Source organism: Hyperoodon ampullatus, assembly GCF_949752795.1.
Source record: "Hyperoodon ampullatus genome assembly, chromosome: 11".
Lineage (NCBI taxonomy): Eukaryota > Metazoa > Chordata > Mammalia > Artiodactyla > Ziphiidae > Hyperoodon > Hyperoodon ampullatus.
This window is the reverse complement of record NC_136924.1, coordinates 51,580,704-51,652,792: the sequence shown is the minus strand read 5'-3', so window position 1 is coordinate 51,652,792 and position 72,089 is coordinate 51,580,704. Positions and strand designations below refer to the sequence as shown.

At 39.8% G+C, this 72,089-nt stretch overlaps 1 protein-coding gene across 1 annotated transcript; it reads left to right on the top strand.

Moving 5' to 3' along the window:
- Positions 1-17,665: 17,665 nt before the first annotated feature.
- On the top strand, positions 17,666-64,732 carry DBX2 (developing brain homeobox 2; the record flags this gene model as incomplete). Its single annotated transcript, XM_079714347.1, has 4 exons — positions 17,666-18,065; positions 32,957-33,052; positions 58,110-58,297; positions 64,400-64,732. The coding sequence occupies 4 exons, from the start codon at positions 17,666-17,668 to the stop codon at positions 64,730-64,732; spliced, it is 1,017 nt and encodes a 338-aa protein (XP_079570473.1).
- Positions 64,733-72,089: the final 7,357 nt, after the last annotated feature.

Here is a 72,089-nt window from a genome sequence, read left to right as displayed (position 1 = left end):
TGTTGTGGAGCATGGGCTCTAGGCATGTGGGCTTCAGTAGTTGTGGCACGCAGGCTGAACTTCTCTGTGGCATGTGGGATCCCCCTGGACCAGGGCTCGAACCTGTGTCCCTTGCCTTGGCAAGCAGATTCTTAACCACTGTGCCACAAGGGAAGTCCTCGAGTCACTCCCTTTTATCTTGCAAAGTTGTTGCAGAAAAAAATCAGCTGGTAGCCTTAGGGGGGTTCCCTTGTATGTGACTTCTTTTTTTTGCCTTTAGAATTCTCTAACTCTTGGCATTTTAATTATGATATATCTTGGTGTGGGTCTCCTTGGGTTCATCTTGTTTGGGACTCTCTGTGTTTCCTATACCTGGATATCTGTTTCCTTCTTCAGGTTCGGGATATTTTCAGCCATAATTTCATTTGAATACATTCTTGATCCTTTTCTCTCTTTCTCTCTCTTCTCCTTCTGGGACCCCTAAAATGCAAATGTTGGTATGCTTGATGCTGTCCAAGAGGTCCCTTAAACTTTCCTCATTTTGTAAAAGTTGTTTTTCTTTTTGCTGTTCTGATTGAGTGATTTCCATTATTCTATCTTCCAGATCATTTATTCATTCTTCTGTATCACCTAGCCTGATGTTAATTCTTCTAGTTTATTTCTCATTACAGCTATTATACTCTTCAACTCTGGTTCTTTTTTTCACATTTTCTAGTTCTTTATTAAAATTCTCACTGTGTTCATATATTCTTTTCCGAAGTTCAGTTAGCATTCTTGTTATGATTTGAACTCTTTATCTGGTAAATTATTTATCTCTATTTCATTAGGGTTTTTTTCAGTTTTCTTTTTCTTTCATTTGCAACATACTCTCCTGTCTTCTCATTTTGTTTAAATTTCTGTCTCTATGAAATTACATGAAACAGTTACCTATCCTAATCTTGAAGGGGTGTCCCTGTGTGGGAGCTTTCTATGCAGTCTGTGTGTGCCCACTGGCTTTGGTGGGAAAGCTGGGTCTGAAGTGAGCATGGTCACATCTTCCCCCAGGGTGTGCTGTCAGCTATCACCTTGGTGGGAGACAGGGCTGAAGGTGGAGGGGTTAGAGCTATAGCCAGGTGCAATCCAGGGCTTCTCTGATGCTCGTGGCAGTCCCTACCCTATCAGGTATGAGTGCAGGGCTCAAGGTGCTGAAGCAGAACCCCTGAAGGAATTGGGTTTCTCTTGTGTGGGTGATGGCTGTCTCTACCTTGGTTGGTTTAGTGACAGGGGCCTATGGGTTTGGGGCTTCACTTTTGTGTTGGTTTTTACTTTTTCCCTGTGTGTGCCTTGGTTAGAGGCTGGGTCAAGGACAGAGGGGTGGTTTCACACTACTGAGATGGCTTTGCTCCTGCTGGCAATGTGGGTCTCTGTCCTGGAGCTAGTTTCACTCCTCCTAAATGTAGGTAGGCATGCGTGTCCTGGCAATGGCTACCTTCACTCTGATCAGAGATAGGGTCATGTCCAAGCTGGCTCCATTCCCTCTAAGTGTGTGCATTGTCATTGGCAATGGCAGCCCCTGCTCTAGTGGAGAGCAGCACTGGAGCAATACAGGCTGGAGTGGGTGCCTGGTGCAGGCTTGGGGGTATACTGGGGCAGTCCTGGCAAGCCAGCTAGAGCCCCAGGCAGTTTTCAGTTTGCTGCCTTTGTGCTGTGACTGGGAGTAAGCAAGCATGTGCATGCTTTTCAAGAGCAGAGTCTCTGTTTCTTTTAGCCTTCTGGTAAGCCCCACTAGTTTTCAATCCAGCCAAGGGGATTGGCATTCCTGGTGTTGGATCCCAGTGCTGGGGTGCCTGATATGTGGCTTGAACCTCTTGCTCCCCAGGGAATATCCCTTAGCCTGTGATATCCCCCTCCTCTCCTGGGTCCTCCATCCAGGGTGCAGATCCCAATCAGATTGCTTCTCCTCCTTTCCTACCAAACTCCATATGGATCTTTCTATTTTAAAAAAATTAATTAATCAATTAAGTTTTGGCTGCGTTGGGTCTTCGTTGCTCAGCGCAGTCTTTCTCTAGTTGCAGTGAGCAGGGGCTACTCTTCGTTGCAGTGCATGAGCCTTTCATTGAGGTGGCTTCTCTTGTTGCAGAGCATGGGCTCTAGGCGTGCAGGCTCAGTAGTTGTGGCTCATGGGGTCTAGAGCGCGGGCTCAGTAGTTGTGGTGCATGGGCCTAGTTATTCCGCAGCATGTGGGATCTTCCCGGACCAGGGCTCAAACCCGTGTCCGCTGAATTGGCAGGTGGATTCTTAACCACTGCACCACCAGGGAAGTCCCTTTGTGGATCTTTCTTTACAGTCTGGTTGTAGAAGAACCTTTCTGCCAGTCTCAGGTTGTTCCAGCAAGAGTTGCTCCACATGTAGTCATATTTTTGATGATGTGTTCATGGAGGGAGATGAGCTCAGTGTCCTCCTAACTCTGCCATCTGGATCTCTACCTGCTCTGACATTAAGCTTAAAGTATTTCATTATTAAGAAGAAAAAGAAACATCTTGGAGGGCCAAAAGTAAATAGGAGAAGGCTAGTTAGAATTGTTCTCATTCATTCATTCAACAAGGATTTATTGAGTACTTTTAAGTACACGGTACTTTTCTTGTCTCTGAGGATATAACAATGAACAAGAAACAAACACTCTGCTCTCAGTAAACATAAATTATAGTGGTTACTGTAGTAGAATGAGCAAAAATAACCAAGGCTTGGATTAGAGTATTGTCAGATGATGATAAGATGAAATCAACAGATCAGGGAAATAGTTAAAAGATGAAAATCAACAAAATTTAGTGAGTGAATGGATATGCGTATGAAGGAGTGGGAAAAATATCAAGTATGACTTGAAGATTGTACCCTGAATGTGGGCGGATGGTGGTGCCATTTCCTGAAATGTGAAACATTGTTTGCCAATATTAATGGGATTTATAAACTGTACTTAAGTTTAGTCTTGAATGCTTATATTAGAAAGAAAGAATAAACGTTAACTGGTTAAGCACTTTACCCTCAGATTAGGAAAAGTACATCATAATAAACCCAAAGAAAATAAAAATTAGAAAAGGATAAAAATACAACTAGCAGAAAATAGGAAACACATAAAATAGGATCAAAAATACCAATTTGACATTTTGTGAAAATTAATAAAATTGACTAAGCAAACTTTAGCAAGACTAATCAAGAGAAAAAAGAAAAAGAACAAATAATTTTATGAATAAAAAATAGATATAATTAGAAATTCCATAGAGCATAAACAGAAAAAGTATATTATCTTTTTTTGTCTATAAATTTGAAGTTAATACATTTCTAGGAAATACAACTTACCAAAGGTGACTCAAGAAAAATATAGAAAACCAGTGTAATCTTTTTTTTTAATGGAAAGGCATTTTATTTTAAATATAGCCATGTGTACATGTCAATCCCAAACTCCCAGTCTATTCCTCTCCCCTACCCTTCCCCCACCCCAGTAACCATAAATTTGTTCTCTAACTCTGTGAGTCTGTTTGTGTTTTGTAGATACGTTCATTTGTATCAGTTTTTTTGGATGCCTCACATAAGCGATATATGATATTTGTCTTGCTCTGACTTACTTCACTTAGTAAGATAATATCTAGGTCCATCCATGTTGCTGCAAATGGCTGAGTAATATTCCACTGTACATATGTACCACATCTTCTTTATCCATTCATCTGTCGATGGACATTTAGATTGCTTCCATTGTTCCAAGATTGCTTGGCTATTGTAAACAGTGCTGCAATGAACATTGGGGTACATGTATCCTTTTGAACCATGTTTTTCTCCAGATATATGCCCAAGAGTGGGACTGCTGGATCATATGGTAACTCTGTACCAATTTACATTCCCACCAACAGTGTAGGAGGGTTCCCTTTTCTCCACACCCTCTCCAGCATTTATTGTTTGCAGATTTTTTGATGATGGCCATTCTGACTGAAAATCAGTGTAATCTTTAATCTTTAAAGAAATTGAATCAGTGGCTAAAATCTCCCTCCCCCACAAAACACCTGATCTATTAAGTTATACAGAAAAGTCTTCACCAAACTTTCCTGAAACATAATTTCAATTTATATAATCTCCAGAAAATAGAAAAAAGAAAAGAGAACCTAAAAAGGACAGTATAGGAATGCAAAATCATAGGCCAATCTGACTCATGAATATAGATGCAAAAATTCTAAACAAAATATTTGCAAACTAAATCTAGCCATGTATATGACAGAGTTGAGTTTATCTCAGGAATTAAATGTAGTTTTGGTCTCATGGATCTCTTTATCAGTCTATCATAGATAAAGCCTATGGACCCCTTCTCAGAAAAATGTTTTAAAATCATAAAATAAAATATAGAGAGTAAAAAAGGAAAATAACTATATTGAAAAGCAGTATCAAAATACAGAAAAGGAAATCTGTGATTTAGTAATATTTGAATTTTCCTATTAATATGTTAAATAATAAGAGGATCCAGTGGTAGGTCTAATAACTACCAAAATTTTGAGGTGGCAATAAGTGTAAGTCATATTTCAAGATATCTGCAACAACTGCATTTTGATATAAAAGTATTTGTGGCTTCTATTGGTACAGGTACTAATTGTTCCATTGTGGTTTGTTGCCTACATTCATAATTGAAGGAAATGCTAAATTTCAGTTAAAGAATAATGAGAAGAAAGATACAATTTTTTCCCACCTAAGCTGTTCTGAATTCTGCACAGACCCCCAATGGGTCTGTGAACCCCAGGTTAAGAATTCTAGTTCAGACAGAAATCTTGGCTAGAGATGTTTGAGGATTCTCATCATGGAGGTAGTGGTCGAAGCCACAGAGATGGATATTTAGAGCAACCAATGAGAGTTTGTAAAATATTAGAAAAGAAGTTCCTATGGAACACTAAAATTTAAGAGACAGGCAGAGGAAGGGACACTGATATATAGAAAGAGATGTTCAAAAAGTAGGAGGAAAATTAGAACAGACTAGAGCCAATGTTAAAGAAGGAACTGTTTCAAGGAAGAGGAAATGGTTATAGGCATCATCAGCTTAAGAGAAATCAAGATTTCAAGAAGGACCAACTGTGACCACTGGGTTTGGCAAAAAAAAAAAAAAAAAAAAAAAAAAAAATCACGGATGACTCAGGCATGAGCAGGTCTCTGTAGGATGAGAGAAGAAGTCATGTTATAGTAGTTTGAGGAGTGAATGGGGAGGAGAGACAGAAAGCAGACAACCCTTTCTAGAAGGTAAACTTGAAGGTTAAAAAAAGAGAGAGAAATGCTAGAGAAGAATCTCTGGAGTTAAGAATGAGTTTTGCTTTGCCAGCTGGGAGAAACTTGAGCATGTTTAAATACAGATAGGGAAGACCCAAAGAGAGGGACGTATTAATTGGATATCCAAGATGTCTCATTCACATGTTTATTGCCTTTATGTGTCTTAGTGTCTGTCTGTCTATCTCTGATACTCCCCCTGTCAGCCCCTCTCTCTTTAAGTGGCACCTCATTTTCCAGAGCCTCTTCATGTGGTTTGGGCTTGTCTCAGCATGATGGTCTTTGGATAGATGCACTTCTATGGTGACTTGCCTCCAAGAAGCAGGAAGCAGAAGTTTCCAGCCGGTTAAAGGCTACACTCAGCCCCACTGTCCATCAGCAACATCTGAGGTGATTGTTAAGGTTCTGATGCTAATTCTGAATCAGAAAGTGTTGAGTGGTGCCTGCCATCTGATTTTCAGCAAGCTCTACACAGGTGATGCTTTTGCATATCCAGGCTTCGAAATTATAGGGTTAGGAAGCTACAGGAGAAACACTGATTGCTCCAGCTGGTTCATCAGCATCAACCCTTTCCTACTCTTCCTGGTCAAACCTCCCTTTCCTTTTAAAGATCACTCTCCTTCATTTTAGTGCCATATTTCTTAAAGGAGAAAACCCCCTTTCCATCTGAGTGATTTAAAATCACCAAATCAAACTAATTCAAAGTTGAATGTGGATTTCACCATCAAATATCCTCTTATTAAGGAGACTTTATTTATGACAAGCATTTTTAAGTGGTCAACTTCTCCTCTGAATCTCAATTTTCTGTAAAGAAGCATCCCCTCTATTCTATTATTTCACCACTCTCTCACTATCAGACTGGCCTGGTTTCACTTCTCTATGGACTCACCTTGATTCTATGGTTTATTTACTACTTTTAAATACAATCATTGCCTCTACTCCTCCTCCTCATTGTACATGTCAGCAAAACCTCAAACTATCCATTTTCTCCTATGCAAACTTGAGCAGCTGAAAGGTACTATAGAAAATCAAACCAGCAGGATGACTAATTGACATTAAAAACATGAACACAAAGCTCAATTATGCCAGGCAATCTAAAATGTGTTCCTAGTAAGTTTATTTCCCTATTTGCCAAAAAATAGTGTCCTATTTCATATCTACACCTCCATCCTCAAATCTCCTATACCTGTTTGCACCATCTCACACTTTTCTGAATATATGAAGGCCATCCAGGAACTCCTTTATCTTTCCATCACCAAATCAACAAACTGCTCGCATTGATATCTCTTCCCATGTTCTTCTATGCAGTTACAACAGAGGATGCACTCCTCCTCCCATCAGAGAACCATCCTTCCACGAGTAATCTGGATTCCATCACTTCTGTTCTTAAGGACAGTCCTTCAGTTTTTCTTCTCCCTTGCATCAAGAATTTCACTTTTTCTACTGAACTATTCCTATTGGTATACAAGCATGCTCAAGAATAGCCTGCCTTCTTTTCTTTTCTTAGCCCCTCCTTACTTCATGTACCTTTCTAGCAACTACTTCATTTTTAGACTCCTTCTAGCAAAAATTCTTGAAAGTGGCCTTTATAAAGTCTCCACTTAAGTCTCCTGCAATTCATTCTTCATATCATCTCCTTATACTTAATAAATACTTTTCCATTCTTATCTTTCTAACCCTTTAAGCAACATTGACTACAGTTGATCACTTCTGCATTCTGGAACCACTCTCCTTTCTCAGCCTCTGTGTGTAACACCACATTCTCCCAGCAGGGGGCAGCTTCTAAGATGACTCCCAATGATCCCCTCTCCTGGTAGTAATGCCCTTGTGTGATCCCCTCACCTTGAGCATGGGGTAAACCTAGCAACTTGCTTCTAAATGAATAGAATATGGCAAAAGTGATGGGTGATACTTCTGAGATTGGATTACAAAAGACTCTGGCTTCCATCTTGCCCACTCCCCCTTGCTTGCTCTTTTTTACTTCGATGGAAGCCAGCTACCATGTTGTGAACTTCCCTATGGAAAGGCCCACATGGTACAAAAACTAAAAGAGGTCTCTGGACAACAGGCAGGGGAAAACTGAATCCTGCCAGCTACCACCAGGTGAGCCTGGAAGCAGATCCTCCCCAGTGGAGCCTTGTGGTGACTTAGCCCCAGCCAACACCTCAATGGCAGCCTGTGAATGACCCTGGGCCAAGGATTCAGTTAAACTGAGCCCAGATTCCTGATCCACTGAACCTATAAGAAAATAAATATTTGTTGTTTTAAGCTGCTAAATTTTAGGGTAACTTGTTACACAGTCATAGATAACTAATACATGGGAGTTTCCCTCAGAGGTCAGCAAACTACAGCAATGGGCCAAATCTAGCCCACTGCTTGCTTTTGTCCTGCCTGTGAGCTAAGGATTGTTCCCACCTTTTTAAATGGTTGAAAATGAATAAAAAGGATAATAATATTTCATTAATGTAAAAGTTATATGAAATTCAAATGTGTCATAAATAAAGCTTTATTGGAACATAGCCACATACATTCCTTTCTGTATTGTCTATGGTGGCTTTTGTACTGCAACTGCAGAGTTAAGTAGTTGTGGCAGAGGCCTCATGACTTGCAAAGCCTAAACGATTTACTATCTGGCCCTTTACAGAAGAAATTTTGCATTCTTTTTCCATCTTCTTCGCTGGCTCTGCCTCCTCTGCTCTATCTCTAGATGATGTAGTCTGTCTCCGTCTCTCTTTCTATACACATATATATATAAAACGTTATGCACATTCTAACATATAATACCATTATGTACAATATTACACATATCAGATGTTATATAGGTTTCTTTCTATTTGATCTTTGTGCTTCTATATTTAATAAGCCTCTCAAACTTAACATGCCAAACACAGAAGTCCTCTGCTGCCAGCTACCTCCAAAACCTGATTTTCCTCTATTCTTCCCCATCTCAGTTGATGATACTATCATCTACCCAGGTGATCTACCCAGACATTGAGTGAGCCTGGATTTCTCCCTATTGCTCATCCTGTACAAACAATCCATCAATAAGATCTATATATTCTATTTCAAAAATATAATATTTTGGAATATATTCAGTCCATCTCAATTCGTTCCCTAAACACAGCATCCATTTCATTTTTTCTTATCATTTATCAACAGCATATAATTATTTTTTACTTGTTTAATAATGTATTTTCTATCTCTTCAACTAGAGTTTAAACTCCCTGAGGAGAGACCATCTCTGTCTTACTTACTTTGCCCACTATATCCCCAGTACCTTGCCCACTGTAAGTACTAGAGCAGTTGATAAGTATTTTTGAATAAATAAACTGGGAGATGCTTGGTAGCAGCTATAGCTCAAAAGGGCATTAATTCACCTTTAAAAAGCTGTATTTGGGCTTCCCTGGTGGCGCAGTGGTTGGGAGTCCGCCTGCCGATGCGGGGGACACGGGTTCGTGCCCTGGTCCGGGAGGATCTCACATGCCACGGAGCAGCTGGGCCCGTGGGCCATGGCCGCTGGGCCTGCGCATCCAGAGCCTGTGCTCCATGGTGGGAGGGGCTGCAGCGGCGAGAGGCCCGCGTACCGCAAAAAAAAAAAAAAAAAAAAAAAAGCTGTATTTATCTTTTGGTTAACTGTAACTATATTTAATAGAAGCAAGCAAATATCTTCAACTCAAAAAAAAAAAAGGGTGATGAGGGGAGAAGTTTGTTCCTCTATTTTTAACTGGAATAGTTTACTAAACAACATATTTTTAGAGAATAAATAGTTATGTTATTTTAATGACTGAAGAAGACTATAGTTTATATAGAAACATCTAAGCTACAGTTTAAAATGTCTGAAACTCTGACATCAGTGATCTGTACTATACAAAAATATCACTAGAAATTATTCAATGCTATCTCAATTTCATAGCTATATTAGGCAAAGTAAGAAAAATCCAGATAATTAATGGAAATAAATGAAGAAAAAAATTGCATAGGTATCTAACTAAATAATTTAACGGCATTACTATGAGGCTTTGTTAGTGCTCAGGCAAACCAAAGATAATTCCTTATATGATCAAGCGAGTTTATTGTTTTCTATCATCATATTTTCCTTTGATTTTATAACCCAGTAGTATTATATGTATGTTTTGATTTCTAATTAATGCAGAATATTAGATGATTAAGATACTGTAGCGCACTTTATAACTGTTCACACATGCACAGTGTCCCTCCTTATGGGAAGATTTTATTCCTCACCCTATTGAACTCAAGCATGGCCACGTGACTTGCTTTGGCCAGCGAAATGTGAGCAGAAGTGACATGTGCCCTCTTTGGGCAGAAATTTTAAGAGTTAGTATGTGCTTTGATATAGTTTCTTTTCCTTCTACCAAAAGGCCAGAAATACTTCAGATAGAGGTTACTCCATCAGCTTGAAGCCAGGAATAAATTCTATGTGGAGGAGAGTTATGGCCCACAGAGATGGACATAAACCTTTATTGCTTTAAGCCATTACAATTTTGGAGTCATGTGTTACCAGAGCATAACTAACCTATCCCTATCTTTGAACATTACATACAATTGGAACAAGTAGAATAAAACCTTACATTGAGAGAGTGTTGCCTAGGAGAAGGCCATTTGAATTAGTAAGAAGTCAGAGTTGTAGAATATTTTAAAGAAATGAACACTTATTATTTCCAAATCTAACAAGAACCTAATTAGAGGACTAATTAGTAGTTATGCTCTATGAAAAAGGTGAGACTTTGGCAGAATCTATCTAATTAAACAATGCAATCTGTAATGCAATATTTCTTTTTTTTTTTTTTTTTGCGATATGCGGGCCTCTCACTGTTGTGGCCTCTCCCGTTGCGGAGCACAGGCTCCGGACGCACAGGCTCAGCGGCCATGGCTCACGGACTCAGCCGCTCCGCGGCACGTGGGATCCTCCCAGACCGGGGCACGAACCCACGTCCCCTGCATCGGCAGGCGGACTCTCAACCACTGCGCCACCAGGGAAGCCCGTAATGCAATATTTCAATGGAAGAAGAAATGAAAGATGTTGGTGTGTCATTCAATTAAGTGGTGTGCCATTTCACAAGTTCATTGCTGAATGACTGGTCAAAGTGTGTAGGCTAAATGAAGAACGTGTAGCTAGAGCAGAAGTGTTGGATTGGGACTTGGGGTGATTACTAGATGGAATGATGGAGAGAGTGAAATATATGTAGTAACTTGAAAAACAGGGAGGGTATCGGAGTAACATAAGGAATGCCACTGCAGAATTACACCCCACAATTTAAATGGTTGACTTTCAAGCAATGCTTGAAAGTCAAAGCTGTGAAACTCAATAGAGGACTGGGGGACTAGAAAAAACTCTAGGGATTAATTTTTGTTTATTGGCCTAAAATACTTGTTGTATTTTACATGAAACAAAGTCTCACCAGAGAAAGGACACTCTGAAGCAAGGCGATGAACACAACTAAATTTGGTTCAGAGAGCCTGGATTCATAGCCTTAGAGTGGAGCTTCACAAGAGATTAACTTCTCTGTGTGTACTTCATAATTTTGGTAGTAAATGCAAACAACTTAATGTTCATCTGAAGGGACTACTTTGGTGTAAACATTGGGGAACATGACAAAATTCACGATGCAATGTGTATCCTTCCTTTTGTCCAAAGCAGTAATTCAGGGCCAACCAGAAAGCTTTGCAGGATTTCAATATGAATGAGAGGCACCTGTGACTCTGAGGACATTGAGCTAATGAGAAACGGTTGAAAAGGCTGCTGCTCAGCAGCACCCAGGGTAATTTCCTCAAAATCTTTCAGTGGTTCTCACATTTCACTTGGGGCCAAGCAGTACAAGGGGAGACGTGGTTAGAAATGACCAATGAGCAAGGAATGCCAGAGAAACTGAATGGCCTGGAAAGAAACTGGGAAGTCTCCCAGTTACAGAAGAAAGTCAGTAAAATAGAGCTTGAAGGTTGAATGCAGGGCACGGAGATGAACAATGCCTGAGGCATGGCAAAATAATACACCAATGCCAACAGAGCCAGCCAGGAAAGACATGTGCAGGAAAAGCAGGACAATCAGAGCATGAGTCCTGCCAGATCAACACTGAAAACATATTTCAGAGGTGAGCCAGATTTTTATAATTTATTTCAAAGACCCGAGAGTATATGGGATGAGATGGGGTAGACGGAGTGGGAGAATGTTTAGGAAAGAATAGAACTGTATAGAAATCAATTGAGTAATGATTATTGAAGTGGTTGAATATGCCTAACTCTTAACATATCCCTGTGTTTTTCTTTAAAATATATTTTTCCTCTAATTCAAGGATCAGGATGTAATCTGCCTAAGGCTCTGAGTCGTGAGTGTGTGTTGGGCTATGGAGAGAAACTACACAGTTAGCAGTTACTGGGAAATATTTGTTTCTCCCTGAGTAACCCTGCACCAGCCAGACTTAAAGGTTACTAAAAGGGATACAAAGGGTTCCTGAATCTTCTCCTTTAAGTTGAGAACAGAGCCTAGCTCCTCACAATTGCATCTCCTTTTAAAAGAGGTCTGATTGTTGGAGCAGGTGCTCAGAAGCTGCCAACGAGAGGTCAGCAATTCATCCTGGACTTCATCCAGTGTCTGTGTTACCAAGGCTATGAGAAGGCTTCTCTCTCCACCAAGCACAGAGACTCTCCTGCTCAAAAGGAAGAATTCTGCTGATCATGGAGGGATGAGAAGAGCTTCTTCAGGCTCCATCACAGAGGTCCAGGTCTTAATGGAACTATTGTTAAGCATGCGAGTTTAAAATAAAAAGAGAGATACCTTGTTTGTTGTATCTGTTTACCACTTAAAGGATTTGAGGAGATGCACTAAGTGGATACACATATAACAGAAACATTAAAATAAACATAAAAGACGTAAAGTGAGCTAAGGAGAGGATGGAGATGAGGGAAAGGCAGGCTAAGGGAGTTACTGCCATTGAACTCTAAAATTAGCTCAACTTCTTGGCATTCAAAACACATCAGGAAACACAATGGCTATATAGTTCTCACGGTCTGATAAAACTAAGCATACTGGTTCCTTACGGAGAGACAAGACTTCTTCAGACTCTAAATTCACAGATACCTTCTAGATAGCTCTCAAATTCTCCTGCTTCACTCCATTATCATTGCCACAAACCCAGCCCAAACTCCTGGGACCTCTTATCTGGATTACTTTAATGGTCTCCAATCCCAGTTTTCTCCAAATCTTAGCATAGCCTCCGTACCACAGAAGTGGTCTTTTAAAATGCACATAGGAGATCATATCTCAATGCAGAGACTGAGATACAACTGACAGGCATTATTGAGATACAACTGACATGCATTATATTAGTTTTAGGTATGCAACACAACCATTTGATATTGCAAAATGATTACCACAATAAGATTAGTTAACATCCATCAACACACATAGTTACAATTTTTTTTCTTATGCACATCTCATTGCTTTAATGACAAAGTCCAAAATCCTGAGTGCTGCATACAAGGCACAATCTGGCCCCAGCCTACTTCTCCAGCGTAATGACAATATAGGTCTCCACCTACACTTTTCCCTACAGGCTCTCTCCCCTCCTCTCCTCCTCTCCCCCTCCCACCCTTCTTTACTAGCTAACTTGCACTCATTATTTTATACCTGGCTATCCCATAGGTTTTACACATCTGACCCTGAAGTCATTTAAGTTTGTCATGATGTTTTTTTTTTTTTTGGACCAGATCTTAGCATAGGCCAAGGTGGTTCTTTACGGAATGAAAACTCTATATAGCAAAATGGGCTGAGCCTCTTTGTGCATTCTCAATTATTAGGTTCTTTTTCATAAATATCAGTAGCTTCTAACAACTAGTTAAGCGAATTAAGGGATATAGAGCCATTCCCATAACCCCACTACCATTAGGTGTGAAAGCAAGTGTTCAGACTGAATTCTATGACGTACTAAAACATTTATGCACAAGCGGGTACAGAGACAGTCATATAATAGGTTTTGGAAGCTCAGTAATGTCCAGCTCTTGGCTCTTTCAAGGTCACATCCTCTAAGAGAGATTTGCTTGAGGAAATGTGACAGTGTTCTAGTCCTGGGATGTTGCTAATACTAGCTGGGTTTAGGAAATCAGTTCTCTAAGTCAGTGGCTGAGCACAGGCCTGGTTCAGAAATAAGCCTTAGGCTCCATTCTGGAGGTTAAAGGCTTTCACATAAAGGTGGAATGCTTCCCTCCACATCTTAAACACCACTTATTGATCACCTGAAAAATAATTTGTAACTTTCATTGAACTAACTAAAGAAGTCTGGTGTTAATTGAAGATAAAGATAACTGCTGGGAAAGGCAGTCTTTATCATCCCCCACTTGGTTGCGTAAGAATGGGCCTGGGGCCTGGAACACTGCTTTACCAGGAAAGAAAGAGCCCAGCCAGCCTGTGTTGAGCTCATCGCCTCTCTTGGTTCCATCAAAGAGCCCCACCTCTTTTGAACCTTCAGCCTCCTGTCTGTAGCACCTCTTTTTTTTCTCATCATATAGATATATTCATCTCTTCTTTTAACCCATGACTCCCTTTAGCTTTTCCCTCATGTTTCTTCAATCTCTACTTTCCTATCTTCTATTGACCTTCAATCATCCACAAACTGATTTCTGCCTCTCTTGCTCCCTATGAAAAGCTTCTTGCCCTAGTCACTTAGAATCAAGTTATTTTTTTGGTCTGAAGCATTTACAGAGTTGCATATTAACTAAGGTAAGTGAGGATATGCTGTGGAAATCAACTTTTTCAATTTTAATGGCATTAGCTACTAAAGGTTTACTTTTTGCTTATGTCATAATTTACTCATGGAAATATTCATGGTCACTGGCCTTCCAGGGTGATGCAGGGACTTAGGCTCCTTTCACCTTGTGGCTCCACCATGCCCTGGGGACTTCCGGTCCTCAGCTGGACCTCTGATCTGGTGGCTGAAGAGCAAAGAGTGCAAAGGACTGTGTGGATTGTTAGCAGGGGACAGCCCTGGAGGAGAAATAGATCACTTCCCCTATTACTCCATCGGCCATACACAGCCTGCAGGGGAGGCTGGGAAATGCACTGTGGCTTTTGTCCAGCTGGAAGAAGAAACTGCTGAGCATACAGCAGTTCTTTACCAAAGCTTGCCATTCACAGTTTTCTGAAACTGTCTCTCCCTTGTCTTCCATTCTCTCCTGGTCTCTGTCTTCAAATCTTCACTGATTGTTTTTTCAGTCTCCTTCACAGCTCCTCTTTCTTTTTTCCATCCTTCCATGTTGGTATCCCCCAGCATCTATCTCCTGACTCACTTCCCTTTTCACTACATTATTCACCCTCGAAGATTTCATAAACAACCAGAACATCTATCTCCATCCTTTTGTTCATATCCCCATGTAAAACTGCTCCTCCTCTTACAAGTCCCCATCTTGATAAGTGGGCATCTGCTCAGTCACTGAACCAGAAAACCAGAGAAGTGATCCTATATTCTTCCCTTATCCTCTATAGCTGAGGTTTCTCAGCCACCACACTACTGACATTTCAGGCTGGGAGCTGTCCTGTGCATTACAAGATGTTTAACAGCATCCCTGGATTCCAGCTACTAGGTGTCAGTAGCTAAACCCCGACCCCCGCCAAGTTGTGACAACCAAAAGCTGTGACATTGCCAAATGTCCCCTGGGGAGGGAGGGGGTCACCCCCCACTGAGAACTGCATTATCCAGTCTTATTGATTCAATCATTACAATATTTTTCTCCTCCATTCCATTTTCTTACCATTAACTTTATTAAATTCCACATCATCTTGTGTCTGGATTTCTCCAGTTGCTTCTTATCTGTCTGTGGCAAGTTGGCTGACCCAATAGTTTCTTTGCTCAAATCTTCACTGTCACTTTCCACTAAAAAAAAGGAATACTTGCTTTTCAGCCCCTCTTCGAACGGCCAGGCAACACCATTTAGCATGGCAAATCAGGTTTGTGGAGAGGGTGACAGTTGAACTTAAAGGTTCCAAGGCTTTGGAATCATCCAGTTTAAATTGTGTCTCAGCCTTATCACTCTGGTAGTTGTGCAGCTTTAGGAAAGTTACTTAAATTTCTCTGGGCCCCATGGTAACACTGGGATAACAATAGCACCAACCTTATAAGATTATTGTGGAGATAAACAAGTTAAAATGTGTAAAGTGCTTAGTGCTAATACCTGTCTAAATGTAAACACTGGATAAATGGTGGCTATGATACAGGAATGGCAGCGATGACATAATCTCTCTATTCCTTGCTAATCTCAAAGGTTACTACTTCACATCCTATCCTCAACCACAGTCCACTTTTTAGGACTCAGTTTAGGGGAGATTTCTGGAAGTTTTCTCACACTTTTCTCTCCAAATTACAAGACGTTACTTGTTTTTCTCCCTCACTAGGCTGTGAACTACAAGGCAAAGACAAGATCTTTCTTTACTCTATATATTCCCAGGACCACCACAGGTGCTCAATATACATGAAATGCTCTGTACAGGTATGTTGATTAAATCAATAAGTGAATGAATATTAGTAACATGCACCAGCCTTGCCAGAAACTTCTCTCCCATTTGGCAGCAGTGGGGAAGGGTGGACCTTTAAAAATCTTTGGACATACCAAGTGTAAATGAAACACAAATCAGCCAGGTGAATTTTCAAGAGGAAATTTATCTCACAAACCTGGCAACTCCAGCCAGCTTTTAAGTAAATGGAAGCTAGGGACAAAATTATTCTTAGGGTAAAGAGTAAAACTATACATGTGACCCCAATTGCAGACATCCTTTAAAAACTGTACTCTAAATAAATGCATCAAAATTTGCACAGGAGAGTGGTAGTGGGAAGTGTGAACTGACAGAGAAGTCACAGTGTAAACACTCCATTGACATAGACAGTCATGAGCAAAATGAGGTTGCTGGGACTTCCCTGGTGGCGCAGTGGTTAAGAATCTGCCTGCCAATGCAGGGGACATGGGTTTGAGCCCTGGTCTGCGAAGATCCCACATGCCGCGGAGCAACTAAGCCCACGCACCACAACTACTGAGCCTGCGCTCTAGAACCTGCGAGCCACGACTACTGAGTCCGCGTCCCACAACTACTGAAGCCCACACGCCTAGAGCCTGTGCTCCACAACAAGAGAAGCCACCGCAATGAGAAGCCTGCGCACCACAATGAAGCACAGCCCCCGCTCACCACAACTAGAGAAAGCCCGCGCGCAGCAACGAAGACCCAGCGCAGCCATAAATAAATAAATTTAAAATAAATAAATTTTGAAAATGAGGTTGCCTTGTGGTTAACTAGAACTTTTAATGACACACATGCTTTTTTTCACCTGTCCAGTCTCTATTTGGCAGACTGTCAATAAATTGAAAATACCCACAATTCTAGGGGAAAAAAGAAAAAAGAGCAACTATAATTCTAAGGAGTTCAGTGTTCACACCCGGGTCTCTGAGGAGGCTCCAGCCACCTTTGGTTTGGTGGTGGCTTTCTTCCCGGGTTTTGGACTCAAGCATCTGTCGTTTGCCATTTAACCACCTCCAACCAAGATCCCCTTTTCTAGATCAAAATTTATTAGATCACCTCTTCTTGAGTGCTTCCTAAATCAAATCTTACTAAAAAGTCACTGGAAATGAATTGCTGGAACCTGAGAAATTTCTTAAAAGTCTTCAAGAAAAACATTTCTTTTCCTCTTAAAAACAAACAAACAGGAGCCACATTTAATACGCGAACAAACCCATTCTTGAAAAGGTACCTTTTCATCTGTACCACCATTCTCCTCCCCTGGATGCCCTGAAGTGACACCAACACGGGAGAACCAGGGGTCGCCCAACAGGTGGTCCGCCGATCGCTCTCCAGGTGAGAGCGCCGCCCGCGCTCAGGGCGCTCCGCGAGCGCGTCCACGCGCCCTGGCGCCCCCGGGGCAGCGCTGGCTCCCTAGAGAGGGCCGGGGCCTGGCTGCTGGGAGGGGGCGAGCGCCCGGTTCCCGTCGCCTCCACTCCCGTCTCCTCCGGCTACGCGTCCCCTCCCCTTGCCAAAGCTCGGACTCTCGGGGTTGCCCTTATTGTTGGCCGCGTCTGTCACTTTGTGGGCCGGGTGACATGAATGGATGGGCTGGACACACCTTCCAGCCTTCTAGAAAAAAAAAAGTCTGGATCTGCATAGAGGGCGGGAGGGACTCCCCCGGCGCCCCCAGAGCCAACGCCGCGGGCAGAGGAAACGCACAGCTCCCCCCTCCCACACTCACTCCTCCCCTCCTTTAAAAAACCGCCCAGCCCAGAAAATAATATCTTTCCCTACCCGCCGGCGTCCGCGGTGCTCTCGCCTCCTTTCCCGGCTGAGCGCGCTCCAGCGTTGCGGGAGGCGGCGCGCGGGGCGCGGGTCCGGAAGCGGGCGCGCAGCACTCCGGGGCGCCGCACCATGCTCCCCAGCGCCGTGGCGGCCCATGCCGGCGTCTACTGGGACGTGGTGGCTTCCTCCGCGCTGCTGAACTTCCCCGCCGCGCCGGGCTTCGGCAACCTGGGCAAGAGTTTCCTGATCGATAACTTGCTGCGGGCTGGGGGCGCCCCGCCGCACAGGCTACTACCGCCCCCGCCCCACGGCCCGGCAGCAGCTCTCGCCGCGGGCGCTCAGGTCCGGCCCCTGCCCGCCAGCCCGGTTCCGCTCAAGCTGTGCCCCGCGGCAGAACCAGTCAGCCCCAGCGGAGCGCTCTACGGCACGCGGTGGGCGTTTCAAGTGCTCAGCCCCTCGGCGGACGGCGCCAGGCTGCCGGGCCGGGCTCCGGGGGACCGAGACTGTGCCTTCCAGCCATCAACCCCAGGTGAGTCCGCTCTCCCCTCCCCAGCTGCGCGCGGCGCCTCTTGGCCTGCGGATCCCGAGACCTGGGCGCGTCGGCCCTAGTGCGCAGGAATCCGCCCGGGCCTAGACCTTCCGAGAGCATCTAGAGATTGGGTGGAGATGCCGCCTCGGGGGTGAGGAGGGTACCACCACTAACTGTGATTTTCCTCCCCTTCGCGTACCACCAGCTTCCTCTCCGTCCCCTCTTTCTACAAGTGGTAGGGCTGCCTTGAATTTAAGGCCTTTTTGAAGAAACCCTGGAGGCACCTCCTGGCTTTAGCCGAAAGGGCAGCCCCGGTCCTGAGATCTCTGGGTTCGCAGGACCAGTTTCACGGGGTTTCCCAAGTTCAGCGTCTCTACCCGCCCGCTCCTGTCCCGGAGGCCGCGCGACACCCGTTCCCTGGAAAGTTCTTGGCTTGGAGAGCCTCGCTCGGCCCGCTTTGGGGGCTTTTGCCTCTTCAAACCGTTGCGACGGTCGAGGCGGTTGCAGAACGCTCGCAGAGATCTTTGGAAAAAGAGTTGCGCAAAGTTTTGGCTTTCTTCATTCTTACATTTTGAATCACTAAGACGCAAGAAAATCGAGGCTGGCTTTTTCTTCGTGCTGAGCTGGAACAGCCTAATTGGCACCTGGAGTAGGAAGTTCGCCAATAAATGAGAATTTACCAAACGAAGGGCAGTTTTGGTTTGCTTGCTTTAATTCCCGAATAAAACCTAAGTGTCGTGATTGGGAAGAGGATGCGGACAGTTTAGTCAATATATTAGCTAAAGCTTACGGAGGGGTTGCCGAAATTGGCAGTGAGAAAGGGAAAGCCTCTTAGAGACTCAAAAACTGAGATCCAGTTGGATTAATTTTTTTTTTTTTTTTTTTTTTTGGCTTGCGTCCTTGGACGATCTTAACTCATTCTTTAAATCCCGGTGGGTTTGTCCAGAATGACTAATAGACGCTTTTTCAGCAGATTTCATTGTCCCACCAAACTGCCGAATCAAATTTATTGCTAATGGCTTTATAGAATTGAACATGTTTAGAACCTGTCCTGGTCTTTCAGTTTGAAATGGTTACTAACAGAATGGAACAAATATAATTATATTAGCACCGGTCTCATTCACATAGTGTAAAACCTAAATTCTAGGCAGCCTTTTTGCACCCTGGGAGAGGAACAAGTACAGTTAAGACAAAGTTGATGTGCCTTGGAAATCTGGGCCACTCTGTTCTTTTTGAAGTATTAGGAAAATTAGAAACGTGTAAAGCAGGTTCGTGTAGACAAGAGCTGGTAAATAACGACCATAAAAATAACATTTTCAAGAAAATTTGGTGATTTGTATAATTTTTGGTGGTTTGGCATTGTGTTCATAGAAACTGTTTTTCAAGAATTCTTAAGTTGCTCTTGATCATGACTGGCTCCTCAAAAATGTTAATTGTAACCTTTGTAGATTTTACAGGTTAAATTTAAGTAAACCAAATGCGAATCAAATGCAGACATTTCAATAACTGAAAAATAATTTTGTATACCTATTCATTTTCATTCAAAATGTTACGATTATTGGGTAAAGGGTTTCCTAACTACATTATTTTTATTTTCAAGAACATACTCATTCTTGTACACTTATTAAAGTATCAAAATGCAAAAATGCTTTTTGGAATAATTGAGAGTATAAGAACTTAAATTTCACTTTGAAGTATTTTCATATAGCTTAAGCCTATATTTTTCCTAATTTTTTTTCAGTCCTTATTGAAGATTTGATGTTTTCCTAGGTTAATTTTTATTTGAACAAATAACTTTATTTCAAAAAAATCATTCTTGTGAAGAGTGCATTTAATTTTTGAAACTCAAAAAATATCTTAAGATTAGAACCCCATACATTTGTGCCCACAAATATGCTGCTTAAAAACATTTAAAAAAATTTTTTGACAGAGAATATAGCTTTCTGAACCGTGCTCCAGTTTTATTTAAATGACAGATTCTTGCCCTACCAAATGTGGAAATTCTTTTGTACCGTGTAGAATTATGAAGTTATAATGAGTGCTGACAATTTTAGCTATCACCTGAAAATTAGATGAGGGTGAACTAGTGATTGACGTTCTGTAAAGAGTAGAAAGGAGATTTAGAAAAGCTACTGTTTTCAGAATGATAAAATACTTCTTTCTGAAACATCAGTGAACAACCAGCTCTAATCCTTTAGACACTAACTTAGGAGTGGATCACAAAATGTGATTTTTAATGATTTCGGTGTATTTGACTACTCATTTTTTTCTCAACTTAATTTGTTGAGTGCACCAGTCTAGATGTTGAATAAGAAAACCCCGGAGTTCTTTTTAAGGGCATTGGTGAAAGACAGCACCATTTAACTAGGGGATTTATGCCACTGCATGCATTTCGGCTTCATTATTTTTGTTACCCACTATTAATTATACCATATAGTTCATTCATTCAGCAAATGCTTACTGACTGTCTCCCATGTGTTCAGACTGTTCCAGGCCATTGGGATAATCAGTGAACAAAACAGATGACTGTCTCTGCCCCTGTGAAGCTTAGAGTCCATGTTCTGTCCTACTTTATGGTTTACCAAGCATTTTCATAATTGTTAGCTGCTTTAATTCTCATAATAGGCCAATTTTTTCCTACAAAGATTATTCCACTTCCTAATTTTGTTTTTGTCTGAAGTATCAGTTTAAACATCTGTGGTCTTGTGAAAGAGAAGAAAATTGCCCCAAATCTCCATATTCCTTGGATTAGTCTTTCATTGAATGTGAGAAAACTAATGAGGGCTTATGGGATAACCAATTGCATGGATCACAATAATAAATCAGACTGGGATGTTATATCTGAGCCCATAAGGAAAGAAATTGGCCTTCCCCTTCATCTTGTTACGTGTCTGAAAGGTGGTGACAGTTAGTAACACAGGTTTACAGATTATGGATGAAAGTTTAGCTGTCAGTACTTCATCCCTGAAAACGGGCAATCCTTTAAGTATTTAGAGCAAGCAAAGGAACATTCCATAGCTGTATGTTGTCAAGTTGTGTACATAGAGTAGTTTAAAACTTAAAAAATCAGAGGGCATTCTTCAAAGTTTGAAAGGAGCATGTTTAGTGTAATAACAGGTAGTTGAGTAGATTCACCTCCAGGAGTTGTATGTGAAAAAAAGAATTTTGGATATTAGTTTCTTAATGAAACCAGGTTTTTCAAGTAAATCCTAATCATCAGAGATCCTCCCCCAGAAATTCATTAATGTCATTATTTGGTGGCTATTGTGCTAGATTTAAATACCCATGTTTTTGTATATTAAAGAGGGTCCTGAAATGTAAAAAGCTGAAAATTTAAAATTTCTCTTAGTTATGCCACCAATTTTCTTCAAAGTAAGTGGAACAAATAGCCTTGCTTTTCAGTAACATTTGTTATGTTAAACATTTTAGAAAGTGTTTGAAATGAAGATAATTTCCTGCATATAATTTAGTGATTATTAAATCTACTCCTAGGGCTGCATATAAAAGGATTAGAAAGCAAATGTTTATTCTGAATAGTTGAATTGAACTGTTCTTTTTTTTTAAGTAATTTTGTCAAGTAGGTTGTACCATGTAGTACAGAAATGGAACCAGATCCATAGTATTTTTTCTGGTACCCCTGTAGGGCTGTTAATTAATGCGTCACGTGCACTCTGAGTTTCTTGTCCACCAGTTACTCTTGACCTATTAATCCTTGACTCTGTCTTAAACTACTTGCACTTATGTCTTTTTTTTTCCAACTGGTAGTTTTATCTGCTTTCACTGAGATACCCTGAAAGTGTGACATAAAATAGCTTCTCTTACATCTAAGAGAAGAGAGGGAGAAGAAGATGAATCTGTGCTCCAGGTGGGGATTCCAGTCCAGCTGAAGACTGCGATTTGATTTATGAAGCTGGAGTTTGTCATTTATTTTTGCTGACGCTATGCTCTAGGTTTGTTTTGGCAAATTAAAGTCACAGGATCTTGACTATTGATGATACTGACCCAGAACCAGGACAAAGAGAATGGGGGATCCAGAAAAGGATAATGTTGGGACCCATGCTGGTAGTTCCTTGCTCAGGGTATCACCCCAAACATCCTTTGGTGGAATTTGTAGATAATACCAAACAATATTCTTACTACACCTGTACTTTTAAAAATAATCTGCTCAACATATCTTTGGACTTATATGAACATATTAATAACTTTTACATAGTTCATGAGGAATCAGCTCTGAACAAATTGTTATCTGGTCCCCAAGTTTATCAACTTCAGGTTCAGGAAGTTCTTGCAGTGACGAGAACCAGTAGGATTAAGACACAGTCCTTTTACTTCTGGTTCAGATTGAGAAAACCACACTCCCTCCAAAATAATGTCTGAGTTGGAATTACAAAAGGGTAGCAATTTATGTGCATTTTATTTGCCTCTCACTTTAGCGCCTATCCCTCTCCCAGTCCCTAAAATATGCTTCTCTACTTTGCTTTAACAGCAAGAAATTTCAATCTGTTAACATGTATTGAAGCTTTATTACTGAGGTTTAATAATCAAATAGGAGTAAATACAGTAGGCAAGTAGAAACATCTTAGAATTTCTCCCTTAATTCTTACTCACTTTAGGGATTTGAGGATTATTTTAAGAGGCACAGTGGTTTGAATGCCCAGAAAATTGTGTACGGATTTATGCAGAAGTAAATGTAGGCTCCAGAGGGTTCAGGGTCGTGTCAGGAAGCCAAAGGATGTCATATATTGTGGGCAACTTAAAAGAATTGGCAACAGTGATTTTTAGCTACTTTTGTTTGCCATCAGTGTGCCTCAGATGTGGGACCCAATGCTGTGCATTAGACTCCGTTGTATTCCTTTTGGAGTGTGCCGCCTCCATCCTGTTCTTGTGCCCACCAGAAGTCTCTTTTTGCTGTAAGAAGACATCTTACGGTTAGTTTTGCTGCTGAACAATGATAGACATGGTATCAAGTTGAAAGTAAGGGAAGCAACATAGGTAATAGCTGTGTTCATAAAATACTTTTAGCTTCATTGCTATGAAAGTTTTTACAGAAGCAAAAATGTTATAGTCTTTCAAATATTTAAACAAATGTGTGTTTTGTTTTTTTTTTTGGAGTCATAAATTTCTTTATTCTCAAACTCTAAGAGTTAACAAATCAGCCATTGGATCATGTTGTGAGACTGGTTTATAATGTGTCTGAATTCCTGAGGCAGATTTTATTTGTTTGGTATCCTGCTTATTTCGATTTAGTTTTTAACTTCTATAATTTGAAGTCATAATGTAAGGTTTTTGTTGGATTCATAAAAAAAGTCACTGATAAGTTACCATTTATTTCATATTTCTATGTAACCTTGCTTTATAAGGTTTTTCTAAAGTCTTATAAGTCATTAATCAATAGGATTATCAAATATTTTGCATAAGAAATGTGTTTTTATGTTAGAGTTTGGGGGTAAATACCTTATTTTCTCCTCAACCTACTTTCCACCACACTATTTCTCTTGTTGATATCTCCCATAATTTTAGAATCCATTTTATATCTTTTGGGGAGGCTTGATTTGTAGCTCTTAAAACAGTGTTTGTCCACTTAATCTTGGGTTAACAGAGCCCCTAAATAAAGTTTTTTTACCTTAATTACTGTCATTTTTCTTTCCACAGTGAAGGTACACAATTTTTATGTCAAATTAAAAATTTTAAACAATTTTTAAAAATTAAAAAATTTTAAATTAAAATTAAAAACAATTTTTAATCACTTTGTTTTCATTCAAATGCACCTGGAATCTGTCAGGAATAAAAAGGCAAACTGTAGAAAGAAACAATATGATTTTTATCTAGGAATGCTTGTTAGAATCCTTCTTTAAAGACTTCATTAGATCATGCTTCCATTTTAAACTTTCTTAGTAAGAAATTGGATTTTTGCCTTAACGTATAATATGCTTACCAGACCCTTGTATATTTTATTCCAAAAATATTTTATTTTACTTTCAGTAATGTTTCCACTTTGAATGGAATCTGTCCCTTTCATTATTTTTAGCCTCCAGTCAATACTTGATTTGGCAATGCTGAGTGATTCATCACTTTATATAAAGTTACCATAACTGATTTTATCTTTAATAACGTTATTATTTTGTCAGCCAGCTCTTAGTTGGGAGTATTTCAGGGGCACACTCTTTTTGTAAGTTATATGAACAGTAAACTTAAGGCACTAAAATTCTCTGAAGTCAAAGATCAGAAAGCCTCTATAGGTTTTTAGACTTTTGTTTCAGAATCAAACAAAGCATGGGGAAAAGGAAAGAAAAAAAACATCAGGTCTTTTTCTGAATTGCTGAATATTTAATTGCCTTCTTGTTTATAGATATTCCAAAGATGAACTAGGTTTTTCCCTTTTCTTTCACATGTTCAGGCACCATGCATGCCATAACAGCCTTGATTTCATTAGTTCTAAGTGGCCATCAGAAATAGAATATACAATGTATACATTTATACCAGTCCTCTTGAGAGGTCTCAAAATTCCTTGTTCCTTAAAAATTTAAATCCCTAATACTTTCAAAATTAAAATATGTGGAGGAATTATTCTTTGAGAAGATTTATGTACATTAAAAGAGAATAAAGGGCTTCCCTGGTGGCTCAGTGGTTGAGAATCTGCCTGCCAGTGCAGGGGACACGGGTTCAAGCCCTGGTCTGGGAAGATCCCACATGCCACAGAGCAACTAGGCCCGTGAGCCACAACTACTGAGCCTGCGCGTCTGGAGCCTGTGCTCCGCAACAAGAGAGGCCACGATAGTGAGAGGCCCACGCACCGTGATGAAGGGTGGCCCCTGCTTGCCGCAACTAGAGAAAGCCCTCGCACAGACACGAAGACCCAACACAGCCATAAATAAATAAATATATATATATATAAAAATTTTTTTAAAAAAGAGAATAAAAACCATGACTGCTGGTGAATTTTTTTAATAGACTAACCAAGGACTGGATTGAGTTTAGGTGTGTTGAACCTACCCTAGAGTTAGATTGGGTCTGAAACCAAAAGACAGTCAGATTCTTCAAAGCAGGAACAGAGTCATTTCTGTTTGTCTATGTATTTTCTATAGGTGCTTTCGCACTACACATTGAACAGCTGCAACAGAGACCACATGGCCTGCAAAGCCTAATGTATTTACTATCTGGCCCTTTATAATAAAAGTTTGCCAAAACCTTTTCCAAAGCATAAATGGCAAATTGAGTCAATTTTAAAAGAATGTGTAGTTTTCTGAGCTGGTTTTAGCAGTATTTCTTTAATTTTAAAGTCTAGATTCAAATCTAAGGTCTTTAAATTACTGATTATATAATCCTAAGCAATTCATGTAACTGCATTGAGCCTCATTTCAAAATGAGCACAGATGTTAGGCTCACCATTTGACTTTCAGCCACATACCTCAAGAGTCCATTGACAACATACAGGGAAAGATGTGAAAGACAGCTTTCCACCCTTCCGCCATAAGTAAAATACATACTGGAAAAGGGGTATTGCTGTGAAGAAACCATCTCACAACTTAGAGGCTTAAAGGAGCAATTTATTATTTTCTCTCACGGTTCTGTGGACTGACGGGGCACAGCTGGGTGGTTCTCCCTTGGAATCTCATTGCAATTAGAGGTCAGCTGGGGCTGCCATCATCTGAGGGCTCAGCTGGGCTGGATGTCCAAGATGGATGTCCATTGACTCGCTTGGCTGACAGGGATGCTGGCTGCTGATGGGGTGCTCAACTAAAGCTGTTCCAGCATTTACACTTGGATTTTCCAAGGGCCTGGAGCTTCTTATACCATGGCACCTGGGTTCTGAAAGGCAGAGTTCTAAGAGCAACATTCCCAGAAACCCAGGCAATAGCTGTAAGTCTTCTTACAACCTAGCCTTGGAAGTTCCAGAATGTCACTTCTTCCATATCCCTTGGTCAAGCAACTCATTTTTTGGAAGCTGTCTAATGAAGATTCCTTGAAGGGAGAGGCAGCTGTCTAATGAAGACTCCTTGAAGGGAAAGGGACTACCTTTGATAATTGCAATGAACTAGAACCCCACAGCTGGAGGAAAAGCCAGACTCCACCCCCTTGTTGGTGTTGTGAGGACGGAAGAGAAAATGCTAATGGGAGTGTCCAAACAACTGGTCGTTACCTCTTGCCACGCAGCATATGACCACAGTAGAATCCTTCCATTTAGCCCCTGTATATTCCACTACAGCCCATCCACTACTGCCAGGTGATTTTTTTAAAATATAGCTTTCATCATATCATCAAGCTATTTAGGAAAACCTTAATTATCCCCATTTGACTATCGGATCAAATAAAAATGTTCAGTTTGTCCTTCAAGACCTTCATTCCATCAATTGCATTTAGCTCCTCCAGCCACATTCTTTTTTTTTCTCAGTTATACATGTATATATATTCTTTTTCAGATTCTTTTCCCTTATAGGTTATTGCAAAATACTGAGTATAGTTCCCTGTGCTATACAGTAGGTCTTTGTTGGTTATCTATTTTATATATAGTAGTGTGTATCTGTTAATCCTAGTCTTCTAATTTATCCTTCCCCACCGCTATCCCCTTTGGTAACCGTAAGTTTGTTTTCTGTGTCTGTGAGTCTGTTTCTGTTTTGTAAGTAAGTTTGTTTGTATCTTATTTTTTTTAGATTTTTTTAGATTTTTCTTTTTAGATTTTACATGTGGAAACATGTAAGTGGTATCATATGATACTTGTCTTTCTCTGTCTGGCTTATTTCACTTAGTATGATAATCTCTAGGTTCAGCCATGTTGCTGCAGATGGCATTATTTCATTCTTGGCTGAGTAATATTCCATTGTGTATGTGTGTGTGTGTGTATACACACACACACACACATATACGTATACACCACATCTTCTTTATCCATTCTTCTGTCGATGGACATTTACGTTGCTTCTGTGTCTTGGCTATTGTAAATAGTGCTGCTGTGAACATTGGGGTGTCCAACTACATTCTTAATGTTCACATCTTTGGCCTTGGGCCAGCAGTCAGGCTGGTCTCCTTAACCTGCCCTGGGTGTCGCCATCATCCTTGCCTTCTTTCCTTTTGTTCATGCCACCTTTCCTTCCTGGAATGCCTTTCTCTTCTTTTGCCATTCAAATACTTTCCAAATCAAGTTTCCAGATCAAGATGCTTTTCCTGCTTAAAGCCTTCTTTGACAAAGGCTTCCTAACAATAATACTCTTTTCTTTGTTCTTGATAGTATATTTTAGTGGAAATCTGGACCATGCTGCTCCTTTTTATATGCTGTCTTAGAATCGATCCCAAATTATATAATAGTGGTAGGAATAAAGGCTAACATTTATTGAGTGCCTGCTGCATGTCAGGCATTTTTTTGTGTTCTTTTCAGTGGCCTCATCCTGATTATACATTGTAATCACGAGTGCAGCTTTTGAAAAAAAATGGTATACTAGGGGGCCCACTCCTCGCCAGCATGAGTTAACCCAATTGGTGTGGGGCCTGGGCATCTGTATCTTTGAAAAGCACTCCAGATAATTCTGAAGTGTATTCAGGGTTGAGAAACATTGGCTAGGGGAACACGCAGTACTATGTATTTTAGATCTCATGGCCTTGGAAAATGCCTCAGATTTTATAGGACAAAACTGAATTTGGGGCTTCCCTGGTGGCGCAGTGGTTGAGAGTCTGCCTGCCGATGCAGGGGACACGGGTTCGTGCCCCGGTCCAGGAAGATCCCACCTGCCGTGGAGCGGCTGGGCCCGTGAGCCATGGCCGCTGAGCCTGCGCATCTGGAGCCTGTGCTCCGCAACGGGAGAGGCCAAGCAGTGAGAGGCCCGTGTACCAAAAAAAAAAAAAAAAACCAAAAAACTGAATTTGGAGTATGAAGATATTTGTATTTCATTTATTTGATCAGCAGATTCAGACCTGTAAGGTACGGAACATTTAAAGGTAGAAATTCTTCCAGGGAGGGAAGCTATCCTTTTTTAATCTGTGTCATCCCAGCACACGGTGCATTATGTGGCACTTGATAGATGTGCAATAAGTATTATTTGCGTGGAATTAAAAGGACAGAATCAAACAAGTAGACTCTGCATTTGGTTTATCTTCTCATGAACTGTACTAGAACATTAAGACCTTTGTTTTGCTGTCTCTGAAATACTCAAGGCAAAAATAAATGCAGACTTCTCTTGTTTTCTGATGAGCAGAAAGGTAAAGGATGACTTAACTTGTTTAGCCTTGTGATGGAAGGCAAGTTTGCACGTGAATCACATAAATGAATTCCATCCAGGTTGTGTGATAAAATAAATCACACCTTATTCATAAGTGTTATTTCTTAGGTCTTACTACTCAAGACAGGTGGTTGTCATTCTTTAGAGTCTTTTGTGGGGGGGGGGTTCCACTCTATTCCTTATAGTCAGTTCAATTATGTAGTATTTCAAGGTCAAGGGTTTAGATTTCTTTATTCCCGGTGCCATGTGCCCAGCACTTGAAGGAGGTCATTAAAACCATCCTTTTGAAATTATTTAATTCCCTTTTATTCTTTCCCAGAGGTATTTTTTGACCTTTTGGTTGCCTTTGTAAGACACCTTGGAACCTTTTCTCGTTTCTCCTTGTCCTTCTAAAATGTGCTGCCCAGTCGGCATAGCATCGCAGTAGCTCCTGAAATTTATTTGAAGGTTTTAACAGTGGTCTTTAGGATCTGTCCTTTGAAATGTCAGCACAAATCAGTTAATACCACAGTTTTCTATGACAATAAAAAGAATGTGGTTTCACCCCATGTAGATACACTCTCTCTGTTCTCCATTGGTAAAGAAAAATGAAAATAATAAAAAACAATTTAAAATATTTTGCTTGCTTTCTAGACAACAGAATTTTGAAAATAGTTTTTCTGTATCTAGGCTTGTAACCATCCTTGACTGTGAGATGCTTTTGTCACAGAACCATGTAGTTAAGTTAAAAAAAAACAAAACCAGGCCATTTCACCATTAAGTTGCCTCTAAGTTCCCATCTTAATTAAACATTCAAAATAATTAATAGATAGTTCGATTCTGTGTCTTCAAATAAGTCAGAACATCTGATTAAGAAATGAAAATTTCATGAAGTTTTCTGTGAATAAGTGATTTTAGTCATTTGGATTCAGAGTCTTGTTCCGGAAATTTTAACTCATTTGTTTGTAATTCGTAAGAGATTCCCACAGAACCCAGAAGGCAGATTTGTTGGCAGGATACAAAATGTGGAGTATCCTGAAGTGTTGTGCTGAGGGAACCTAACGTCACGCTATAGAACCTGACAGTGCATTTTTGCCACAGGGAAAGCCATTCGTTTTTCTCTTATGGAAAGCTGGGGAGATGTGGAGATGTCCATTTTCTGGGTTCCATCTCTTACTGGCTAACTGACAGTCTGTGTGCATGACATCCTTATCCCTCGTGGCGAGAAACTACATACTGTGCTAAAATATCTGTGTTTCCCTGGTCTTTTTTTTTTTTTTTTTTTTTGCGGTACGCGGGCCTCTCACTGTTGTGGCCTCTCCCGTTGCGGAGCACAGGCTCTGGACACGCAGGCTCAGCGGCCATGGCTCATGGGCCCAGCCGCTCCGCGGCATGTGGGATCTTCCCGGACTGGGGCACGAACCCGTGTCCCCTGCATCGGCAGGCGGACTCTCAACCACTGCGCCACCAGGGAAGCCCTTTCCCTGGTCTTTTAAAAAATGTGCTGAGACCAGTCATCATCACGTTCCAGATGCTTGCCCATTTGAGGTTGAATATTAATGAATGAAATAGCAAGTGTTAAATGCATAGCCAGTCCAGCGCCTGTGTATAGGAGGTATTCCTTAAATAGTATTATCATAAATATTGTTCAGTACACCTAAAATGAATTGTTCCTCTCATGATAAATGATAAACTGACTGCATCTAGATTATACTGATGGGCTTTGAAATGCATATCATCTGCTTGAAATTGCCTTGTTTTCTGCCCTTTTCAGAGCTGCTTCAAAGTAGTTCTTAAATGGTTTACAAAAGTTTGAATGCATCTGTTAACTCGTCACTTTGTTTTTATCACACTTGAGTATCTGTTTTTGCTCACCACTTTAAAAACCACGTGGTTTACAAACACTTAAAAGTGTTATACATGTTTTTAATGCACTACATTGTTTTAAATGGCTATTTCCTCACACCATTCAACATCCCTGCAGTCACATGCTCAGCTGGATTAGCATTTGACTTATGTCCAAGTAGGAGCACATAAAGAAATGGAGCACTTAATTGGAATTTCACAGTGATTTCTACATAAACCAGCTTCAACAAGGTGTATTATATATGGAAATTAGGAATTGACTAATCTGTAAATATATGTGTGTCAATGAGGTGATTTTAAAAGGTGAAGAAATGCTACACGGTGGAACTTTAAGCCTGGTCATGTCACATGTAGTTCTTTAGCCACTAGAGTTGCTACTGTAGACAGAATGTCATTTTGATTACAGCTTTACTATATTAAGATAGGATAATATAGAGCACTATAACAAACTGTTCGATTAAAACTTTTTCTGGTTAAATTTAACACTAAGATCCTATGTCTCAGAACCTCATTTATCATCACAAATGAATTTAATTGAACACTTGTCTCAAATGAACCATCCATTTTTTTAAAAATTCTTTATTTTTTCATTTTAGGGCCATAGGGTTAGACTGAGAAACATTTTGGCTAGAATAGTATAATTTGTAATTTGTCCATGTCCTGCATTGTTATTTTAATAGTATCACTAATATGCTTATTTTCTACACTAGATATTGAGCAAAAGCATTTCTTTTGTGTGTGTATTTCCAACTATCATGATAAATGCTTACACACATGTATGTAAATGCAACATGGCTCAGCATTTTTCTTTTACCTCAATTTAAAAAATGCCAAACAGCACAATAGCCATAACTTAATTATCTATGGAGTGTTTAGTTTGGAGGTGAAATAAGTTAGTTAACAGAAATACTTGAGAATAAACATAATGAGATAACTTTTATACAGGGAAATGTATTTCCACATTTCAAAGTGCTTCATATACTCAGAAACATTAGAAAGTGTAACTCTGCCTAAATAACTCTGTACTCTTATAATTTAAGATGTCAAATTCAAATAAAGTGATTTATCATTTCTATGATGGTTTTTCAGTCAGTATTATAACAACTTATGATAACACTGAAAAATTTTTTAAAGTTTCATAGAACTTATTGAGCACCAAAGTGGGTCTCCTTTTCATACTTTGCTTAGTTGCCATATTTCCAAGGTAGCATTAAGACATTTTATTATTTGAAAATCCAGACGTTTAAAAACTAAAAACACTGACATTGACAACTTTCCATCATATTATAGAAAAGACCCTGCATTATGATTAATTTGCAATTCAAAGACATTAAGGACCATGAGACCATAAAATTCTTATATATACTTATATACTTATTTTGATATATCCTTCAAAGATACTGGTAAAATAAACACATACTTATCAGTTGGTTAAAATATGAGTCTGAAATTATTGTGTTCTTGAAAAAGACATGTATTTGTAGCAAAATAATATTCACTGTATATGATTAAGAAAAGAAAAAAGTTTCCATTGAAAATGAAGGGAGAGTAGTAAAAATATTTATTTTCAAGTCATGTTCTAGATTTCAAGGTCATCTGTTATGGAAGATACTATGTTTCAGGGTGTGTCAGGGGAGCAGGGAAGAGGTTAATTCCTGATTTCCTATTTCTTAGTTTTAAGATTATTCATTCATTTATTGAACATTTTTTGACTATTTAGAATGTGCCGTGCACTCTGCTGGGTATGTGATGGTAAAAGCAAGTTGCCCACCTAAAGAAGTATCACCCATATTTATACTGTATTAAACCCCACTGTACTAAAGGACATCTTGTATCTAAGGTACTAAACCAAAGCCTGGCATATAGTAAGTGCTCAATAAAGAAGAGCCATTAATATTCTGTGACATCCTTTATAGCTATTTTTCATCTACTGAACAGAGTATAAAATTTCTTTATTTGTAAGAGTAATGATAACTATTCCGTGTATATGAATTGAAAATGTTCTGAATAGAATAGTTTAAGAAAATGAGAAGAGCAGAATTATATGACAACTCCCTATACTATAAACACAAATGCTTTCAGGTTAATAGATATCTCTTGAGAGTAAATGTTGTTACTATTCTCAAATACTTTGAGTCATGTAAAAGTGATCAGAAAGGCCACTTTTTGTTATGGAATTGCTCAGTAAATTAACTATTATCAACTTTGGAATCTAGCTATCTATATATTTCAAAGAACCTTCTGAAAATAAACAGTAGAGTAATGCCATCTCTTAAAAGAGTAAACTGAAGTGTGTAACATCCAGATTGTTTCTTGGTAAGTATTATATCCAGAGGCATGCTGTTCAATATGAAAGCCTCTAGACACATGAGTCTAGTTAAATTTAAAAAGAACTTAAAGTGAGAATTCAGTTACACAGACATACTAGCCACATTTCAAGTGCTTAGTGGCATATGTGACAAGTGGATACATATTGGACAGTGCAAGTAGAGGACATGTCCATCATCACAGAGAGTTCTCCTGGGCAGTGTTGCTCGAGGTTATATTAGATAAAGGACTATTTGATATTTACTACTTACAACCACACAGAAAACGAATGACTAAGTTTGGTTTTGATAATTTGATTGTTTACACCACAGCTTCCAAATCTTGACGAAATTATTTAGCAAGCTCTTTGACAGGTAAAGCCTGCTTTAAAATGACTTTAATTCCAGTAAAAGTTTAACTAAAGTCTCAGAAGATGTAGTGCTTTACTCCATGACTTCGGGGAAATTGGAATTTTGAATACTGTCTAAGAGATATGGCTAATCAGTGTGATCAACGCTTTCTCTGCAGCGCCTTCCAAGCCTTTTTTTCTGAGCGCCCCGCCATTCTACTCGTCGTGCTGCGGTGGGTCCTGTCGGCGCCCTGCCTCCCCCACTGCTTTTCCAAGTAAGTTTTTATACTTCATCAGCAATGCCTCAGTTACTCTGTAAACCAAAGCAGCAGGATTTAATGTGCTCTGGAAAACTAATTGGTAATGCAATGGCAAGGAGATAATTCCTCACTAAAAATCACAGCTATCCTATTCAGGAGGTCTCCAGAGATTTATCAAACCTCAGCACACTGAGCGATTGTGAGTGGCTTCTAATGGCATTGAAACCCAGGGCTGACACACCAAGGAAAGCAACTTATTTTCCATTTGATGTAAAAGATCTCAGAGGGACCCATTTTGCTCTTTCTGAAACGTGTAGCAATGCTCATTTAAAGAAGAAGAAAGGAAGGAAAGAAAGCTAAGGAATTGTGTAAAATTTCCATTCAACTGAAAATGTGACACAGAAAATCCCTAGGTATCCATGGAAAATAATCAAAAATTGTCAGGATTGTAAAAGGAGATAAATACCTTCTCTTACGATCTTTAAGAAAACCAACCAGGGTTGTAGGAAACATTTTCAAGAGAACTTTTCAAACATTACACAGTTGTAATAGTGTGCAGGGTAGAGGGAGAATGACAACTTTCAAAAACTTGAGTACACACACGCTCACACACACAAAGAAAAAAATGTCTAACTGAAAATAAAAAGAAATAAAGTTCACCTTGATCTTGAGATTTCTAGGTCAGCTAAGAATCTGTAGACAGAGGATTCGAGTTTATGATAAACAAGTCCAGAGGAGGGGTGCATTTATTTCAGCTGCCCAAGAGAAAACATTGATTCAGGTTAACAGCTCTGTCAGGTGAAAAGTGAAATAGGGGTAGAGTCAGGTGGAAGTCCAGAGCTGTATCACGGTTGAATTCAGATTCCCTGTTGCCTCTCTGCATGTGTTTTATGAATGTTTCAGGAGAGCAGTTGCTCAACAGAATGATTCCTGACAAGTGAGGCAGCAAATGCTGGCCGTTTAATTAGCTGCAAGCTTCTGAGCATCTCTTTAGGGGGCTGATACTTTCCCACAGAGCACTTTAGATGGCCGGGACCCGGCCACAATGGGTGACAGACCCGTGACCAATCGTCACTTTCACTTGACTCATCCACACGCGACCTCACCATGATTTTTCACTGTGCAGATGAACTTTCGGAACCATTTCACAGGGAAAAGACTCGGACAAGGGTCAGTTGCCCTTTTGTATGGTCATAAAGCAAGGCTCTGTGTGTCAGTCTTTTCTCCTGTCTCACATTCCAAGTGAATTTCTGGACACCATTTAAAGCACTTGGCTGAAAAATAAAGCAGTGAATGAAACTGACTTTTATAGACTCATTCTAGCTCATCTTCCCATATAACCCTGTCCACCTGAAAAAGGATTTAGTGGATGAGCTGAGTGTATACAGGACTTGCTGAATACATAGGGCCCATTATCCACTGTGGGGATTGTTTATTAACCAGGACTGATACACTATTTTGGAAGTGACCTATTAATTGTCCATTTAACTAGAATGTATTGATTCAAATAGAAAAATAGAAACCATGACTAAACCTTTTTCTCGCTCCTTCAAGGTGGTCTCCTATGAGGATAATTGAAAACTGTTGTACAGATTAAGGAGACATTTATCACCATATATTAGAGTATCAGGAAAGGATGCCTGGAGTAGAGACTTAAACCCCAAATATCTGATACCACAGCATGGTGGCATCTCTGTGGAATTAAATCTTCAGTGTGGTATTCCAAGGGTGGAGATTGAAAGAGGTCCAACCCCTAGTTTCAGTGTTTTCACCCTGGTATAATACTGGTCTTCTACTTTAGGAACTCTCTGGAAATGTAGACAGGTAAGGGGCAATGTACCAAAATATTCCATGTAACAGGTGGACATTCATGTATGCGTGAATGTGTGTGTGTATTCATTTTATAGTACTGTTTTAATGAGTTTCTAAGCCATAAAAGTATACTAATGCCCAGGCCAGTTTACTAAATAGAGCACATAAAAGTAAGTCCAAAGTCGTTTCCTAGATAACCTCATCTTCTTGACTGCTTGAAAAAAATCACCCTAAGCATGTCTCATTTTTCTCCATCTGCTTCTCAGCCCTTCCCACTTTATGCCTTTGTGTAGCTGTTGTAAATTGTGGTGTCTATCCCTGGAGGCTTATAAAGTCCTGTGTTTATCTTTTTTATTTAATAAAACATACAAGGGGAAAATCAGCACAGTTCAGACTGAGGATGAGAATGCACTTGGTTTGTCTCCATTTCTAAGTTGGCATTTTAAAACAGCGTAGAAGGGTGGAGTCAACATGGTGTACTAGGAGGATGTGGAATTCGTGTCTCGGCACAACTAGGGCACCTACCAGGCCCCAGTGGGGAACCACGGACACCTAAGGGGATGGGAGGAGGCCCCAGCGACCAAGTAGGACATGGGGAGTGGAGGGAAGGAAGGGGGAGGAGAAGTGGAGGTGGGATGGGACTGGTGCCCCGAGGGGTGGCTGGCTGAGGGGAAGGGATCCCACACCCGAAGGGGGAAATTGGGGAACCATTGGGAGGGCAGAGGATCAAAAGGGAGTATGGCCAGGTTTCCCCTGACCACTTGGGCCCCCAGGACCCTGCTGAGGTCCCGGGCCTGATCCTCTGCCCACCGAGGCCCCCTCCAGCCGTGCAGGTCCTGAGGGAGTGGGAGGGAGGGAATGGGGAGCAAAAGTTAAGTCCGGACCTCCAGGACCAGCACCCCGACGGGTGGCTGGAAGAGGGTAGGAGTGCCTAAACCCAGTGGGACTGACCCACGGTTACTGGTCCAGCAGTGGTGACAGGGGAGACCCTGGGGGAGATGGGGGGTGCGTGGAGGAATGCAGCCAGTGCTTTCCCTGTCCACTTAGGCACTGGGAAGCCTGTTGGGCTGCCAGGCCTAATCCTCTGCCCTTGGAGCCTCGCTCCTGCCATGCAGAACCCAAGGCCCACCCACACACCCTCACTCAGGGTGCTACTTCCAAACTCTGGAACTCCACACTCCAGAGTTCCTCCTTTTGACGTGCTGCCTCTCCTATTCCACGCAGGTCCTAAGCAGAGGCCCCGCCCCACACTTGAATGCCCCACCCCATGCTCAAACGTAACCCCCCCACCCACCTAGGTCCTGCCCCAACCTAAACCCCACCCCTGCCTAAGTTCCACCCCTGCCTAAACTCTGCCCCCATAGTTAAGGCTATTTTTTTTTTTTTCTTTTTTCCTCTTTTAGATTGGGATTGTTTTACCTTGTTGATTCATTGTGGTTGATTCTTTTATATTTTTATCTTTCCAATTCTTTTATTTTTCTAATTTTATTTTATTCTTTATACTTTGTTATTGTTCTCTCCTTTTGGCTTGTTCTCCCCTCCCCCCCTTTTTTTTTCTTTTTCTTTTTTCTGCTGTGGTTTTATTTTACTTTGTTGCAGTTGTTCCAATTATAGTTTTATTTTTCCTAATATATTTTTATCATTCTAATTTTATTTTGTTTTTATTCTTTGATATTGTACTGCTCTTTTCTTTCTTTCTTTCTTTCTTTCTTTCTTTTTTTTTTTTACTGCACTACGAAGCTTGCGGGATCTTGGTTCCCAGACCAGAGGTTGGGCCCGAGCTCCTGTGCAGGGAGCTCTGAGTCCAAACCTCTGGACTAAAAGAGAACCTCAGACCCCAGGGAATATTAATTGCAGTGAGGCCTCCTGGAGGTCCTCATCTAAGCTCCAAAACCCAGCTCTATCCAACTGCCTGCAAACTCCATTGCTGGATGTCTCAGTCCAAACAACCAGTAAGACAGGAATACAGTACCATCCATAAAAAAAAAAAGAAACAACAAAAAATTATGTTACAGACAAAGCCGCAAGGTAAAAACCTACAAGACCAAATAAATGAAGATGAAATAGGCAACCTACCTGAGAAAGAATTCAGAGTAATGATAGTAAAGATGATCCAAAATCTTGGAAACAGAATGGAGGAAATACAAAACACATTTAACAAAGATCTAGAAGACCTAAAGAGCAAACAAACAGTTATGAACAGCACAATTACTGAAAGTAAAAATACTCTAGAAGGAATCAATAGCAGAATAACTGAGGCAGAAGAACAGATAAATAAGCTGTAAGATAAAATGGTGGAAATAACTGCCAGGGAGCAGAATAAAGAAAAAATAATGAAAATAATTGAGGGTCATCTCAGAGACCTCTGGGACAACATTAAACACATGAACATTCAAATTATAGGGGTCCCAGAAGAAGAAGAGAAAAAGAAAGGGTCTGAGAAAATATTTGAAGAGGTTATAGTCGAAAACTTCCCTAACATGGGAAAGGAAAGAGTCAATCAAGTCCAGGAAGCACAGAGAGTACCATACAGGATAAACCCAAAGAGAAGCACGCCAAGACACATATTAATCAAACTATCAAAAATTAAATACAGAGAAAAAATATTAAAAGAAGCAAGGGAAAAGCAACAAATAACATACAAGGGAATCCCCATAAGGTTAACAGCTGATCTTTCAGCAGAAACTCTGCAAGCCAGAAGGGAGTGGCAGGACCTATTTAAAGTGATAAAAGGGAAAAACCTACAAACAAGATTACTCTACCCAGCAAGGATCTCATTCAGATTTGATGGAGAAATTAAAACCTCTACAAACAAGCAAAAATTAAGAGAATTCAGCACCACCAAACCAGCTTTACAACAAATGCTAAAGGAACTTCTCTAGGCAGGAAATACAAGAGAAGGAAAAGACCTACAATAACAAACCCAAAGCAATTAAGAAAATGGTAATAGGAGCATACATACCATAATTACCTTAAATGTAAATGGATTAAATGCTCCAACTAAAAGACATAGACTGGCTGAATGGATACAAAAACAAGATTCATATATATGCTGTCTACAAGAGACGCACTTCTGACCTAGGGACATATACAGACGGAAAGTGAGGGGATGGAAAAAGATATTCCATGCAAATGGAAATCAAAAGAAAGCTGGAGTAGCAATACTCATATCAGACAAAATAGACTTTAAAATAGACAAAGAAGGACACTACATAATGATCAAGGGATCAATCCAAGAAGAAGATATAACAATTATAAATATTTATGCACCCAATATAGGAGCACCTCAATACATAAGACAAATGCTAACAGCCATAAAAGGGGAAATCGACAGTAACACAGTCATAGTAGAGAACATTAACACCCCACTTTCACCAATGGACAGATCATCCAAAATGAAAATAAATAAGGAAACACAAGCTTTAAATGACACATTAAACAAGATGGACTTAGTTGATATTTATAGGACATTCCATCCAAAAACAACAGAATACACTTTCTTCGCAAGTGCTCATGGAACACTCTCCAGGATAGACCATATCTTGGGTCACAAATCAAGCCTTGGGAAATTTAAGAAAATTGAAATCATATCAAGTATCTTTTCCAACCACAACACTATGAGACTGAATATCAATTACAGGAAAAAAACTAAAAAATACGAACACATGGAGGCTAAAGAATATGCTACTAAATAAGAGATCACTGAAGAAATCAAACAGGAAATCAAAAAATACCTAGAAACAAATGACAATGAAAACACGATGACCCAAAACCTATGGGATGCAGCAAAAGCAGTTCTAAGAGGGAAGTTTATAGCAATACAATCCTATTTCAGGAAAGAAAAAAAATCTCAAATAAACTAACCTGACACAAAAGCAATTAAAGAAAGAAGAACAAAAAATACACAGATTTAGCAGAAGGAAGGAAATCCTAAAGATCAGATCAGAAATGAATGAAAAAGAAATGTAGAAAACAATACCAAAGATCAATAAAACTAAAAGCTGGTTCTTTGAGAAGATAAACAAAATTGATAAACCATTAGCCTGACTCATCAAGAATAAAAAAAGGAGAAGACTCAAATCAGCAGAATTAGAAATGAAAAAGAAGTAACAGCTGACACTGCAGAAATACAAAGGATCATGAGGGGTTACTAGAAGCAACTATAGGCCAGTAAAATGCACAACCTGGAAGAAATGGACAAATTCGTAGAAAAGCACAACCTTCCAAAACTGAACCAGGAAGAAATAGAAAATATAAACAGACCAATCACAAACATTAAAATTGAGACTGAATGGGCCTCCCTGGTGGCGCAGTGGTTGAGAGTCCGCCTGCTGATGCAGGGGATACTGGTTCGTGCCCCGGTCCGGGAGGATCCCATATGCCGCGGAGCGGTTGGGCCCGTGAGCCATGGCCGCTGAACCTGCGCATCCGGAGCCTGTGCTCCGCAACGGGAAAGGCCACAACAGTGAGAGGCCTGCATACAGCAAAAAAAAAAAAAAAAAAAAAAAAAAAGTTGAGACTGATTAAAAATCTTGCAAAAAACAAAAGCCAAGGACCAGATGGATTCACAGGTGAATTCTACCAAACATTTAGAGAAGAGTTAACACCTATCTTTCTCAAACTCTTCCAAAATATAGCAGAGGGAGGAACACTCCCAAACTCATTCTACGAGGCCACCATCACCCTGATACCAAAACAAGACAAAGATGTCACAAACAAAACTACAGGCCAATATCTCTGATGAACATAGATGCAAAAATCCTCAATAAAATGCTAACAAACAGAATACAGCAGCACATTAAAAGGATCATATACCATGATCAAGTGGGGTTTATCCCAGAGATGCAAGGATTCTTCAATATCTGCAAATCAGTCAGTGTGATACACCATATTAACAAATTGAATGATAAAAATCATATGATAATCTCAATAGATGCAGAAGAGGCTTTTGACAAAATTTAACACCCATTTATGATAACCTTCCAGAAGGTAGGCATAGAGGGACCCTACCTCCACATAATAAAGGCCATATATGACAAACACACAGCCAACATTGTTCTCAATGGTGAAAAACTGAAAGCATTTCCTCTAAGATTGGGAACAAGACAAGGTTGCCCACTCTCATCAGTATTATTCAACATAGTTTTGGAAGTTTTAGCCATTGCAATCAGAGAAGAAGGAAGAAATAAAAGGAATACAAATGGGAAAAGAAGAAGTAAAACTGTCACTGTTTGTAGATGACATGATGCTATACATAGAGAATCCTAAAGATGCTACCAGAAAACTATGAGAGCTAACCAATGAATGTGGGAGAGTAGCAGGATACAAGATCAAAGCACAGAAATCTCTTGCATTCCTATGCACTAATGATGAAAAATCTGAAAGAGAAATTAAGGAAACACTCCTATTTACCATTGCAACAAAATGAATAAAATACCTAGGAATAAACCTACATAGCGAGAGAAAAGACCTGTATGCAGAAAACTATAAGACACTGATGAAAGGAATTAAAGATGATACAAACAGATGGAGAGATATACCATGTTCTTGTATTGGAAGAATCAACATTGTGAAAATGACTATACTACCCAAAGCAATCTACAGATTCAGTGCAATCCTTGTCAAACTACCAAGGCATTTTTCACAGAACTAGAACAAAAAATTATACACTTTGTATGGAGACACAAAAGACCCCGAATAGCCAAAGCAATCTTGAGAAAGAAAAATGGAGCTGGAGGAATCAGGCTCGTGGACTTCAGACTATACTACAAAGCTACAGTAATCAAGACAGTATGGTACTAGCACAAAAACAGAAATATAGATCAATGGAACAGGATAGAAAGCCCAGAGATAAACCCATGCACATATGGTCACCTTATCTTTGATAAAGGAGGCAAGAGTATACAATGGAGAAAAGACCGCCTCTTCAATAAGTGGTGCTGGGGAAATTGGACAGCTACATGGAAAAGAGTGAAATTAGAACACTTCCTAATACCATACACAAAAGTAAACTCAAAATGGATTAAAGACCTAAATGTAAGGCCAGACACAATAAAACTCTTAGAGGAAAACATAGGCAGAACACTCTCTGATATAAATCACAGCAAGATCCTTTTTGACCCACCTGCTAGAGAAATGGCAATAAAAACAAAAATAAACAAATGGGATCTAATGAAACGTAAAAGCTTTTGCATAGCAAAGGAAACCATAAACAACATGAAAAAACAACCCTCAGAATGGGAGAAAATATTTGCAAATGAAGCAACTGACAAAGGATTAATCTCCAGAATATACAAGCAGCTCAACATCAAAAAAACAACCCCATCCAAAAATGGGCAGACGACCTAAATAGACACTTGTCCAAAGAAGATATACAGATTGCCAACAAACACATGAAAAGCTGCTCAACAGCACAGGTCATTAGAGAAATGCAAATCAAAACTACAATGAGTTATCACCTCACACTAGTCAGAATGGCCATTATCAAAAAATCTACAAACAATGCTGGAGAGGGTGTGGAGAAAAGGGAACCCTCTTGTACTGTTGGTGGGAATGTAAATTGATACAGCCACTGTGGAGAACAGTATGGAGGTTCCTTAAAAAACTAAAAATAGAACTACCATACAACACAGCAGTCCCACTACTGAGCACATACCCTGAGAAAACCGTAATCCAAAAAGAGTCATGTACCACAATGTTCATTGCATCACTATTTAGAATAGCCAGGACATGGAAGCAACCTAAGTATCCATCAACAGATGAATGGGTAAAGAAGATGTGGCACATATATACAGTGGGATATTATTCAGCCATAAAAAGAAACGAAATTGAGTTATTTGTAGTGAGGTGGATGGACCTAGAGTCTGTCATACAGAGTGAAGTAAGTCAGAAAGAGAAAAACAAATACTGTATATTAACACATGTATATGGAATCTGAAGCAAATAAAAAGGTTCTGATGATCCTAGGGGCAGGACAGGAGTAAAGACACAGACATAGAGAATGGACTTGAGGACATGCAGAGGGGGAAGAGTAAGCTGGGATGAAGTGAGAGAGTAGCATGGACATATATACACTACCAAATGTAAAACAGATAGCTAGTGGGAAGCAGCTGCCTAGCACAGGGAGATCAGCTCGGTGCTTTGTGACCACCTAGAGGGGTGGGATAGGCAGGGTGGGAGGGAGACACAAGGGGGAGGGGATATGGGGATATACAGATGCATATAGCTGATTCACTTTGTTATACAGAAGAAACCATCGCAACATTGTAAAGCAATTATACTCCAATAAAGATGTTTAAAAAAAAAGAAAGAACACTAGAAAAATAAATAAATAAATAAATAAAATAAAACAGTGTAGAGATGCCACAAGTGTTCTTAATAAACGTTGGTGTCTCATCAGTAATAAATCTGAAATGAATTTCTTATTTTATTTATGATGTTCACTGTATTGGCAGCAAATAATAATGAAATGGTGGATTTAGGCTTTCAATTAAGAATATTACATAAATAATCATTATACCAAGGAACAGTTAATAAGACTTACAACTGCCTGGTAAGCTTTTTAATTTAAGGCATTTACTACATTTTCTTTTCTTCTTCTTTTTTTAATAAGAAGAATGATTTTATGCCCAAGCATTTAAGTTTTTTTCCATTTGTACGAAAGAAGGAAAATGAACTGTTGAAGTAATTTTGTATTTCAGTTCGGAGCCAAAATTATGGTTTACACTAAAAATTTTAATAAGCGATGAAATCAGTGGGCCCTCATCATTGTTTCACAATATTGACTTCACTCTTTCTAAAAAGTGTAGGGTTAGAGCAACACATCCTTAGCTAGCAAGTGAAACATCATTTTGACTGTTTACATGATTCACTTGTTTAAAATTGATTTAGTTTTTCTTGTTAACCTTTTAGATTTATGATTGACTTGTGGCAGTGTGGAAACAATCATTCATCTAGTGCCCTTCTCACATATAATAAATAGTTTAATAGGCTATTTAAGCACAATCCTTACAGTTGGAAAAATTTAAAGGCAGTGGTAAAAGTTCTCCTCTCCCCCAAAGCAGTGTAAGGAAAATCTTTGATAGTATATCCATAAGGTTCTTTTCAAAATAACATACTTCATAAAATGAGATGGAAAGTTGTAGAAGTTATGCAGAGAATGACCTTAAGGAAAAGACTACATGAAAATGTATAGGAGTCTTAATTTTGTAGGATAGCTAATTGAATTAATGAGATAATTATTTCATTTTGTCTTTGAGTACCCAACTTGAATTTGACCTTTCAAGAATTTTATGCATTAAAAGACAAAGTTTAAATTTGGAGCAGCATTATAAAAATATGAGTGAGGAAATATTCTTCTGGGATAAATTGCTCTCCCTTTTTCTTGGGAGGTGAACTTAGATTCTGCATTTTGAGATCATTTTACTATCTTCCCTTTCTCATTAAAACTTAAAAGAACATAGAATACTCTCCAAATTTGAATTTAGGATTTTGTTGAAGGCAAGGCAGCAGGGAAAGGACCTTATTTTTATTACTGTAGGTTCGTCCTATGAGTGACACTGTCAAAGGTGGCAGTGCTCTGATGGGTCTTCTTACCACCTGACCTGGATGTTTCCTGCTCTCAGCTGGAGCAGTGAGTGGGCTTAGGGAACTGATTAAGACCTATGGAAATCCATAAAAGGCTGCCTGAGAGCTTCTTTTATAAGGATTTATCTTTAGAACTCTTAAGATTTTCAGAGGGATGCAGCATTTTGTGCTAACGGAGAAAGAAGCCTAATTATTGTGGTGAAAATATAATTGTGTTTGTGTGATAAGTTGAACATAGGTTTTGACTTCTCAATAGTGAAGGGAGATAAATGACACTTGGTCAAGCAGGAAGAAAGTTTAAAGGAGTCAGAGACTCGAAGACAATAGATTTTCCAAGTTGATGGCTCTATTCAGCAGTTCCACAGAGGCAGTGAAAATATTCGAGGGTCATTCCTGGAATGGGGTTCCCTTTCTCCCCAAATGTTCGTAAGTAGTAGTAGTAGCCTACCCTGGGGTAAACAGAGGCCTATCTACTGCTGTGTTTCTCTATTGCTCTTCGCTGCCCCCCACCCCGTACTGTATCATTCACACACAGCACACCTCTGTTCAAAATGCCCTTCACAAGGCTCACTGCACACAGGGATTCCCAGGGGGGTGTGGTACATGGGGGCTGTCTCAGGATGCAGAGAGTTAGGCCTTTGTAAACTTTTCTATACTAGGTCATTCTGCCATTTTAATGACTCTCCCCACCTCCTGACCTCTTTCCCGGCACATTGGTAATTTTGACAGTCTTTGGTATAATTTTAAAGAGCATTGATTAGCCTCACTCTGCTTGGGTGTATGACCTCAGTTGCACAACTTATCTTTCCAGAGCCTCAGTTTCTTCCTGTGGAAAATGGGGATGATAATATGTACCTCTGGTAAAGATTTCATGCCATGCTGCCTGTCGTTGGCACATACATCAGCACACGTTGAGCCCCAAATATATATGGAAGTCACATTATAAAATAATAATAATGATATTCACAAATTAGCAGAGCCTATAGCACCTTGAATTGGCGGCCCTGGATTTTAAAATAAATTTATTTATTTATTTTTGGCTGCGTTGGGTCTTCCCTGCTGCACGCAGGCTCTCTCTAGTTGCTGCGAGCAGAGGATACTCTTCGCTGCTGGGTGCGGGCTTCTCATTACGGTGGCTTCTCCCGTTGTTGGGCACGGGCTGTAAGTGCGAGGGCCTCAGTAGTTGTGGCCTGCGGGCTCAGTTATGGCTCGCGGGCTTAGTTGCTCCAGGGCACGTGGGATCCTCCCAGACCAGGGCTCGAACCCATTTCCTCTGCATTGGCAGGTGGATTCTTTAACCACCGCGCCACCAGGGAAGTCCCAACGGCAGCCCTGGATTTTAAAGTGTCTTTTCTACTGCATGCCTTAAACTCTGTCCCTGTTAACTGTTATTTTTATATTATTTATTTATTTATTTATTTTTGTCACCTGTAAGTTTCCATATAAATCAGACTTTTGTCATGAATTTAGGAATAATCAGAGGCGTTTGTTGCTTATAACTTTTCAGTAGCTTCTGAGATTTTTGAATTACCAACAAGTTCTTGAAGTCACTATGTTTGTTTTGCAGGTGTAATTGAGCCCATATTCCTAGATTTAGAAGGTAGGAAGATGGTATAGGTTCATCAGTAGTTTATGGTTAGATCCAGAGATAGCCCACAAAAGACTCATGGGGGAGACAAGGAGAGGAGCATCAGTGGTAGAAGTAGCATCTTGTCACATGCTTCTTGTAGGAAACTGAGCCACATCCGTTTATGAAAACAAGCGCAATTTGTGTATTGAGAGCAATGCTAAGAGAAACCAGGCAACTAGCAAAGAAAGGAAAAATGGAATATTCTTTATCTTTGCCATGGTTTTTGCTTGTTCAGTGGTTGTATTTGTGTTTGTTATAGGGCACCGAATCCCAAAGACCAGACCCAGGAGTTAACCCTCTGACCCTCACAACCACTCCAGCTCTGTCTTTCAGAGATTGAGGTCTGCTTTGTGTGCATGGCCCTTCAATGTTAGCTTTTACCATGTTTGTGAGAATAATTTATCTGTAGATCCCCTTGATGGGACTCTTTTTCTCTTCACTTAAACATAACTCAATAGGAAAACCTGTAGGTTTCCATTAAAAGTCATAGGGGCATTTAAATGTGTTACCCCACTGTTTTATGTAAACATGCAGATCTTGGTGAAGAAGGGGTGAAAATGAGTAAAATCATGATCCCTATTTATAAAACCTCGGCTTAGAAAAAAATGTAGGCAGATTTTTTTTTAACTAGCTTTATTGGTCTAAAAATTTGTTTGTATTTCTATACAGATTTAAAAAGTTGTATTATAAAATAGATAACCCACAAGGACCTACTGTATGGCACAGGGAACTATATATACTCAGTAGTTTGTAATAACCTATAAGGGAAAAGAATCTGAAAAAGACTATATATATAACTGAATCACTGTGCTGTACACCTGAAACTAACACAGCATTGTAAATCAACTATACTTCAATAAGAACAAAATAAAATTATTTTAAAAAGTAAAAAGTTGTATTAGCTCAAAAAGTATTGGCCTTTCTAAAATACTAAGTTGGTCAAGTCCTTGAAAGGCTTTCCTCTGTGGGAAATTATCCCTTAGATTTGTTTCAGTCACCCCCGGCCCTAATCTACCTCCCAGCTAATGTCCTGTGTTCTTCCCGCTCATCCCCTGCAGTCTGGAAGTTCCAAGCTGTGTGAGATTCCTAGATTTACCACGTTTTGCACTTGTCCTCACCCCACTCAGACATCTGCAAATGTCAGTCCCTCTCTCTGCCCGCCTTTGTCAAGATGGCCAGCAAGAGGAATTGCTAGTCTTCTGGCAGCTCTTCTCTCTCAGTACTCACTCTGTTGGCCTCCAAGACTAAGTGACTTCTTATCTGGTGCTTGAAAGCTTCCTATGTGGTGGTCTGCGGGTGTTTATCTCACTTGTACCTTGGCTGTCTCTACTTGGACCTATCCTTATCAACTGTGAGCATCTGTGAAGGATGGAGTGGATTCATTTTCAGTTGTCACTCAGCGATGACTCAATCACTTGGCCAGATTACTCCCCAAAAGGTTACTACAACGTTTGCTTGTTTTCCTTAGAAAACTGAGCCAGACTTAAAATGTAGAGTGGAGGTGAATTATTCGTCCATAACTCTACAACAGTAGCCTATCTTAGTAGAGTTTTTTTTGCCTTTCAGTCTTTTTTCTCTGCATTTTTACTTAGTTGTGAGCATAGTATGTATCTTAAATATCATACGTATTATAATGTTTTTTGTTTGTTTGTTTGTTTTGCTGCTGGCTGATCTTCCTAGTCATCATCTTTAGTGGTTCTTTAAAATTTCACCTAGTAGATATAGCATCATGTGCTTATGCATTTCTTTACCTTTGGATATTTAAGTTTCTTTCCTAATTTTTAATACATATGGCCATAATAATGGTGGATTGTATACAGTTACAAATTAAGAATTCCAGATCAAAATATGAAGTGAGAAGGGTATGCTGGAATCTGAGGACACTGTTACCAGGTTGTATAGGAGATGCTATATGGTCCAGGCTCACAGACTGACCCAGGACAGGGAGCAGAAGCCCATAGACACAGACAGGAGCTCTGGCTATGTTTATAAATGTTTCTTTCTTCCCATTCTTGACCCATCAAGAAACAGTGTGGGGAAGCATAGAAAGGAGCCAAGAATTTGGAGTTAGAAGGTCTTGCTACCACTGAGATCTGTGTCCTTTGTGCTGCTTTGGATCTTAACTGCTCTGAATACTTCTTCATCTGTACAGAGGATGTCTGTGGCCTATGATTCTTATAAGAATAAAATGAAATTCAACAGGGGAAAGTGAAATAGATTTGAGGGATCCTTATTGTGGGCTAGGCACTGGAAATTTTTGGTGCTGTTTCATCAAATCCTTAAAGAAACTCTAAAATAAACTGAAAGAGTAATTCATTCCAAGTGCTGAGATCCAAACCCAGTTCTTCCATCCTCCAGAGACTTGTCCTGAGGCTTCCTAGAGAGACACCATCTCAACAGATGAATCTGTGATCTGAAATAGTGCAGAAGGGCCAATTCCATGGTCTCTATACAAAGGATAGTTCAGAGAAGAAAAGCATTTAGAAAGATATGAACATATTGTGATGTTTATACTATTTTTATTATTGACAAATATTGCATAAAACTATTCAAATCTCTAAGAAATAGTGAATCCAGGTGCCAAAGCCTGACTTCAAGATATGACCTCGGTGTGAGAGAGGCAAAAATAATTGGTTCTGTAGATGGAGAATTAACCAAGACCCCATAAGAGGATGAATGGGAAGGGCATCAGTAAAAGTAGACTTTTGTAAAGAACTGGGCTTGATTACATGCCAGGGGCTCTGGCATTTCTACGGAGATGCAGGTGTTACAGACCTGGAAGAAAGAGGGAGAGGCCGGTAGTTCTGGGAATGTCAGGATGAATCAGAATGAGGCACAACCCAGAGCTGAGAGACTAGCTGGGAGATGTTTACAATCTTTTAAACAAATAGGAAGGGAAACTATTATATTACAGAGGTAAAATTGATGAGCTTTATCCACTTATTGACATATTTCTTCTAAAATACAAGTCAGATTGTGTCAGTCCACTGTAGAGTTAAGAGCATTTGTTTTGGAATCAGTATTCCTGGGTTTGAAGCCCTAGCCATGTGACCTTGGACAAAGTTCCATTAGCTACCTAAGCTTCTTTTTATTCATCTGTGAAATGGGAAGAATAATAGTAGCATTCATGGCATAGGTAGGTTGGGAGGATTAAATGAAATAATGCATGTCAGCGGCTTAACATAGTATGAGGACAGAGGAAGTGCTCAGTGTAGGTTTATTATTATCATGTCACACCCTGCTTAAACATATTCTATTGGTCTTCACTAAGTATTGGGAAATGTTCCAAACCCTTGTAGTCCTCTATGGTCTGGCTCGATTCCACTCCATAATCTCTGTGCCAGAGGTCTAGATGTCTTCAAGAGCCTGTCAGATAAGAAGCAAGTTAGGTGAGGCTATGGCAAACTGGGGACCACATGCTCCATCTAAAGAGGGCACCTGCCACTCACTATGGTAGATCTTTGCTTTATGGGAAGGTGAGCCTAGTGTGGTTACCTTTGAAGAGATGTTAGAAACCTGGACTTCATATGAAACCTCCCAGTTATTAAATGTGAACAACTAAATCAGAATTTTTAACCAACACTCTAAACAAAGCCCGTCTGCAGGCTGGATACGGTTGCCAGCGTGCACCCTCTGTTTCATGCCCTTCCAAGGCCTTGCAGACTGCTTACTTTTCCTTGGAGAGACTTTATTCCTTTGTGCTTTAGTGCTTTGAGACATGCTAGTCACTCTGCCTGGATTGGCCTTGGTTCTTTCTCTCTGGAACTGAATTGTCCTTTTAGACTTGACTCAACCTATTTTCTCGAACTCATCACTTCCTTTTTTTTGTGATGCCGGAGCATTGTAGGGATCATTCTATTTCAGTACTTAAGACATGCGTTTGCTTTTTTATTTAGAAATAATTATTAAGCACCAAAATGCATACCAGATACAGTCATAAACTGGAGTCCCTGCTCCCCTGGTGCCTGTATTCTGGATTGATTTTCATGTATTGGTCCTCCCATGAGAAGGTGAACTCCTTGAGGGCAGGGACCATGTGCTGTTTGTCTGGTTTCCTCAGCAGATACCCAGTGTATTAGTGTCCTCTTGCTGCTGTAACAAATGTCCACAAACCTCATGTCTTAAAACAATACAAACTTATTATTGTACAGTTATAGAGGTCAGAAGCCTGAAATGGGTCTCACTGAACGAAAATCAATGTGTCAGCAGGACTTCATTTCTTCTGGAGGCTCTAGGGGAGAATCTGTTTCCTTCCCTTTCCAGTTTCTAGTGCATTTCTTGGCTCATGGCCCCTTCCTCCATCTTTAAAGGAAGAAGTGTAGCACCTTCAAAACTATCACTATGACTTCCTTTTTTGGTCTCCCTCTTCCACTGATAAGGACCCTTGTGATTACACTGGGCCTACCTGGATACTCCAGGATACTCTCCTGACCTCAAGTTTAGCTGATTAGCAACTGTAATTCCATTTGCAACCTTAATTACCCCTTGCCATATAATGTAATATGTTCTCAGGCTCTGGGGATTAGGACATGGGCATCTTTGGAAAGGACACATTATTCTTCCTACCACAGCTTGGAAGCTGAATAAATGAATAGTGAATGATGAATGAAACTCACAGAGGGTGGGAACCAGTGTTGTGCTAGCCGCAGAAAGGCAGAAAAAGTGGTAAATGTCTCTGCCCTGAAGGAGTTGATGATCAACTGAATCAGGGAGGGGGTGATTGGAGGTCTTCCAAACCTTCCTTCTCAGTTTAAACATCTCTGACTCTTACAAGCTTTCCCTGACATCCCAGATGAAGATTAAGCCCATCGTTTTGTGCTCCCAGTGCACCCTCTTCTTAGGAATACTTCATCACACTTGTGATGCTGGTTCAATAAATGCCTCCCACTTGATTTTATAGGTAATGAGTACGATAAAACATATGTCTTATTTCTCAGTGTGTAGTATTGAGAGGAGTGCCTGGCATATGGTAAGTGTTCAACAGTTTGAGACAATAAAAGAATGAATAAATAAATGAAGAATTAGAGAAAAATTAAGTATTTAAACCACCGACTAGTTCTGCATTGGAGCTTTGTAACCTGGGACCATGGACTTCCTGGCAAAATTGGGAAGGCAAGCATATGTACTTTTTTTTTTTTTTTTTTTTTCCTTTTTTTTTTTTTTTATTAGTTTCTGCTTTATAACAAAGTGAATCAGTCATACATATACATCTGTTCCCACATCCCCTCCCTCATGCATCTCCCTCCCTCCCACCCTCCCCATCCCACCCCTCCAGGTGGTCACAAAGCACCGAGCTGATCTCCCTGTGCTCTGCGGCTGCTTCCCACTATCTATCTACCTTACGTTTGGTAGTGTATATATGTCCATGCCTCTCTTTCCCTTTGTCACAGCTTCCCCTTCCCCTTCCCCATATCCTCAAGTCCATTCTCAAGTAGGTCTGTGTCTTTATTCCCGTTTTACCCCTAGGTTCTTCATGACATTTTTTTTTTTTTTAAATTCCATATATATGTGTTAGCATACGGTATTTGTCTTTCTCTTTCTGACTTACTTCACTCTGTATGACAGACTCTAGGTCTATCCACCTCATTACAAATAGCTCAGTTTCGTTTCTTTTTATGGCTGAGTAATATTCCATTGTATATATGTGCCACATCTTCTTTATCCATTCATCCGATGATGGACACTTAGGTTGTTTCCAGCTCCGGGCTATTGTGAATAGAGCTGCAATGAACATTTTGGTACATGTGTCTTTTTGAATTATGGTTTTCTCAGGGTATATGCCTAGTAGTGGGATTGCTGGGTCATATGGTAGTTCTATTTTTAGTTTTTTAAGGAACCTCCATACTGTTCTCCATAGTGGCTGTACCAATTCACATTCCCACCAGCAGTGCAAGAGTGTTCCCTTTTCTCCACACCCTCTCCAGCATTATTGTTTCTAGATTTCTTGATGATGGCCATTCTGACTGGTGTGAGATGATATCTCATTGTAGTTTTGATTTGCATTTCTCTAATGATTAATGATGTTGAGCATTCTTTCATGTGTTTGTTGGCAGTCTGTATATCTTCTTTGGAGAAATGCCTATTTAAGTCTTCTGCCCATTTTTGGATTGGGTTGTTTGTTTTTTTGCTATTGAGCTGCATGAGCTGTTTATAAATTTTGGAGATTAATCCTTTGTCAGTTGCTTCATTTGCAAATATTTTCTCCCATTCTGAGGGTTGTCTTTTGGTCTTGTTTATGGTTTCCTTTGCTGTGCAAAAGCTTTGAAGTTTCATTAGGTCCCATTTGTTTATCTTTGTTTTTAGTTCCATTTCTCTAGGAGGTGGGTCCAAAAGGATCTTGCTGTGATTTATGTCATAGAGTGTTCTACCTATGTTTTCCTCTAAGAGTTTGATAGTTTCTGGCCTTACATTTAGGTCTTTAATCCATTTTGAGCTTATTTTTGTGTATGGTGTTAGGGAATGATCTAATCTCATACTTTTACATGTCCCTGTCCAGTTTTCCCAGCACCACTTATTGAAGAGGCTGTCCTTTCTCCACTGTACATTCCTGCCTCCTTTATCAAAGATAAGTTGGCCATATGTGCGTGGGTTTATCTCTGGGCTTTCTATCCTGATCCACTGATCTTTCTGTTTTTATGCCAGTACCACACTGTCTTAATTACTGTAGCTTTGTAGTATAGTCTGAAGTCAGGCAGCCTGATTCCTCCAGCTCCGTTTTTCGTTCTCAAGATTGCTTTGGCTATTCGGGGTCTTTTGTTTTTCCAAACAAATTTTGAAATTTTTTGTTCTACTTCTGTGAAAAATGCCAGTGGTAGTTTGATAGGGATTGCATTGAATCTGTAGATTGCTTTGGGTAGTAGAGTCATTTTCACAATATTGATTCTTCCAATCCAGGAGCATGGTATATCTCTCCATCTATTTGTATCCTCTTTAATTTCTTTCATCAGTGTCTTATAATTTTCTGCATACAGGTCTTTTGTCTCCTTAGGTAGGTTTATTCCTAGATATTTTATTCTTTTTGTTGCAATGGTAAATGGGAGTGTTTTCTTGATTTCATTTTCAGATTTTTCATCATTAGTGTACAGGAATGCCAGAGATTTCTGTGCATTAATTTTGTATCCTGCTACTTTACCAAATTCATTGATTAGCTCTAGTAGTTTTTCGGTAGCATCTTTAGGATTCTCTATGTATAGTATCATGTCATCTGCAAACAGTGACAGCTTTACTTCTTCTTTTCCAATTTGGATTCCTTTTATTTCCTTTTCTTCTCTGATTGCTGTGGCTAAAACTTCCAAAACTATGTTGAATAAGAGTGGTGAGAGTGGGCAGCCTTGTCTTGTTCCTGATCTTAGTGGAAATGGTTTCAGTTTTTCACCGTTGAGGACAATGTTGGCTGTGGGTTTGTCATATATGGCCTTTATTATGTTGAGGAAAGTTCCCTCTATGCCTACTTTCTGCAGGGTTTTTATCATAAATGGGTGTTGAATTTTGTCGAAAGCTTTCTCTGCATCTATTGAGATGATCATATGGTTTTTCTCCTTCAACTTGTTAATATGGTGTATCACATTGATTGATTTGCGTATACTGAAGAATCCTTGCATTCCTGGAATAAACCCCACTTGATCATGGTGTATGATCCTTTTAATGTGCTGTTGGATTCTGTTTGCTAGTATTTTGTTGAGGATTTTTGCATCTATGTTCATCAGTGATATTGGCCTGTAGTTTTCTTTCTTTGTGACATCCTTGCCTGGTTTTGGTATCAAGGTGATGGTGGCCTCGTAGAATGAGTTTGGGAGTGTTCCTTCCTCTGATATTGTTTGGAAGAGTTTGAGAAGGATGGGTGTTAGCTCTTCTCTAAATGTTTGATAGAATTCGCCTGTGAAGCCATCTGGTCCTGGGCTTTTGTTTGATGGAAGATTTTTAATCACAGTTTCAATTTCAGTGCTTGTGATTGGTCTATTCATATTTTCTATTTCTTCCGGAGTCAGTCTTGGTAGGTTGTGCATTTCTAAGAATTTGTCCATTTCTTCCAGGTTGTCCATTTTATTGGCATAGAGTTGCTTATAGTAATCTCTCATGATCTTTTGTATTTCTGCAGTGTCAGTTGTTACTTCTCCTTTTTCATTTCTAATTCTACTGATTTGAGTCTTCTCCCTTCTTTTCTTGATGAGTCTGGCTAATGGTTTATCAATTTTGTTTATCTTCTCAAAGAACCAGCTTTTAGTTTGGTTGATCTTTGCTATCGTTTCCTTCATTTCTTTTTCATTTATTTCTGATCTGATCTTTATGATTTGTTTCCTTCTGCTAACTTTGGGGGTTTTTTGTTCTTCTTTCTCTAATTGCTTTAGGTGCAGGGTCAGGTTGTTTACTCGAAATGTTTCCTGTTTCTTAAGGTGGGATTGTATTGCTATAAACTTCCCCCTTAGAACTGCTTTTGCTGCGTCCCATAGGTTTTGGGTCGTCGTGTCTCCATTGTCATTTGTTTCTAAGTATTTCTTAATTTCCTCTTTGATTTCTTCAGTGATCACTTCATTATTGAGTAGTGTATTGTTTAGCCTCCATGTGTTTGTATTTTTTACAGATCTTTTCCTGTAATTGATGTCTAGTCTCATAGCATTGTGGTCGGAAAAGATACTTGATACAATTTCAATTTTCTTAAATTTACCAAGGCTTGATTTGTGACCCAAGATATGATCTATCCTGGAGAATGTTCCATGAGCACTTGAGAAAAATGTGTATTCTGTTGTTTTTGGGTGGAATGTCCTATAAATATCAATTAAGTCCATCTTGTTTAATGTATCATTTAAAGCTTGTGTTTCCTTATTTATTTTCATTTTGGATGATCTGTCCATTGGTGAAAGTGGGGTGTTAAAGTCCCCTACTATGATTGTGTTACTGTCGATTTCCCCTTTTATGGCTGTTAGTATTTGCCTTATGTATTGAGGTGCTCCTATGTTGGGTGCATAAATATTTACAATTGTTATATCTTCTTCTTGGATCGATCCCTTTATCGTTATGTAGTGTCCTTCTTTGTCTCTTCTAATAGTCTTTATTTTAAAGTCTATTTTGTCTGATATAAGAATTGCTACTCCAGCTTTCTTTTGATTTCCATTTGCATGGAATATCTTTTTCCATCCCCTTACTTTCAATCTGTATGTGTCTCTAGGTCTGAAGTGGGTCTCTTGTAGACAGCATATATATGGGTCTTGTTTTTGTATCCATTCAGCCACTCTGTGTCTTTTGGTGGGAGCATTTAGTCCATTTACATTTAAGGTAATTATTGATATGTATGTTCCTATTCCCATTTCCTTAATGGCTTTGGGTTCGTTATTGTAGGTATAGTCCTTCTGTTGTGTTTCTTGCCTAGAGAAGTTCCTTTAGCATTTGTTGTAAAGCTGGTTTGGTGGTGCTGAACTCTCTCAGCTTTTGCTTGTCTGTAAAGGTTTTAATTTCTCCATCAAATCTGAATGAGATCCTTGCTGGGTAGAGTAATCTTGGTTGCAGGTTTCTCTCCTTCATCACTTTAATTATGTCCTGCCATTCCCTTCTGGCTTGTAGAGTTTCTGCTGAGAGATCAGCTGTTAACCTGATGGGGATTCCCTTGTGTGTTATTTGTTGTTTTTCCCTTGCTGCTTTTAATATGATTTCTTTGTGTTTAATTTTTGACAGTTTGATTAATATGTGTCTTGGCGTATTTCTTCTTGGATTTATTCTGTATGGGACTCTCTGTGCCTCCTGGACTTGATTAACTATTTCCTTTCCCATATTAGGGAAGTTTTCAACTATAATCTCTTCAAATATTTTCTCAGTCCCTTTCTTTTTCTCTTCTTCTTCTGGAACCCCTATAATTCGAATGTTGGTGCGTTTAATGTTGTCCCAGAGGTCTCTGAGACTGTCCTCTGTTCTTTTCATTCTTTTTTCTTTATTTTTCTCTGCATCAGTTATTTCCACTCTTTTATCTTCCACCTCACTTATCCGTTCTTCTGCCTCAGTTATTCTGCTATTGATCCCATCTAGAGTATTTTTCATTTCATTTATTGTGTTTTTAATCGATGCTTGATTCATCTTTAGTTCTTCTAGGTCCTTGTTAACTGTTTCTTGCATATTGTCTATTCTATTTCCAAGATTTTGGATCTGGGAAATAGAATCTTGGATCAGCTTTACTATCATTATTCTGAATTCTTTTTCAGGTAGACTGCCTATTACCTCTTCATTTGTTAGGTCTGGTAGGTTTTTATCTTGCTCCTTCACCTGCTGTGTGTTTTTCTGCTTTCTCATTTTGCTTATGTTACTGTGTTTGGGGTCTCCTTTTTGCAGGCTGCAGATTCGTAGTTCCCGTTGTTTTTGGTGTCTGTCCCCCGTGGCTAAGGTTGTTTCAGTAGGTTGTGTAGGCTTCCTGGTGGGGGGGACTAATGCCTGTGTTCTGGTGGTTGAAGCTCGATCTTGTCTTTCTGGTGGACAGGTCCACGTCTGGTGGTGTGTTTTGGGGTGCCTGTGGCCTTATTATGTTTTTAGGTATCCTCTCTGCTAATGGGTGGGGTTGTGTTCCTGCCTTGCTATTTGCTTGGCATAGGGTGACCAGCACTGTAGCTTGCTGGTCGTTGACTGAAGCTGGGTGCTGGTGTTGAGATGGAGATCCCTGGGAGATTTTCGCTGCTTGATATTATGTGGAGCTGGGAGGTCTCTTGTGGACCCGTGTCCTGAGGTTGGCTCTCCCACTTCAGAGGCACAGCACTAACTCCTGGCTGCAGCACCAAGAGCCTTTCATCCACCCGGCTCAGAATAACAGTGAGAAAAAGTAGAAAGAAAGAATTAGTAGAAGAAAGAAAGAGAGATTGAAAGAAAGGAAGAAGGGAAGTAAGGAAGGAAGGAAGGAAGAAAGAAAGAAAGGAGGGAGGGAGGAAGGATGGAAAGAAAGGAAAGAAAGGAGGGAGGGAGGGAGGAATGAAAGCAAAAGGAAGAGTGAATGGAAGAAGAGAGGGAGGGAGGGAGGAAGGAAAGAAAGAAAGAAAGACAGGAGGGAGGGAGGGAGGGAGGAAGGAAAGAAAAAGAAAGTCGAAAGAAGAAGGGTGGGAGGGAGGGAGGGATAGAGGAAAGAAAAAGAAAGAAGGAAAGGAGGAGCGGAGGGAGGGAGGAAGGGAAGGGAGGAAAAAAAGAAAGAGCAGGTAAAGTAAAATAGAATAAAGTATGAAATATAGTAGCGTTATTAAAATTAAAAAGTAATTATTGAAAAAAAACACGGACCGAAAGAACCCTGGGACATATGGTGGAAGCAAAGCTATACAGAGAGAATCTTACACAGAAGATTACACATACACATTCACAAAAAGAGAGCAGGGGGAAAAATCAAAAATCTTGCTCTCCAAGTCCACCTCCTCGATTTGGGATAATTCGTTGTAAAAAGAGGAAAAGGGCGAAAAGTCTGAAATCTTGCTAAGTCCACCTCCTTAATTTGAGATAATTCGTTGTAAAAAGAGGAAAAAAAAGGGGGGGAAAGTCTTAAATCTTGTCCTCAAGGTCCACTTCCTCAATTTGGGATGATTCGCTGTCCATTCATGCACTCCACAGACGCAGGGCACATCAAATGGACCGTGGAGCTTATTCCGCTGCCTCGGAGGCTGCACAGAGAGATTTCCCTGTCTCTGCTCTCACAGCTCCCGGGTCTCAGCCTTGGACCTGGCCCCGCCTCTGCGCGTAGGTCGCCGGAGGGCGTCCGTTCTTCGCTCAGACAGGACGGGTTTAAAGGAGCCGCTGATTCGGGGGCTCTGGCTCACTCAGGCAGAGGGGAGGGAGGGGAATGCCCTCTCCTCGCGCACCAGGCAACAAAAGGGAAAAAAGTCTCTTGCCTCTCCGGTAGCTCCAGACCCTTTCCCCGGACTCCCTCCGGGCTAGCACTAACCCCTTCAGGGTCTCTTCCTGCCGCCAGCCCCAGACCTCTCCCTGCGCTCCGACTGAAAGCCGATACCCGAGCCTCAGCTCCCAGCCCCGCCCGCCCTGGCGGCCGAGCAGACAAGTCTCTCTGGCTGGTGTGTGCCTGAGGGCACCGATCCTCTGTGCCAAAATCTCTCTGCTTTGCCCTCCACACCCCTGTTGCTGTGCTCTCCTCCGCTACTCCGAAGCTTTCCCCCTCCGCCACCTGCAGTCTCCGCCCTCGAAGGGGCTTGTAGTGTGTAGAAACCTTCCCTCCTTCACGGCTCCCTCCCACTGGTGCAGGTCCCGTCCATATCCTATTGTCTCAGTTTATTCTTTTTTTCTTTTGACCTACCCAGGTATGTGGGGAGTTTCTTGCCTTTTGGGGGGTCTGAGGTCTTCTGTCAGCGTTCAGTAGGTGTTCTGTTGGAGTTGTTCCACGTGTAGATGAATTTCTGATGTATCTGTGGGGAGGAAGGTGATCTCCGCGTCTTACTCTTCCGCCATCTTCCTCCGGCTCAGATCTGAAGTCTGGATGGGGAGGACTTGAAATTTAGGGCCACTGTCCAGACAGCGGGGCTTCCTTGCAGCTTTGAGGATTCAGGATAGTTGGACTTCTTCTACGGTGACTCAGGGCTCCAAAGGTGAGTGTCCTCATTAATGACACAGAAGCTGCATCACCTTGGAAGTCATGCTCTGTCACTTTTGATGTCTTCTGTTGGCTATAATTGAGCCACAAGGCTCCCCAGCTTCAAGGGAGGGAATTAGCCTCTACCTCCTGACAGAAGGATGGCAAAGCTCTGAGGCAGGTCGCAAATGTCACGGTGCCTTGTGTGAGCAGAGTGCCCTGCAAGTTGACGTCTGGTCAGGAGAGCCGGGGAGAAGCTACCACTGAGTTGCGGGTGAGAGGCTAGAGATCTGTACTTTTTTTTTCCCAGTGGGGAGCAAAGAGCATTTATCAGATTCTCAGTGGAGTCCATGACCAAAAAAAGGTTAAGAAGCTCTCTAAATGTGCAGAGTTCAGAGATGAGATAATTTGGCCATGGTACAGAGAAGGAGGATATTGTCATGGAAAAGACAGATGGAATTCTCTGTACAGCTAATGGGGCTTTTTGTATCTTTTCTCCCCTCTAGGAGAAGAGAGTGTGCTGCCTCTTCTGACACAGGAATCTAATTCCAAAGCTCGGAGGGGTATTTTAAGAAGAGCTGTCTTTTCTGAGGACCAGAGAAAGGCTCTGGAGAAAATGTTTCAGAAGCAGAAATATATCAGCAAAACAGACCGAAAGAAACTTGCCGTCAACTTGGGACTAAAGGAATCACAGGTACTAATGAGCAGGAAGATATCTACTGCTCCTGATTTCTGAAGGAATCCAATGATATCCATTCATTTGGTAACTACTTGTTGTAGTAGGCATAGCACTGGACCCTGAAGCATTATTGAAATGACTTTCATAATTTTTTAGTGGGTGGAAATATATGTCACAATTCCTATTCGGAAATCGGTCCCTTTGTTGAAGAGGTCTAGGTTTTTGCCTGATTAATTCTTCCCAAATGAAGAGAAAAGCGAAGGCTTGTGGCACTTACATCATTACATTGTTTGCTCTGTTTTCAGAGAAACAGGTTACATAATTGCCTTCAAAAGCAGGAACCAATTTTCCTGTCTTTTTCTTCATTTCCAGTCCAAAATCAAGGCATGAATGAGTGACTCATAAATACCTCTTAATAGATTTCATTATTTTGCACTGTGGGCTTATGTCAAGTACAGTCAAGTAGTTTCACATTTGCAACCTTTACAAACCTTTCTTGTACAATGATATTTCATATAATTTTGAAAGAGACTTTCTGGCCTTTTGGGAAGTGCAGCATACTCCATTTAAAGATTGGCCTACTTATAAATAATTAACAGTATAAGGCACTAGCATTTTCCTATTTAATCCTTCTTATAATCACCATATGAAATATCCCCATTTTCTAGATGAGGAAATGTAGAGAGGTAAACAGAGGTCCAGTGTCACAAAGTGAAGCTGCTTTGGAACTGGGCTCCCACCCCAGGCAACCTGACTCTGGAGTTTGCATTCTCTTTAACCTGGAGCCACCATGTACAGTTGTGCAGGATGTTCACTGCACAAGGGCATTTGGCTAAGAGGGATGGCAGCAACTGAAATGCAGCAGGTACTCTGCTTGTCAAACTGACTTTCCAGGTGCAAGGCTCCTTCCACCTGGAATTTTTGAATCAGCATAAAGGCACTGAAGGGCTAGCAGAGGCTCTGTGTTAACCACCATGCTCTACTGTACTTCCCTCAATACAAATGACCTGGTTTCTAACTTTGGATATTATTAAACTAGTTATTTTTGAATGAAACCCTTCTTAACCTTGCTTCCTTTCCCTAGGGAAGTGATCTGTCCCCCTGTCCCCCGACTTTTTATAGTCGTAGGAAGCACGAGGTGTGGTAGAGGATAATTGGCCTAGATCAGCCAGTCTGTGTTTTCCTCATGTGTGGGACTAATGAGCCCATAACCTTAATTAACTGCTCTGTGCCTCAGTTTCTCACTTTAAAAACAGGGACAAATATAGGAATTCTGTCTATGTCACAGAGCAATTTTGTGTCTATGACAGACAAATCAATAGGTATATCTTGGTGGTCTATTGTGTGTAAGACACTGTGCTAGGTAAGAGGGAATATTGATAAATACTGATTAAGATAAATAACACTCTTGGACCCCAGGAATTTATACAACCAACTGGGAAAACAAAACAGAAGCTCATGAACAGTTAGATAACAATATAAGACATTAATGTAGGAAACCGCCCCTGGTAGGTTAGATATACTACCAAATAAAGGAGCTAGATCAGTGGTTCTCCTAGAACTTATGTATCTCTTTGGAGCCTTACACTAATCCCCATCTCTGGAAAGGATGATCATAGGACTGGTTCCTATACCCCTGGGGAGTCTAGTGATGGGAGTTACCTGATCCTCAGAGGAATTGCTGGGCCTGAGAGAGGGTCACGTCGGGGGCTCAGTGGGCCTGGCCTGCATCGCATTGCTATGGATAAGACACACCAGAGTCAGAGGGGAGAAAGTGTGCAGGTTTGGGAGGCTGGGGGCTTCTGGTTGAGTTGGAACTTGAGGTAGGTGTTAAAAGATCAAAAGTGGCTAGGATTGATCTGACAGTGCTCTGAGAAAGTGTGAAAATCCGTGATAGTACATAGCATCTTCTTTAAAATGAACTGTTGAAAAGGGAATGCAGCAAGCCTATTAAGGAATATTTATGAGGGCATGACCATAATATTTCCACTCTGAGATAACAAACTGTTTCCATATTTGTATGTTATCTCCCAGTTGTTATCCATAGGCACATAGTTTTACATAGTCGATTGTATCATTTTTAAAATTCAAGTGCCTCAGGAATGAATGCTTTTTACCTTATTGAATTTGGCGAACAGCTCGGAAGTAATTTAACGTTTTCTTATTTGCATGTACACTATATCTAATTACACAGTTACTACATGGTATTTATTACGGTAAATTCAAACAAGAGGGAGATTGGTAAAGTTAAAAATGAAAACATATCTGTTCCCTTTCCAATCCAACTCCCTGGTTACTACTGTCATTTATATATGGCTCTTGTTTGAGTTTATTGACATATCATGTATTATTTTATAAATAAACGTATATGTGTGTCATATATGCACAAACATATAAAAACGCAGATACTCCCATAATGACTACTATGTGCCCTTACATTTGATGTTATTTACAGATAATAAAAGTAGCTACTTTTGCTATTTCTGTTTTACAAATGAAGAAGCTGAGACCTAGAATCATGTATATAATTTTAAATAAAAATGGCATCACACTGCATATATTTTAACATCTTTTGAAGGACAATACAAATCACTTGTGTAACCAGCACAATGTCCAGATAGGACATTACCACCGGGCCAGGAGCCCCCTGCGTGCCCCCTCCCGGTCACTACCTTCTCCTTAATAACTTTGAACAGCATAGATTAGTTTTGCCTGTTTTTGTGCTTTATATAGATAGGATCACTCAGTACATTTTCTTTGGTATATGGCTTCTTTCACTTACCATATGCTTGCGAGATTCATCCATATGGCTGTGTTGTAACAGTAGCTCATTTACATTCATTGCTGTGTAGTATTACATGGTATACCAGGGTTTATCCATTCTAATGGTGGGTGTTTGGATTGTTCCCATTTTTGGGCTATTATGATTAATGCTGCTTACAATGAGTATTGTTTGGCACTTTGCTTTTTTTTCTCCCACTCAAATGTCATGGGATACATCCTTCCATGTCTGCATACACATTTACTTCATTCTTTTTTAGTGAGTGTCTCAGAGCAGACCATTACATGGATATACTGTAATTCACTTAGCCATTCTCAGCTTTGTTACTTCCTAGTTTTTACTGTTGCCTATCTTTATGCACTTTAAAAATAATTCTGTAAGATAGGGAACTAGGAGTTGGATTTATAAGTTAAAGTTTATGTACATTTTAAGTTGTGATCAATTTTAAAATTCCTTTCCAAATATTGTATCAAGATATTGAATTATATCAATTATATCAATTATATCAATTTGAATTATATCAAATTTTACTCTTACTAATAAACAGTCCTTTTTTTGCAATCCCTCCCCTATTTAAATTTTTGAAAATGTTGCCAACCTCATGGGCAGTTGTATTTGTTATTTTTTTCCTAATTATCAGAACTCAGGAATCTTTTAATCACTTTACTGGTCATTTTTCATCTGAATTTAACCTTTTCATGGCTGCACCATTTTTTTTCTATTGTCTTTTTGTTGATAGATATGCAGCAATTACTTTGGCTGTTAATCAGAATATTTGGAATATTATGGTTTGTAACATTTTCCTGTTAACAGCTGCCACAAAAATCCCCTCCAAGTTTGTGGCTTTTTTTTATTGTGGTAAAATACACATAACATAAAACTTACCATTTTAACCTTTTTAAAGTGTACGATTCAGTGTCATTAAGTACATTCACCTTGTTATGCAGCTGTCACCACCATCCCTTCTCCAGAACTTTTTTCATTTCTCGAAACTGAAACTCTGCACCCGTTAAACAATGACTCCCCATTCCTCCCTCCCCCCCAGGCATCAGGCAACCACCATTCTACTTTCTGCCTCTGTGAATTTGACTACTCCAGGCACCTCATACGAGTGGAATCATACTGTATTTGTCCTTTTGTGACTGGAATATCGCACGAGGCATAATGTCTTCAAGTTTCATCCATGGTGTAACATGCGTCAGAATTTCCTTCCTTTTTAAGACTGAATAATATTCAATTGTATGTATATACCACATTTTGTTTATTCATTCATCCATCAATGGACACTTGGGTTGCTTCCACCTTTTGACTAATATGAATAATGCTACTGTGAGCATTGTGTGTACAAATATCTCCTTGAGTCCCTGCTTTTAATTCTTTTGGGTAGTTTGTGGCTTTTTTCATATGCTTGTGGCATCTTTATTTGTACAAAAATTTCTCTTTTTTTAATGTAGTCAGATCTAGTTTTCCCTTTGTAGCCTTATTTTTTTATGTCATGCTTAAGAAAACATTCATCTCCCCAAGACTGTAATGATCATCTCTTATATTTTCTTCTAGAATTTTTATAGTTTTGTATTTATGTTTAGCTGTTTAATCCATCTGGAATTTGTTTTTATATTTGTTGAGAGGTAGAAATTTTATTTTATGATTTTTCCCAAATATGTACATTTGTCCCAATACCACTGATTATGAAGAAACTCCTTTCATGATTTTTTTAAATTGAGATATTACTCAAAAAATTTCTAGATATACAGAAAAGCTAAGAGGAGAATAAAATAATTAATGTGATGAGAAAGACAAAAATCACTAATGGCAACAAATAACTGTCTTGGTGAAAACCCATTAGAAATAGTTGGCAGGCATTCTGGGAGTAAATGCCTACTGCAAATAATAAATGAGTTTGTGAACAGAAGCAAATGCTCTGCTATGTATGCATTAGGACTGGTTTCTTGTGAAAAGCCTGAGTCACAGGATTACAACTGAGATGGCAGTCTTTCGGACTCAGCTGTCTGTGGTAGGTTTCTTTTGTAGCCATTTTGGACATTGCCCATCACGTTGAAAGAATGAAAGAATTGTTTTGCCAATCTGGAAAGACCATCTCAGGTAGAATTTTTTACTTCATTGGGAGAAATATCTGGTTGGTACACTTTAATAATTACTTCTTTAGGTAAAAATTTTCCAGGTTTTGTTTTAAAAATAGAAAGCTAGTAAAAAAGGGTGCAATGTAATGCACAGGAAAGCAATGTGATTGGCTTTTAAGCTATCAGGAAACCAGTTGTGAAGTTTCCTGCTCAGGCACAGTTGACTACACAGTCAGAGGGAGGTTAGTAGTAAAGAGAGACTCAAGTGGGGTGGGGGAAGGTATGGCTCAAATTAGAAACTACCATCATAAGCACTTTTAGGTTAATTACAATCAATTGTTATTTATTGAGCCTAATTCTTCGAGTTTGATAAATCCTGGAAGTACTCGAACTTGGAAATTGTATAAAGCTTGCAATTTATCCAAGCATTATAAAATGTAATCTTTTTTTTTTTTCTTGCGGTACGCGGCCTCTCACTGTCGTGGCCTCTCCCGTTGCGGAGCACAGGCTCCGATGCGCAGGCTCAGCGGCCATGCCTCACAGGCCCAGCCGCTCCCCTGCACGTGGGATCTTCCCAGACTGGGGCACGAACCCGTGTCCCCTGCATCGGCAAGTGGACTCTCAACCACTGCACCACCAGGGAAGCCCATAAAATGTAATCTTAATTTAGTCTCCAGAAGTTTCTGATGAGGTCTGAATGTTTATAAGAGCCTCAGCGCTGGAGTGGGACTGTCACGGATTCTAGTCTAAATGCTTCTATTTTACTAGCTATGTGACCTTGAACTGGTTCATTGCGTTGAACCTCAGTTTTCTTATGTGTGAAATAAGGACTTCTTGCAGTCATTGTGAGGATCAAATTGTAAAATCCACGATGAGTGCCTGGCCTGACACCTGGCACAAAATAAACAGTCAGATGCCATTACTAGTCAATAACATTTCCTTTGGATAAATAATTTAGCACAGACTAAATGAGGTTTTAAAATATCAAAGAGAGTTAAATCAGTCTTGAAAGATGTCTGACTTTCAGGATGTCAGCAGCTTACCACAGTTGTTTTGTTTCATAAGTGTGTGGAGATGCTTTACTAAAATAATTTCTCAGATATTTCTGAAGTAAAAAGCCACAAGGACTTTGCTAGGCTGGCTCTCAGGATAAGGTATTCTATGGATGGCACAGTGGAAGAAATTACAGTTTAAAATGCTGAAGTGAAGTAACGTGATGTAAGTGATCGTTTTGTCCAATTACTTTATCAATAGGTGAAAATCTGGTTTCAGAACAGAAGGATGAAATGGCGGAATTCCAAAGAAAAGGAAGTGCTTTCCAACAGGTGTATCCAAGAAGTAGTCCTTCAAGAGGACCCCCTCTCACGATCTGCTCTGGGTTTCCCTTCTCCATGTCCTTCACTCTGGGAAATCTCCCAACAGCACTCGAGTCCAAGATGGAGGGAGAATTCACCAGAACCTTCAGAGAGACTAATCCTGGAGAGTCCAGGGGCATTGGCCCCAGAAGCAAAGTCACTGCAAGGTGCCTTGTATTTGTGTTCTGAAGAGGATGCCAGAGACAAGGGTGTACTTACTGGCTCAGTGTGAATGGAAGCATTCTGCCACGTTAACATAAAGAACAGTTAACTATTAATGTTTGGACTCTTAAGCCTGCTAGCTTGTGTCTCATCAGTGCCTAAAACCTAACACCTTTGGAGTGAAGCATGGACTAATGTTTTAGGAAACCCTCTCCAGTGTTCTCTTATTTGGGTCCTAGACTCAGACTTAATTTGTAAGTGGAACAGAATCTCCCAGAAAGTACGATGGAACTGAAAAGAATGAGAATAATGGTCAGCTCAGTCCTTGCTCTGAATATGTGTATATATGCGTGTGTCTCTATGTGTATATATATAAATATTCATTAAAATACATCAGTAGAAATTAGTTTCTCTCTAAATAGTGCATTGAGCAAATTCACTTCCTTTTATATGAAGAAAAACCAACGATGACTGAATGTTTTTTTTTTTTTTTTTTGCGATACGCGGGCCTCTCACTGTTGTGGCCTCTCCCGTTGCGGAGCACAGGCTCCAGACGCGCAGGCTCAGCGGCCATGGCTCACAGGCCCAGCCGCTCCGCAGCATGTGGGATCTTCCCGGACCGGGCACGAACCCATGTCCCCTGCATCGCCAGGCGGACTCTCAACCACTGCGCCACCAGGGAAGCCCTTACTGAATGTTTTTAATTTTTTGAAAATTATGTGAAATTTGGACTTCAGTACAAATTTTCATATCAAAAGAACATTTTAAAAAAACTCTACTTTCTGGTTTCTTTCAGTATCCAGATGTAAATGATTTTTAACAACTCAGCTCAGCGATCCTAATCAAATGAGCCACTATTAGATACATGCACTGAAAGTATGTATTTAAAATTAATCCAACAAGCAACTAGAAGAATTTCTGAATGTAACTGTTAGTATCTTTAATTTCCAAGGCTCTGGACTTTATCAGGCCATCAGTGAGGGAGGGACCCATTTAACTAATGATTATCATTTGATCTCTTTTCTGTAAGGATGGGTCTTTATCGGGGTCTGCCAAATAAAATGCCTTTAAGGGCCTGTCAGGTAAATAGAGGGCATGACTCACCTAAAGATATTTGAGTTTAATAATTTTTAAATATTGTGTTGGCCAAATAAAACATCTGTGCCAAGCAGTTTGTGACCTCCAACCAAGACTTAAAGAAGTGTCACAGTTCTTAAAATGTTCCCAACTGGGCTTCAAAACCCGATACTGATGGGATCTATAGTAATTTCTGTTTGCACTTTTAGTTATAGACTCAATTTTCCATTCAGGTGGTATGCAGTATATATTAGGTTATTTTTATGTATTAACAAAAACATCACCACAGATGTTTTATGTTTCTTGAGTACTCTGAAATAGTATTATTATAAAATTGCATTTCTGGTAACGATTTGCTTAGTTCATCTAGAATTTTTTATTCCAGGTCCAAGAAAAAATTATGTTTCACTTGAAGGAAATGAGGCAGAAAAAGGAAATGATGTGGTTTTGAACTAGGTTGTTATTAATCTGTGGACAAGAAACATTAGTAGAAGTTCATGATGTGGAATTTTGTTAGTGAGAAAGCTGCATAAAGAGAGTAGCTTCTAATTTGCTTACGTTCTTAGCTATGGACTTTGAGGGTTTAGAGTTTTAGCAAAGGTAATATTTCAGATGATAATGGCTTTTGTCAACACCAGGGAATTATTTTGTATGAATGGAACTTGATTTGGTATATGCTAGCTTATGTCTTTATCACAAGATCAAAAATCATCTCAGAAGATTGTCTCAGTCCCTCTTTGTGGGAAGCAGAGGCAGGGATCTGCTGACAACAATTTACATTTTAAAACCTGTCTTAAAATGATTTATAATACGGTTCCTTTTCTTTGTATAATGTTAACCTCATTTACATTTATCAGGTCCTTTCTGTGTGCTGGAGACTGCTAATAGGCCTTTAATGTGGATTAACTCATTTAATCCTCATGACAATAACCTATGAAGTGTAGGGACTCTGTTACTATTAGGATTCTTGTTACTCAGACAAGGGACCCAGACCAGTATGGTTAGGGTGATTTGCCCAAGGTACTGAGGGTAATAAATGGGATTTGACCCCTGGCAGTCAAGTTTCAGCTCTTGAGATCTAACCAGCCATGCGGGGGTGTATACCACTGTGAATGTATTCACCCAACTATCAGATGCATTGTAAGACATACATTTTGAGGATTGCAGAGAAATGTATTAAAGAAATTCAGAAGCACGTTGTACTTTATAATCTCTTACTTGGGGAAAGATTTTCTCTTCAGTATCTTCTCTATTAATTTTGAAGTTTGGGGAAAGTAAAGAATCACAAAAGTCTTCAACTTTGAAGTCTCTGTAGAGAATAGTCATTCAGGAGTGTTTAAGTATGAAATGGAAGTGTATTTTTCTATCACTTGTTGCTAGAAATCATAGAGTGCTTATCTGTGGTCAATGTTTCTTGAGAATAACTTGAAAATCAAATGAGAGAAACCTGTGTCTTGGCCATCTGATTACCCAGGGTTTAGAAGTGGGCTACTTGGTGCTTAAATGATCTTCCCCCAGGGTTTCATCTCGAGCTCTGAGACCCAGCAGAGGCTTCTCTCTGTATGATTGGCCTGATAATCGTATACACAGATACATCTTTTAATTGGTTTCTACCTCAGAATGTGTTAAAGGCTTAGGAAAAGTACATCTTGAATGAATATATTAGGGCTACTTAGGAAACACACACAAACACGCACATGGTCCACAGGCATATGCTTGCTGTGCCTTGACTTTGCCTTCATTTACCCAAGTTGTTGGAGAGAAGTGCTGAGCTTCATATTCTAATTGACAAGGGTCTCCTTTCCCCTTTAACTTGTGCTTTACCAATGCCCCCTCCACCTACAGTGTTCTTACACGTGTATTTCCCTCTGTTTTCTAAATGCAGACTCCTTTTCTCCAAGTGATCACATATGAGTATGTTTTCTGTCTGCTTTCCAAACTAACACTACTCTAGAAAGCACCAGGACCATATAAGCCTGCAGGTAAAAGTGTTTAAAATTTTTTAAAAGACATTGTCTAATTATCTTAGGTGGAAGAGAAGGAAAAAAATGGTGAACACCATCCTTCAGCTTTTATACAGGAAAATATTTTATAATGCTAAGTATAAAGGGTTGGAAGTATATAACCAGGTTTGGAATGGTCACTGGATCTGGAGACAGTGAGGCCATGATCACTGATGTTTAAAAGGCAACTCTGTTTTCTTAGTAATGAAGTGGTTTGAATGGGGAACCTAATTATTCAGTCTACTGGTTCACAGTCTTTAAAAATCCATACCCTTGAACATGCCATACCTTCCAACCAGTTTTGGGTATGTGCTCAGATTTGGCATATACCTCATAATACTCTTCAGCACCCACACCTCCCACTCCACCCCCTTAGAATCATACATATACTTCTTTTCACTTTTCAAATATAAAAGCATAATTAAATATAAACCACACATGTCCTTTCTGGCCCCCTTCATTCCCCATTCTGATGCATCTTTTGCAAAGGTACATACTCCCCAGCTTGATCCACCACCGATTCCTTGATGACCAGTGATTTCGTCAAGTTCCGCTGGCCTTTAATAAAACAAAGCTCATTCCACTTGGCTCGTAAGCTTGTTAGACACTGCCTCTGCACTCTTTTGAAATCCACAAAAATATTTTCTTTCTGGATCTCAACACTTCTTAGGCATTATGTGTGAGGCACTGTCCTAGGCTCTATGTAAACAAATATGAGGGAGAGCATGGTCCTTGCCCTTAAGGAACTTATGATCTAGTCTTCTTGCCAAACTATTTTTGAAATATTCCGCGTTACCAGTGACTGGATCCAGTAAATTTGGGGTAAAAAATAATCTAACATCCTCCAAAACCCTATCTATCCATTTGCAGTGGTGGTGGTGGAATGGGGGGTAATTATTGAGGGCTCCATTTTTCAGAAAAATACAAGCTATTTGGCGTTGCTGATTTTCTGTGCTCTCTCCCCTCCATTTAGGCCACAATTGGTCCCAAGAGGAGTCAGAATGAGTCTAAGGAAAGAATATAGTGACTTTTTTGTTCATAGTGCACCCTACCCTCTACTTTCGTCTTTCTACCTTCCCAGCCTCAGATCAACTTGCAACCATGGTGAGTGGTAAGAGTGAAGAAAAAGCAAATAACACAAGTGGGAGGAAATCAGGATGATGAGTATTCTTGATTATATAGGGAAAATCTTGCAGAATTAATTTATATCCTTTATAAACCAGTTCTTAAATAAGCAAATACCTTAAGGACAAAGTACTAACCCCTCCAAAGATGGTTCTTAGCTTCCAGCTGTTAGATGGGTTCCATTACATTAGTATTTTTGGTTATAAAAGCTATACATGCTCATTATTAAGAAACACTTGAAAATGTAGCTAACAAAGAAAAATTCATGTGTAATTCTGCCATCTGGAGATAGCCAATTTAGCTCTTGTGAAAAATTTTCACTTTTGAATGTATGTGTATGTAAATGTATATGTCTAAACAAATTTGGATCCTAGTGTATATCTAGTTTATCCTCTTTTTTTTTTACTCAACTTTATAGAGAATATTTTCCCACGCCATTAAAAATTCTTTAAACTGGTTATGACAGCTGCATAATATTATTTCTTTGTAACTCCTTCATTTCTTGAGGTGGACCAGGGGATGGGGCCAGGACATGGTAGGTCATGGGAAGAATGATCTTGGGCTCCTGTACCAAAAATTTACTTAAGAAAAACAATCTGATGCTTGTTATTTCTTTTAACTAAATGAAAGCCCAGCAAACACTAGATGTAGAATGAAAATTGAGGAAGTTTGGGCTTATACTTTCAGTGGTGTTGAATATCAAGGAATATCAAATATACTAACTGGAGAGCCTCTTCCAAAAATCCACCATGAAATTTATCAAAACATCCCCCATCCATTCAAAATCCAAGGGAGTGTATACACATGGATTTCAGTACGTAGCCAGCAGCAAACATAACTAGTGTAGGGTAATAGTCTACATCCCTTTAATTGTGCTTTACGGTCACATTGATGTTAGCCAAGGTGTTAGCTTTTCAGGTACATATTTTTGTTCACAATGTGGGCAGAGGTCAAGTAAGCTAATGGGTATCTGACGTGTGTCACCATTTTGAAGGCTTCGTTGATAAGGCTGTTTTGCCTGTCCAGTCTAGAATTCCCCAGCTCTCACAACTCTATGGATATTCTCTCAAATGTGCTTGAACAACAGAAATTATGGAGAGAATCTTTTGGGATCAGAACATTCCAAGGTTAAAAGAGAGCCTTGAATGTTATCTAAACCCAAAATAGAACCATTAAGTGCTTGATGCTAATCAAAAGTCAAAATATCAAGCATGTTAAATTTGAAAAAAGTACGTGTCATAACCAATTCATAATGTAAATCTAATCCTATTACAATGAATTTCCATGGTGGTTGTCTAGGGCTACCATAACAAATTACCATAAACTGTGTGGCTTAAAATAACAGAAGTTTATTCTCTTAGAGTTGTGGAGGCTAAAAATCTAAAATCAAGATGTCAGCAGGGCCTTGGTCTCTCAGAAGGTTTTAGGAAGCCCTCTCCTCAGCTTCTGGTGGTGCCCCTAGGAATTCTTTGGTTTGGGCTGTGTGACTCCAGTCTCTACTTCTGACTTCTTATGTTTTTCTCTCCTATGTGTTTATGTCACAAACTTCCCTCTGCCTTTCTTTTATAAGGACACCTGTCACTGGATTTAGAGCTGAAGTCCAGGAATATCACATCTAAAGATCCTTAATTGTATCTGCAAAGGCCCTTTTTTTTCCCAAATAAGTTCATATTCACAGGTTTTAGGAGTTAGGACATAGACGTATCTTTTTTGGGAACCACTATTCAGTCCACTACAACTGTGTTCCTCAGTATCACAGCATAAGACCTAAAATAAATGAAAACAGAAGACTTAGACTCCTATGGCATTCCCTGTAATGGAATTTGACTATATTGCTTTGACTTAGGCTTTTGTACCAACCAACCAATGCACTACTTGCAAGGATATTTGGAGCAGGGAAATTTTTGTAAAAATTGCCTCCATTTTGGATTTCTTTCTACAATGGGAAAATTTAAGAAAATGTAGCACTAATTTTTTAAAGCCCTCACATGGATTCCAGATGTTGACCATTTAATCCAAGGTGTTTCCTTATTATACAAATGTGGTGCACATCAAAAAATTGGCATTGTTTAATTTATGACTCACACGTGAACCATTGTTTTTTTGTGATGTAGTTATTTTAAGTGATTCATAAATGAAACAATGCCAATATTTAGGACATATACCATGTTTGTATAATGAGGAAACACCTTCTTGCATTAAATGGTCAACATCTGGGATCCATGTGGGAATTTCTTTATTTTAAATAAAGACAAATTAGCATGGCATACATTTCCTCAGAGATGCAGCTAGCTGGTAGTCAAAAAACAGAGTGAACTTGGTACTATATTGTGGTTAAGAAAATAGGGATTTTTTGATGGAAACATCCAATAACGTTTTGATAGCATTATTCTGAGGATGGGGTAAATGGAGGTGTGGAGTGAAATACAATATGGGCAGTGTTGAGTCAGGGATGAGAAATCAACTCAAGTGTACTCTCTTAGGGGTGTAACTTACCATAAACTTTCTGGAGGGGTATTCGGTAACACAAACAAGTTGTTAAATGAGCATACCTTTTGACCAGACAATTCCACTTACTGGAATTTATCTTAAGGAAATAGTCAGGATTATGCAAACAGTTACATACAAGGATGCTCATCATAATACACTTGACTTTATTTTTTTGAGCAGTTTTGTGTTCACAGCACAGTTGAGCAGAAGGTACAGAGAGTTCCCATATGCCTCCCGCCTCCACATGTACACGACCTCCCTTCCTATCAACATCTCACACAAAAATGGTACATTTGTTACAATGAAAGAATCTACAGTGACACACCATTATCACCTAAAATCCATAGTTTATATCAGAGCTCACTCTCGGTGTTGTGCATTCTATGCGTTTTGAAAAACGTATAATGACATTTAACTACAGAATAGTTTCACTGCCCTAAAAGTCCTCTCGTTACATATTTTGATTAACAAAGGGGTTTGATAACAGTAGGGGACTGCTAAACTCAGTCATAGCAAATTTATATAATAAAATCCTATGCAGCCGTTGAAAGTATTGTAGAAGAATGATGATTGATAAAAATGGCCATAATTCATTGTTAAAGGGAAAAACATTACAAAACAATATTTTAATCACCTAATATTGCTTGTGTGTGTGTGTGTGTGTGTGTGTGCGTGTGTGTGTATACAGGTTTAAAGAAAAAACTGTACACCTATGTATTAACTGTAACTGTC